The following is a 72089-nucleotide window of genomic DNA, read 5'->3' as shown; positions in this document are numbered from 1 at the left end:
AAGCTTGCGAGACTCTACGATGCTAAGGAGAAACCAGCCTATTGCGTATATGCACCTGCACTTAGTCTTTTTGGGGAAATACGTCAGTTTGCACTGGTAAATACAATTTAACTGACTCATTTTGAAAATATTTAAAAATTGGTTTTAAATGCACAAGGCACAAAACATTTTATAACTTGGGAATAATTAAACAGAGTTAAACTTGTAAAAGATTTACATGTTTGTTAACCGTTCAGTCGCCCGAGTCGTATCGGGTTTAAGGTTAAATGACACACCACATGGTATAAGTCCGCGGCGGGAAGCCAACGTTAATACCTTTAAAATTAATGGACATAATACCGGGTGTACGCCTACACCCGGGTGTCCAAGGTCCGTGGCCAAAAATGATGCCAAGGATATCCGGGACATGGTCATTAAGCTCCCAAAGGCATAAAAACAAACAACACCAAGTTTTTAAACGGGTCCCATTGATAATACCCAACTACTAATGAGATGGGGTCAATCGCCCGACCAAGCGGTATTTTATATACCGTACCCCCAAGCCCGTATAAGGGAAAATAAGTTAAAAGTATTTACCTGAGCAAGTATAACCACAATTTCAAAAATGCACGTGTCTTTTACTGGGCTCCTATTCTGGAACGAAGGTTATAATAACCTATTAGAATCCTAACGGGTCTTTTAACATAGCCTAAGCTTAGACGGTTAGTTTCGAAGAATAAATATAGTTTAATCGCGAGGAATGCGAAAACCGGGAAGGAATGTGATTTAGACCCTACAAGCTTGGATACTTGTATAATATGGGTAAACTAAACACATTCTGAATTTTTGAGACTTAGATGATATGGTTTGACCCGTTTCGGCTAACATGCGTGAACTAGTCACATAAGCCGATCCGAACGCGAAAGTGCGTAACGAGTAACCATATAAGTCATATGCAAGTTTTCCTGAGATTATATGCACCAAATATATTGTAATATCAGTAAGGTATGTCCAAATACGCCCCAAATGTTTTTAAACGCCATTTACGCCTCATAAGGGCATTTTGGTAATTTTTACATAGGCTAAAAGGGTAAAAACGGAAAATCTGAGTTTCCAACTTTAGTCTACTGTTATAATATATATTTTTATAAAATATATCAGTAGGTATTAGACCTTTTATATATAAACTCGTTCTGACATATACTATGTCGTAAAAAATGCCTAAAAAGGCGATTTGGAGCCATTTCCGGGTTTTAAAAGGAAAGCTGATATTTTATATTTCCAGAAGGCTCAAAATATCATATTTAATATAACAAATCAGTAGGAAAAGGTTTGGGGTCAAAAGGTTATGTAAAACTCATTTTATGACCGTAAAGGGTAAAACCGGCATAAGCCGAAATAAGCTTAGAACCTCTAGTTATGCTCAGCCTAAAAATGAATAAAAATCTTTAAAATTCCCAAAATATTATTATATAATAGTGGGTATAAAGTTTTGGTATAAAATTCGGGTTTAGATAGGTTATGCGTTAAATATGCTAATTACTTATTAAGAAAGCTTCTAATTACGCTAACGAGCATAACTCTTAATCTAGACCTCAAACTGATGTCAAATTTTGGGGACAACTTTATATTTCAGTAACTAAGGTGTCTACCCTTTTACATTTTCAAAAATTATAATTTTTGGACATTCGGGCATAATGGTCAACATATGGGCATTTAACGGAAACATGCATATGAACAAGATATCTAATGAACCACATTGTACAATCACAGGAGGATATACTAACATGATAATAGGTCCAAAAGAAGCTCTAAGGTATTTTTAATCTTGACTAAAACGGGTCAGAACTGAAAGTCAAAGCGAAAGTCAAACTATGCGACTTTCGGTTCCGAACCGGGTCTAAACAGAAAATTGTCGAGTTGAACATGTTGGAACATGTTCTTATACTTATTACCAAGTTATATTAATGTTCAAACAGGTTACATTCAACCTACATTGCTAATTATGCGTTTAATTTGAAATTTAGCATTCTGTTGACTTTTATAATTAGCTTTGACTCGACAATTAGCATGCTTAGAGTGGGAATCTGGAAACACCCTTTTAAGGGTTTGTTACCCACTTAATTACCTTCCTAAAGGTATCTCTAATTCGTGATTAGACAAAGCACATTATGCTTAATCACGAAGTCAAACCTTAATTACGACGGTTTGACTTTTACTTAATTAGCTAAGCTAGAAAGGATTAGAGATGGTTAAGGACACTTACAAGAGTCCTAAGATGGATTAGAGAGCCTAAGAAAATGTGTTGGTGACCAGAGGAGCTCCAGAAAGTCTTTAGCCAAATGTTCCAAATGAGCAAGTTTCAAAGAACACACTTGAACTCTTTATATAGTGAACTAGATGCCTTAGGATCTTGCCAAGCAACTCTAGGATAGTTACAAGATCATCCCAGATGTCCCTATGGGTCTATATACTGCCTAGAAAGCCCATAGAATCGAAATGTTACGTTTTAAAGTCGGTTAAATGCATTGGACAGGCAGCTGTCCAAAACTCACTGCCAGCGACGGTCTTACGGACCGTAAGCTTGAGGCCTTACGGTCCGTAAGGACCTCTTGCGGACCGTAAGCTACAGGGGTTACGGTCCGTAACCGACTTTACTGAAACATGGTTCAGGTGCCCACCTTACGGACCGTAAGCCTAAGGCTTTGCGGTCCGTAACCGATCCATGCGGAACATTCCCAGGTACCCTGCTTACGGACCGTAAGCCAAGGGCCTTGCGGTCCGTAAGCGATGGCCAGAAGACAAAAGTTTGCAAACTTTTAAGTCTTGACCATGCAACCACAAAACTCGAAACATGCATTTCTTTTCAGATGTGGGACCTTCAAGGCCAGCCATTGCATGTCCTACTTCTTCTTACATGTTCCTATTCATATCAACTCAATAAAGGACTTGTATTTTGACGGAGATTCAAAGAAATGAGTCTTGGAATTTTATAGAAATTGGCCAAGCTTATAACAATTCTTATTCATAAGAATTTTATTAAATTTAGGGGTAGTAACAACCTATAATTCCATGGCCCTTAATAAAGATAAAACTTTATTTATTCAAGAGCAACCGGTTATCGAATGAGATGATCATCAATTGATTTTAAGGATCTTGGGATTTATAAAATTTGGGTCGCTCAGAGGTGATTTAATAACGTGTCGCCCTTGGGTCGTTCAGAGGTATTTTAAATAACATGACGCCCCTTTTTATTAGAAATCCTACCACATATCTCTTTATTTAAATCCGGTTTCTCTGACACGTCTGTCACACATGACACGTGTCTTTATTCTAATGGACAGGAATTTTCGAGGTGTTACATCCTCACCCCTTAAAAGAAATCTCGACCTCGAGATTTACTGAAATAATTGAGGGTATTTCTCCTTCATCGTGGATTCTAACTCCCACGTATAATCAGGACCTCTGCGGCCCTCCCATTTAACCTTGACAATGGGTACGTGCTTCCTTCGAAGCTTCTTTACCTATCGGTCCTCAATCGACACAGGTTTTTCTATAAACTTCAAGCTTTCATCAATATGCACATCTGTATGCGGTATGACTAGCGATTCATTAGCCAGACATTTCTTCAAATTGCAGATGTGGAACACACTGTGAATACCACTAAGCACTTCGGGTAAGTTCAACTTATAAGCCACTGATCCTATACATTCGATGATCTCGAATGGTCCAATGTATCTTGGGCTTAACTTACCTTTCTTGCCAAATCTCATTACCCCTTTCCAAGGTGATACCTTGAGCAAAACCTTATCGCCAACCTCAAACTTGAGGGACTTTCGCTTACCATCGGCATAGCTTCTTTGCCTATCACGGGCAGCTTTTAGGTGCTCAGTAATTTGAGTAACTTTGTCAGTCGTCTCCAGGACTAATTCAGGTCCTGATACTTGAACGTCTCCTACCTCTGCCCAACAAATGGGTGTTCTGCACTTCCTACCATATAGTGCCTCAAAAGGCGTGGCCTTAATGCTGGTGTGGTAGCTATTATTGTATGAGAACTCGATCAGAGGCAGGTGTCTATCCCAACTTCCGCCTAAGTCAATCACGCATGCTCGAAGCATGTCCTCCAGGGTTTGAATAGTACGCTCACTTTGCCCATCCGTCTGAGGATGATAAGCTGTACTAAAATTTAGCTGCGTACCCAGTGACCTTTGGAAACTTTTCCAGAAGTGAGATGTATATCTGGTATCCCTATCAGAGATGATGGATACTGGTACGCCATGCAGGGCTACTATCTTATCCACGTACAGTTGGGCTAGCATGTCAGAACTAAAAGTTTCTCTAATGGGTAGGAAATGAGCTGACTTAGTCAGTCGATCAACTATCACCCAAATAGTGTCATTTCCTTTCGGCGTCTTAGGCAACTTGGTAATGAAATCCATTGTTACCATTTCCCATTTCCAGGTGGGAATCTCAGGCTGTTGCAGCAAACCTGACGGTTTCTGATGCTCAGCTTTAACTTGAGCGCACGTCAGACATTTAGCCACATGGGTGGCTATAGACTTTTTCAAGCCTGTCCACCAGTAATTTGTCTTTACATCCTGATACATCTTGTCCGCTCCAGGATGGACGGAATATTTGGAACTGTGGGCTTCCTTTAGGATGACGTCACGAAGACCTCCAAAAATAGGAACCCATATTCTTCCATTCAACCTCAGGATTCCGTCTTTGCCATAGGATAACTGTTCTTTAGTCACTCCTAGCTTCTCATTAGGGTAGTTAGCTTCTAGCACTGCTTCCTTCTGTGCAACTAACAACCTTTTATGCAGACTATTCCTGACCTCAATGCTTTTGGCATTGATTCTGATTGGCTTTATCCTTTCCTTCCTGCTTAGGGCATCTGCGACTACATTGGCCTTGCCGGGATGGTATCTTATTTCACAATCATAGTCATTTAGAGTTTCCATCCAACGTCGCTGCCTCATGTTTAATTCTTTCTGGTTGAACAGGTGCTGAAGGCTTTTGTGATCAGAATAGATCACACATTTAGTGCCATACAAATAGTGCCTCCACAATTTTAGTGCAAATACAACGGCACCCAATTCCAAATCATGAGTGGTGCAATTCTTCTCGTGCACTTTTAATTGTCGCGAAGCGTAGGCAATGACCTTGCCTTTCTGCATCAACACACAACCCATCCCGGTGTGTGATGCATCACAATAGACCACAAATTCATCAATTCCATCAGGTAACGTTAACACAGGAGCGTTACTTAATTTCTGCTTCAAAGTATCGAATGACTCTTGCTGCTTAGGTCCCCAATTGAACTTGCTATTCTTGCGAGTCAGCAAAGTTAGGGGTGCTGCAATTCTTGAGAAATTTTCGATGAATCTCCTGTAGTATCCAGCTAAACCTAGGAAACTGCGGATTTCCGTAGGCGTCTTTGGCTCCTGCCAATTCATGACAGCTTCAACTTTAGCGGGATCCACTTGAATACCACGCTCACTGACCACATGTCCAAGAAATTGGACTTCTCTCAACCAAAACTCACATTTGGAAAACTTTGCATATAGCCTTTCTTGATGAAGCAGCTTCAGAATACTGCGGAGGTGTTTCTCGTGATCAGTTTTACTCTTGGAATAAATGAGAATGTCATCGATGAAGACGATAACAAATTTATCCAAATAAGGCTTGCAAACGCGATTCATGAGATCCATGAATGCGGCAGGTGCGTTTGTGAGTCCGAACGGCATTACTAGGAACTCGTAGTGGCCATAACGAGTCCTAAATGCAGTCTTGTGCACGTCTTCTTCCTTAACCTTCAACTGATGATATCCCGATCTCAGGTCGATCTTGGAGAAGTAGCTTGCCCCTTGAAGTTGATCGAATAGATCGTCGATCCTGGGTAGAGGATACCTAGTCTTAATGGTAACTTTGTTGAGTTCTCGGTAATCGATACATAGACGCATCGAACCATCTTTCTTCTTGACGAATAAAATCGGTGCTCCCCAAGGAGACGAACTAGGTCTAATGAAACCTTTGGCTAGCAAATCATCTAGCTGCGTTCTCAATTCCTTCATCTCCGTTGGTGCTAGCCTATAAGGCGCTCTAGCAATAGGTGTAGCTCCAGGAACGATATCAATTTTGAATTCCACTTGCCTGTCTGGTGGCAAACCAGGCAGTTCTTCTGGAAAGACTTAGGGTATTCGGATATAACGGGGATATCTTCAATCTTGGGCTTTTGCTCATCAATGGTTACTTGTGCCATATAGACGACATAACCATTCTTCAAACATTGGGACGCCTTGAGCATAGACATCTGCTTAGGCAATCCATGACGCGTATCTCCTTGAATGGTGAGAGATTCACCAGATGGAGTCTTGATTATTACTTGCCTTCTACTGCATACAATCTGGGCTTGGTTATGCGATAACCAATCCATGCCCAATACTACATCGAAACCGGCTAATTTGAAGGGTAGCAGGGATAGAGGAAAAGAGTGGTTCCTAATGGATATGGCACATCCATCTAACACAGTCGAGACTGTTTCTAAGGTACCATCTGCTAACTCTACCTCATACTTAGCACTAAGGGTTTTAACAGGCAATCCTAACAACTCACAGAATTTACTATCCACAAAAGACTTATCTGCGCCAGAATCAAATAATACTCTTGCGAAAACGTCATTAATGAGAAACGTACCAGTTATGACGTTATCGTTCTGGATGGCTTCTTGAACATTCATTTGAAAGACCCTGGCATTGGTCTTCTTTCCTTCTTCTGCCTTCTTGGCATTCTTCGGGCAGTTAGTCTTGATGTGCCCCTTCTCATTGCAACTGAAACAAGTTGCATCCTTTAACTTCTTGCATTCAAGAGTCCGGTGTTCAAAAGACTTGCATATCCCACACATCTTAGACTGGGATTTCTGTTCAAACCTGCACCTTCCAAAGTGGTGCTTTTGACATGTCTTGCACTTGGGCTTATCGCCCGACCGATGCTCGTCCCTCCTGGTCTCAGAGCCCTTCTTACCGTCATGGTTTCCCCTATGTTTCTTGCTCGATCTACGTGAATTATCATCTTCACGTTTCCTCTTGTCAGACTCTACATTTCTCAAAGCTCTCTGTCTCGCTGCATCCTGAGTGAGAGACAGAGACAAGTCGGTGACAGATCGGAATGTAACAGGTCGCGAGGCCTTCACACTGGCCTTGATCTCTAGGGCCAAACCCCCAATAAAACGCGCGATCCTTTTTGGTTCAGGAGTTACCAGATAAGGAACCAATCTGGATAGGGTGTTGAAACTGGTGAGGTATGCTTGGCAATCAAGGTTCTTCATAACCAAGGATAGGAAATCGGATTCAATACGCTCAACCTCATGCTGAGGGCAGTAGTTTTCCTTGATAAGAGCAACAAACTGCTCCCAAGACATACTGTACAGGGTAGCTTTTCCAGAAGCCTGGATCAATGCTCCCCACCAGGCTAGCGCCTCACCTTTGAAAGACTGGGATGCAAACTTAACCATATCCCTCTCAGCACATCCACTGATGTCTACCACTGTCTCAATCTCATCAAGCCATGTCATACAGTCAACTGCCCCTTTTTCCCCTGTAAACTCTCGAGGTTTACATGACACAAAATACTTATACGTGCAACCCTTAGCACGTGGGGCTTCATCAACCACAAGCTTCTTGGGGTGAACACTGTTTTCATTTGAGGAATGACGATTCTCATCTTTCTTAGGTTTGGGAGGAGTAGGTGGCGGCTTGTTGCGAATCTCAGAATGATTCTTTGGTTTCGCATGTGGTGCAGACAGATTTCTACTGTGGGTTTCACTGTACTCACTGTACTGTCGCGCTAAGGCTTTCTCAACTGCTTCATTCACAATTGCTTTTAATTCGGCACTGGTCACTAAGAACTTTGCATCATCACGGTTCTCAACCGGATGGCTATTGGCTTCCTCTGATCTGGTCATGTAGCTTCAACGCTACATATAATTAATAGACAAGATTTTCACTTAAAGGCTCTTTATAGTATTTTATGTTTTATTAACCAAGGTTTTAAATTGCCATTTTAGGTTAATTTATTAAAACATTAGGATGTTGTTATAATCCTATAATACTTTATTATTAGCACATAAGGCCTAGTCACAAAGACAGTTAAGATATTTAATAACCAAGATTTTACAGTATCTAGGTGTTTTAGGTCGAATCATAGTTCGCTACCATTAATTAACAGGGAGTCATGAGCTACCACTGTCCTTAGTCACGGAGGACATTTAATTATTGCCCACAGGCACTTCACTTTCAAAGAAGTGGTTAAATAATTTTAAGGGAATTTAAAATTAACCCAAATATACATGGCCTGTGTGACTTTACTGATTCACAGTTTGCCAAGCGCATTAACATACTAGATGTTAATAATTGGAATCTATTATGTGGGTTATACCATCTTGGCCAGGTTTGAATAACACAAAGGCTAGGTTTTACCTCTAAGATTCTTTTAGTAATTAACGCAGAATAGTCCTAAATTGAGATGTTAATTATGGATCTTAACTTAATTATGGAACTACCATCTTGGCCTTGTTTTATAAAGCTAGGTCTTGGTTCACTTTAGATTTTACCAATTAATTATAATGGCAGATCCTTTTTAAATATTTCATTTATTTTCATAATTTATGCATGCAATAAAATGAAAAACTTAATTAAAACATCTCACCAATTGTTTTAAAACAGTACAACAATTGCCCAAACGGGACTTCTACTAAAAATAAATAAAAATGCCCACGCAGGGGCGGGAAACAAGAACAAACCCACGCAGGGGTTAACTAACCAAACTTGCTCACGCAGGAGCGGAATACAAACCATATGCTCACGCAGGAGCTGAATACTGGAATAACAAGTCCACGCAGGGACTGAATGACAACATAAATAAAATAATCAGGGTTTTCAATGACCCCTCCTCTTCGACTTCCCCTTAAGCAAGTCTGACAGCCCTTTGAAGAAACCTTGCCGCTCTCTGCGGTCTTCACGAACTTCTTGTTCAACTTGGTTTAACCTCTCAAGGACTTCCTGCTGAATCTGTGGCTGTGGCGGCTGATACACTGGTGGAGGAGGTGGCTGATGCTGGTACCCATAAGTCGGGTAACCAGCAGTCCATGGCCCTCCATATGGTCCTTCAGGATGAAGGGCATTGTAGTCCCGAGCTACTTGGTACGGATCTACCTCCGCATAACCGTAGTTGTAGTTGTAGTGGGTGTGCGCCGACTGCTCAAATGGGTTGTATGCTGCTGACCCAGCATACGCAGGAATCGGGTTATCGAAACCCAAGGGTGGTACCACAGGTACTGAGTTGACATCTGGTATAGGGCTTGACGGACCACCATTATATGGGTCTTCTTCCTCCTGAAGTGGCGGATAATGGCTGCCACTTGATGGCTGGGGAGTACTAATCCAAACTCCACCTCGCACGGACATCCGTGCGTTTGACCTTCTTCGCCTCGGTGGCTCCGGAGGCGGCTGCTGCTCTACTGGTGGTGGTGGCGGCGGCGTGACTGCCACAAATTGATGACCCACCGAAGGATCCTGTTGCTGCTCGTGATGCGAGTGCTCAGACGGGGTGAAATACCAATCATACTGATTGAATTTCTCCATAAAACTGTCCGGTCCGCGGTATGGCGATCCATGGAATGATGACCCATCTGAGATCTCAATGGGATGATTCGGCGTTCCTGATGCAGGCTCCACGGGGTCAGTATCCTCATCCATGTCGTTTTCCCCTGAAAAGTGGTCTTCCGGTCCAAGTGGGTTAAAACCCACGGGTTCTGGCAGAAGGTTAGCCGGGTTAAATCGGCTTTGGAAAACGGGTGTTGGGTCGCCAAAAGAATGATGAGAGTTGGATCTCTGTAAAGGTATGAAAGCTGGCGGCTGGTTGTTGGGCTCGTTTTCTGAATGGGGCCTAAATGAGTGTTGGTACGAAGGAGAGGAGCTAAGGGATACTGATCGCCTTCCAGGTTCAATATAGAGCCTCCATGGCTCTTGCGGGCTGGTGCTCATGGTGATGGAAGGAGTACGTCGATGCGACGGCCCGGCCTCGTGATCATGACCTGACTCGGGTCCTTTGCCTCTACCGCGAAGGAATCTGGGTGGCATGACGACCTGCATACGATAATCAGACAACAACAACAATATAATAAAAGACTAAAAAATAAAACAATTCAGAGTTTGTCCTATGTTCAATGTCTAGACTTGGAACTCGAAGAATGTGCAATTTGTGCACTGAGATTAAACACAAAAGGCTAGTGTTTAATTCACTCAGTGTTGGCTCTGATACCAACCTGTCACACCCCTAATTTCCACGTGTCACCGGTGGGCCCGGTGGGGGATTACGTGACGTAGTTGATATCATCATATGTCAAACAACACAAGTTATAATGCACAGCGGAAGCAAATGAAAATTAGATTTATTTCAACTATTAATTGTAATATCAAGTATCACAACCAGTCAAAATAGATCCACAGGCGGATCGAAAATAAAAAGAAGGAAATTATTCAACAGATATATGCATCCCAAAAGCTTGCGAGACTCTACGATGCTAAGGAGAAACCAGCCTATTGCGTATAGCACCTGCACTTAGTCTTTTTGGGGAAAATACGTCAGTTTGCACTGGTAAATACAATTTAACTGACTCATTTTGAAAATATTTAAAAATTGGTTTTAAATGCACAAGGCACAAAACATTTTATAACTTGGGAATAATTAAACAGAGTTAAACTTGTAAAAGATTTACATGTTTGTTAACCGTTCAGTCGCCCGAGTCGTATCGGGTTTAAGGTTAAATGACACACCACATGGTATAAGTCCGCGGCGGGAAGCCAACGTTAATACCTTAAAAATAATGGACATAATACCGGGTGTACGCCTACACCCGGGTGTCAAGGTCGTGGCCAAAAATGATGCCAAGGATATCCGGGACATGGTCATTAAGCTCCCAAAGGCATAAAAACAAACAACACCAAGTTTTTAAACGGGTCCCATTGATAATACCCAACTACTAATGAGATGGGGTCAATCGCCCGACCAAGCGGTATTTTATATACCGTACCCCCAAGCCCGTATAAGGGAAAATAAGTTAAAAGTATTTACCTGAGCAAGTATAACCACAATTTCAAAAATGCACGTGTCTTTTACTGGGCTCCTATTCTGGAACGAAGGTTATAATAACCTATTAGAATCCTAACGGGTCTTTTAACATAGCCTAAGCTTAGACCGGTTAGTTTCGAAGAATAAATATAGTTTAATCGCGAGGAATGCGAAAACCGGGAAGGAATGTGATTTAGACCCTACAAGCTTGGATACTTGTATAATATGGGTAAACTAAACACATTCTGAATTTTGAGACTTAGATGATATGGTTTGACCCGTTTCGGCTAACATGCGTGAACTAGTCACATAAGCCGATCCGAACGCGAAAGTGCGTAACGAGTAACCATATAAGTCATATGCAAGTTTTCCTGAGATTATATGCACCAAATATATTGTAATATCAGTAAGGTATGTCCAAATACGCCCCAAATGTTTTTAAACGCCATTTACGCCTCATAAGGGCATTTTGGTAATTTTTACATAGGCTAAAAGGGTAAAAACGGAAAATCTGAGTTTCCAACTTTAGTCTACTGTTATAATATATATTTTTATAAAATATATCAGTAGGTATTAGACCTTTTATATATAAACTCGTTCTGACATATACTATGTCGTAAAAATGCCTAAAAAGGCGATTTGGAGCCATTTCCGGGTTTTAAAAGGAAAGCTGATATTTTTATATTTCCAGAAGGCTCAAAATATCATATTTAATATAACAAATCAGTAGGAAAAGGTTTGGGGTCAAAAGGTTATGTAAAACTCATTTTATGACCGTAAAGGGTAAAACCGGCATAAGCCGAAATAAGCTTAGAACCTCTAGTTATGCTCAGCCTAAAAATGAATAAAAATCTTTAAAATTCCCAAAATATTATTATATAATAGTGGGTATAAAGTTTTGGTATAAAATTCGGGTTTAGATAGGTTATGCGTTAAATATGCTAATTACTTATTAAGAAAGCTTCTAATTACGCTAACGAGCATAACTCTTAATCTAGACCTCAAACTGATGTCAAATTTTGGGGACAACTTTATATTTCAGTAACTAAGCTGTCTACCCTTTTACATTTTCAAAAATTATAATTTTTGGACATTCGGGCATAATGGTCAACATATGGGCATTTAACGGAAACATACATATGAACAAGATATCTAATGAACCACATTGTACAATCACAGGAGGATATACTAACATGATAATAGGTCCAAAAGAAGCTCTAAGGTATTTTTAATCTTGACTAAAACGGGTCAGAACTGAAAGTCAAAGCGAAAGTCAAACTATGCGACTTTCGGTTCCGAACCGGGTCTAAACAGAAAATTGTCGAGTTGAACATGTTGGAACATGTTCTTATACTTATTACCAAGTTATATTAATGTTCAAACAGGTTACATTTAACCTACATTGCTAATTATGCGTTAATTTGAAATTTAGCATTCTGTTGACTTTTTATAATTAGCTTTGACTCGACAATTAGCATGCTTAGAGTGGGAATCTGGAAACACCCTTTTAAGGGTTTGTTACCCACTTAATTACCTTCCTAAAGGTATCTCTAATTCGTGATTAGACAAAGCACATTATGCTTAATCACGAAGTCAAACCTTAATTACGACGGTTTGACTTTTACTTAATTAGCTAAGCTAGAAAGGATTAGAGATGGTTAAGGACACTTACAAGAGTCCTAAGATGGATTAGAGAGCCTAAGAAAATGTGTTGGTGACCAGAGGAGCTCCAGAAAGTCTTTAGCCAAATGTTCCAAATGAGCAAGTTTCAAAGAACACACTTGAACTCTTTATATAGTGAACTAGATGCCTTAGGATCTTGCCAAGCAACTCTAGGATAGTTACAAGATCATCCCAGATGTCCCTATGGGTCTATATACTGCCTAGAAAGCCCATAGAATCGAAATGTTACGTTTTAAGTCGGTTAAATGCATTGGACAGGCAGCTGTCCATAACTCACTGCCAGCGACGGTCTTACGGACCGTAAGCTTGAGGCCTTACGGTCCGTAAGGACCTCTTGCGGACCGTAAGCTACAGGGGTTACGGTTCGTAACCGACTTTACTGAAACATGGTTCAGGTGCCCACCTTACGGACCGTAAGCCTAAGGCTTTGCGGTCCGTAACCGATCCATGCGGAACATTCCCAGGTACCCTGCTTCCGGACCGTAAGCCAAGGGCCTTGCGGTCCGTAAGCGATGGCCAGAAGACAAAAGTTTGCAAACTTTTAAGTCTTGACCATGCAACCACAAAACTCGAAACATGCATTTCTTTTCAGATGTGGGACCTTCAAGGCCAGCCATTGCATGTCCTACTTCTTCTTACATGTTCCTATTCATATCAACTCAATAAAGGACTTGTATTTTGACGGAGATTCAAAGAAATGAGTCTTGGAATTTTATAGAAATTGGCCAAGCTTATAACAATTCTTATTCATAAGAATTTTATTAAATTTAGGGGTAGTAACAACCTATAATTCCATGGCCCTTAATAAAGATAAAACTTTATTTATTCAAGAGCAACCGGTTATCGAATGAGATGATCATCAATTGATTTTAAGGATCTTGGGATTTATAAAATTTGGGTCGCTCAGAGGTGATTTAATAACGTGTCGCCCTTGGGTCGTTCAGAGGTATTTTAAATAACATGACGCCCCTTTTTATTAGAAATCCTACCACATATCTCTTTATTTAAATCCGGTTTCTCTGACACGTCTGTCACACATGACACGTGTCTTTATTCTAATGGACAGGAATTTTCGAGGTGTTACAAATTATCTCCATGTTTATGGTTTCATTTGGTAAAACTTTATTTAATTGTTAGTTAACAATTATTAGTTTTAGTCGTTTATTCCTTGAACATGTACAATGTCCCTTTTTATAAACGTTTATTCACATTCATTGATGTGATCATTACTTTTCTCAATAGGATTTATATTGAGAATATTTACTTGGATGATCACTCTTGTCCAAGTTTCTATATAAACAAGTCTTGTTATTCATTTGTTATTCATCATTGTGAATAACACATTTCCTATTAAATTTCTCTTGGAAATCAGGTTTTCCAAGTTCTATCATATGTGTATGCAACCGTTATTACTTACGTGTTTGTTGCATATAACGACTCGTACGATTAAATTTAAAAGTGTGCACCTGGTAATGCTTGCCCTAACGGGCTTCTCTTGTCATTAGTCTTGTTCGCGACCGTTACGCGATTTTGGTCCTTGATGAGTATGCTCTTCCTATCATACCTCGGACCGTACCATCATCATATCCACAATTCGTTTGACTCTCGTCGTCTTCAAATGCGAGTGTCCTTCAATTAAAACATTCACAAAGTTAGTAACGTCAACTTCAATAATCGCCCGTATTATAATACAAGGCTTTTTCTACTATACGCGTCAACGCGCGTATTTTCGTCAACTATATCAATCATTTTAATTGGGGTAACATGTATCACACGATAGCCTTATGTGTTGTTTACAACACTTTAGCATGCTAAACTATTAACATACTTGTACTTACCGGATTTGCGATCAAGCTTCGAACCGAACACTTTATTCTTCTAACCTTGAGCTCTGATTACCAACTTGTAACACCCTAGTTATTATTTAACATTTTTTCGTATAATTTAAACTCATAATCTTGTAATTACAATCACAATTATAATGAAAATACGGGCTTGTTAAAAACTTTTATAATTTAAGCGATATACATAATGTGATTTAATTCGCCGTTTAGAATAACGACACAACAACGTTGCGGAAGCTTTATCAAAAATGTGTTCGGTTCCTCATTGAGTTTGATGCTTGATCTTCATCCGGGCTCTCAGCATACACCTGTGTTCAAAACCAACTCAACAGTTAGTTTTGATACTTTAAATAACGGTACCAATCAAGATAAATGATAATGGAAAGAAATTCCAAGGATAATCTCTTGATCCAAAACATTGCATTTCAAGTTTGCCTCCACCGTAACTTACGGTGGCACCGTAAGTTACGGTGGTCTCTGTTTAAGACTTTCCCCACCGTAACTCAGGGGGAGACTGCCGTAAAGAGTTCAACTCCACCGTAACTTACGGTGACACCGTAAGTTACGGTGGTCCCTGTATTCAGCCTTTTCCATTTGTCGCTTAATGACACGAAAACTTCCGTATCTTTCTAATCGTTAGTCTGTTTGACCTACCGTTTCTTCCTACGTGATCGTAATTTGATCCTCCATCATATGGAGTTAAAATCCGACATTCGGCTTAGCAAAACTTAAGACTTTTAAGTCTTCAGCTTATTACCCTTTTTACCAAATATTGACCCGTTCATGATTTTATCACACCAACTTGCTTATTTGATCTTTAAAATCATGAGGTTCATTATATCAATATCTCCTATCATATTGCTCTCAAACCACGGGTTTCTTATATAATAAAATCCCGTTTACACTTAATTGCTTATTTTGACCCATTAAGAGTATCTAAGCACTTTTAGGCTCACAATTGCTTTTATTCTATTCTAGCATTGTAACCTATATTTCTTATATAGTATTCTTCCATCACAACTAATTGTGTGTTGGATTTAAAGTAGATATCTATGTGTTCCGAATTATACCCCTTGGAATATCATTTTACGGCAAAGACTCATAAGGAGTCTTTCGACCCAAGAATTTCATTTTCACTACTCATACTCGTTCTAAGCTTTTGTTTAATCATAAGACTCGTTTCCAAACAACCTCTAAGGGTTGTTTGTTCAATTTAGCCTACAAGGGCGTTTTGGTCGATTTTGGTCCTTCTTTTACAATGAAGGACTCTCACCAAATATTCGACCAAAATATCATTTTTAACTACAACATAAATATGCGTACCTGGCTCGGATCAACGAATAGACCCGATTTATGCCTCGCTTTTATTATCACACCATCAATGATGACGCAACTATCCGATTTGCTAATTAGTCCTGTTAACATAAGACTTGACGACCACATTAATCGATATTGTCAAATGGTGTTATCACCACCATTCGACCCGTTTGGACTATATGCCCACATTGTCTATTTAAATCAAAAACACCGTTTTTGATTTCCAATTTGTACATCATCCCATCCCGGGTTTTATAACCATACCCTTTTTCTTTTACACTCTTTTCTTGCAGTTTCAACCCATTTCGTCTTACGCCATGGGTATCCTTTTTAACCATGATTTACATAAGTCAACACTTGACAATTTTCCAAATTTCCAATATTATTGTTTTCACGTTCATAAGTATCGAAATAACAAGCATTCTACATAAGTGTGTAAATTACACTTACCTTGCATCCGAGCTACGCTTTTCTTCTATGCTTGACTCGTTTGACCCGCTTTCACTCCAAGCTTCACCTAGCTTGTTTAAGCGCCAACTATTGTTCATCATTTACAAGGTGGTTAGATTAGTCATTAACAATCACGACTATACCACTTTACTTATTTTCTTAGCCGAAACCACTTATTCGACTTCATCACTAGTTAGTTTGACTTTCTAAAGTCAACTACATTTAATCATATAATATGCACGATTAAGGCAAATCAACATTATGATTAGAACCCGTTTTATCCCATGTCTCATGTAATTAGTCAAGCTTGTCAATTACGCGTTTCACTTGAATTTCAACACTTTACTTCTCATTTAGGCATTTTAACAAACACCTAATGGGCATCATTCTACACTTTTGCTAACTAGTCCGTAATTAGTCATTTTTAGCAAGATTAACATCAAATTTCAACCCTCTATATCTAGTGTTCATGGACTACATCAAGAGCTTATATCATAACAATCAATATTCATCAAATTAACACTCCGATCCGAGTGTTCATCATAACATACAAAAACCCATTTAGCACATAATAGGGTAATTATCAAATCCCTAGTTTTGACAACAATTCATCAAATTTTCTACTAGGGTTTGTTTCTAAACCAAGATATAATCATAATAACACTCATAGAATCAATATTCATTCCAGAATTTCGATTATGATTATTCATCATAATCTCAAAGTATCACCAAATCATAATTTTTAACATACCTTGTAATCCCCATGACTAGGTGATCACGAATTTGTGTTCATGCAATGATTTGGCTCTTGATTTGGGCCTCAATTTGAGAGATTCTTGAGGGATTAGGGTTTTGAGCAAGAGAGCCCTTCTTGGCTCTGGTTGAAGTCGCAGACACACACACACGTATGTGTGTGTTTTGTTTATTAATTTGTTTAATTGAAACTTTAATTCAATTGTCCATGTCTAGTCCCTTCACTTTACACAGGTTATTTAAAGGGTAGCTTAACCACATTAGTTCTATTTTGTCAAGACATTAACTAACTAGGTTAATACTCCTAGTTACTTGGTGGGTTCCGGGAACTAAAAACCCGTTTTATTTTAAGTCCCGTTGACTCGGGTTCTTATAAACTCAATTCCTTAATTCTTTGATTCGCTTGTATTTAAATTATTAGGATTTCTTATTAAATCCAAATATTTACCGGGTTATCTTTACTGCTAACGGTACTTTACCCGTCTTTTGGTATTAACGGAGTATGATTACCAAACCCGTTTTCAGGGTGTTACACCAATTTAGAAGAAGGGATCTTTGTCCGTAAGGCAAATTATGAAAATCCTCTTACCCCAGAGAAAAGAAATTCAATACTTAGAAAGGGTCAAGAGAAAAAGAAAACCCAAGCCAAGAAAGTGAGGTTTAATCCAGAAGTCCAGGAATTAGGCAATAGCCCACCTTGGGAAGACAATTTAGATGAAAAGTGGGCAAATCTTTATATGCTAGCTACCGTAGCAGAAAATGCAAACCTATAAATTATCAATAAGCCTGGTCGAGTAGAAAAATTACTAGCCAGTAAAAATAAATAAATCCGAGTGTGTTTTCTTTCCTGTTATCCTTTGTACAAAGTAGTGTGCAATAAAACTTCAATGTTTATTTGTTAAACTTTGTTCCAAAGTTTTAACTTAGCATTTTTGTGCATTTTGCATATATGCTACACAGTATGAGTGAGCTATCTGAAGCATTCCAGAATCTCAACCTCTACCCAGTACCAATTGAAGTCTCCCACGACTTTACTGGATATGTTGCTGACATAGAGGAACCTCTGGAATTCCAAGCTCCACCGCTGGAAAAAGCAAAACCTAAAAAGAGAAGAAGATATGTAGGATGGAGAAAGTGCGCAGAAGAAAGCCAGCCACTAGGAAACTTCCTAAAATAGAAAACCCTGTGAGCAAAGGAAAAGAAATAGAGACCGGAGAGAGTTCCAAACCTGTAGAGAAAGAAATAAGGGAAGATATTAAGCAAAAAGGAATAGAGATCGGAGAGAGCTCTAAACAACCCGAGGAGATCACATTTCAAGACGAAATAGACCGTCTACTGTCAAATTGTGATGTCATAGAACCTGTCAACAATAATCTCTACTCTTACCCTGCCACAACCCAATTCCCAATAAACTTAGAACCAGCTATCCCAGAACCACTAATCCACACACGACCTTTAGGCCAAATGGAAGAATGGTGGACAAATGACTGGTAATTCCAAAATATGATTAACAGTCCTTATTCCTTCCTTCCGCAGTTTGATCCAGAGCCTATCCCCAATCCGCCAATGAGCTATGAAAACTTAGCCGAACTTCGACAGTTTGGTGAAGAACTGATAGGTACGGGGAATAGGATCCGGGAAATGGGAGAACAAATCTCCTGGAAGTACGACGAGAGGGAGCGTCGCTACTGAAACTGCCAGTGGACCAAAAAGATAGAGGGTTGGAAAGTGTGTCTGTATAATAGTAGTAAAATCTAAATCTGTAAAATGGGAAATAAAACATTGTAAGATAAACAGAGTGTATGGAAGCATATATAATCTATAAAACAAAATGGAAGTCGAGGCAATCGACAATTTTGGTTGTAGATGTGTGTTGTAAGATTTTATGCATTTTATGTGATTATTTGTTATCAACAATTAGATACTAATAATTCATACTAATTAGCAGATGGAAAACGCTAATAATGAACCAGTTAATGAAGTAAATCAATCTGAGCAAAATCAGGAAAATCAGTATATGACTAGGCAAGATATTGAGAACATTGTTGCTCAAGGGATAGCCAATGCTATTCCAGAAATTATGGCTGCTGCTCAAAAACCTGCCGAACCCCAACAATTAATCCCTAGTAAACGTACTTCGGAAGATAACGGCAGTAACAGCATAAATGGAGGCGGCAATCATGATGATCGGGAACCACGACAAGCCCCACTCCCTAAGAAAATGAAAGCTGCAACGCCTGGTTGCACTTACAAAGAATTTAGTGCCTGTAAACCAGCAGAATTTGCAGGTAATGAAGGGGCAACTGCAACACTGCGTTGGTTAGAGAAAACCGAAGCAGTAATTGCAATAAGTAAATGTGCTGAAGAAGATCAAGTGATGTATGCGTCAAATCTGTTCAAAGAAGGGGCACTAGAATGGTGGAACACAGTGCTACAAGCAAAAGGAAGAAGGGTGGCATATGCGATGAATTGGGAAGAATTTAAGAGCCTTGTAGAAAGAAAATTCTGTCCTGAATACGAGAAGGAACAAATGGCCAACAAGTTTCTGAGTCATCGTATGATAGGCGTAGATTTTCGGGGATATACTTCGACATTCTTCGAATATGCGAGAGTGGTACCTACCCTGGCTTCGCCAGAATCGGTACTTATTTCCCGTTATATTTGGGGATTAATCGGAGAAACCCGTAACATCGTTAAAGCTGCGAGACCACGCACTATTGACGATGCTATGGAATTAGCAAATACCCTAACAGATGAACTGGTACGCACAAGAGAAGAAGATCGAAAGAAGGAATTAGCTCAGAAAATTACCCAAGGATTTCGTACGGGTAATAATAACCGTTTTAAAAGAAGAGGAACAGGGCAATCTTCAAACCCGCCATTCTGCAGAAATTGCAAAAGAAAACATTTCGGAAAATGCAATGCTACCTGCAATTTTTGCAAATCTGTGGGACATAGTGAAGAAAATTGCAAAAAGAAAACCATAGTCTGCTATAACTGTGGAGAAACAGGACATTACAAAACGGAATGTCCTAAATTGGTTAAAACCGCAGGCAAACCAGCTGAAGGAACAACCAAGAAGAACGCCCGAGCATTTCAATTGACTACTCAAGAAGCCGAACTGATTCCTGACGTCATAGCCGGTACGTTTTTAGTTCACAACGTTTATGCAAAAGTATTATTTGACGCTGGTGCAAACCAAAGTTTTATTAATACTTCTTTCTGCCAAGCTCTTAACTTACCCTTAACTACCCTTAGGCAGATCTTTACAGTCGAAACGGCAGATGGAAATTCTGTTAATATAGATAAGGTACTGCAAGAAGGAAAGATAGAACTTCTAGGTCATAAGTTTTCTGCAAACCTGTTACCTATGAAGTTAGCCGGATTCGATGTAGTGTTAGGAATGGATTGGTTGATAGCCAACCATGCTCGAATCCTTTATGATAAGAATTCCGTAGAAATCCGTACCCCCACAGGAGAAGTAATTTTAATTATAGGAGATAGACCTCGAAAGCCACTGAAATTCATTTCAGTAATGAAGTTGGCTAGTTATTCAAGAAAACAAGAAATGGTGTATATGATTTCGGTAATCATTAACACTAAAGGTAAGGAACTCCAGGACATCCCTATAGTTTCAGAATACCCAGACGTCTTTCCAGAAGAATTACCTGGGTTACCACCTGATAGAGAAGTAGAGTTTAGAATTCATCTAATTCCGGGTACTACACCGATAGCCAAGGCACCATATCGATTAGCACCCACCGAAATGCTAGAATTGAAAAAGCAATTAGACGAATTACTAAGCAAAGGATTTATACAACCTAGTTCATCCCCGTGGGGAGCACCAGTGTTGTTTGTGAAAAAGAAAGACGGATCTATGAGAATGTGTATCGATTATAGGGAACTAAATAAGGTTACAATTAAGAATCGGTACCCATTACCTAGGATTGATGATCTTTTCGATCAATTGCAAGGCACTAGATATTTTTCTAAGATAGACTTGCGCTCCGGATATCATCAATTAAAGGTACAAGAAGAAGACATACCTAAAACTGCTTTTAGAACTAGGTATGGACATTATGAGTTTACAGTTATGCCCTTTGGACTAACAAATGCCCCAGCAGCATTTATGGACATGATGAATAGAATCTGTAAACCATATTTGGATAAATTTGTAATCGTTTTCATCGACGATATACTTATTTATTCCAAAAGTCAGGAAGAACATTGTAAGCACCTGCATGCACTCTTAACTTTGTTAAGAAAGGAAAAGCTTTATGCCAAATTCTCAAAGTGTGAATTCTGGCTGCAGGAAGTGCAATTCCTAGGTCACATGGTGAATCACGAAGGAATTCACGTAGATCCTTCTAAAATAGAAGCAATCACCAAATGGAAGGTCCCGCAAACAGCTATGGAAATAAGAAGTTTTCTGGGCTTAGCCGGATATTACAGACGATTCATTAAGGATTTCTCTAAGATAGCTGTACCGTTGACTAAGCTAACCTGTAAAGCCGTTAAGCTTGAATGGGGACATAGACAAGAAGAAGCTTTTAAAATTTTAAAGCACAGATTGACAAATGCTCCAATTTTAGCTTTACCCGAAGGAACAGAAGATTTTGAAGTATATTGTGATGCTTCAAAATTAGGATTTGGATGTGTATTGATGCAACGCAAGAAGGTAATTGCGTATGCCTCTAGGCAGTTGAAGAAGCACGAGGAAAATTACACGACGCACGACTTAGAATTAGGAGCTATAATCTTTGCCCTTAAGATTTGGAGACATTATCTGTATGGAAGTAAGTTTACTGTTTATACAGATCATAAAAGTTTAAGGTATATATTTGGGCAAAAAGAGTTAAATATGAGACAACGAATATGGATGGAAATCCTAAGCGATTACGACTGTGATATTCAATATCACGAAGGAAAGGCAAACGTAGTCGCAGATGCCTTAAGTCGTAAATACCACGAAAAGCAAAGGCGAATTCGTGCTCTTAGATTAAATCTACAATTAGATTTAATGAAACAATTGCAGAACGTTCAGGAAACGGCAATCAAGGATGATTCTGAAGGAATGAAAGGTTACCTAAAGGAATTAGAGCAAGGAAAGGATGGAATTTGGAAATTCCACAAGAAACGAATTTGGGTACCTAAGGAGGGAGAATTAAGAAATAAAATTTTAGAAGAAGCTCATAAATCTAGGTATACTGTACATCCAGGAAACAATAAGATGTATCAAGATTTAAGGAATAATTTCTGGTGGATAGGAATGAAAAAAGATATAGCTGAATACGTATCTAAGTGTCTTACTTATTCACAAGTTAAGGCTGAACACCAGAAACCTTCAGGATTACTACAACAGTTAGAAATGTCTGTATGGAAATGGGACTCATAACAATGGATTTTGTTACTAAGTTACCCAAGACCAGAAAAGGTAATGATGCAATTTGGGTAATTGTGGATCGATTAACCAAATCAGCTCATTTTCTACCAATGAAGGAAACCTTTAGCATGGAAAGGCTAGCCAAGTTGTACGTAGATGAAGTAATATCTCTACATGGAGTCCCACTCTCCATTGTATCAGATAGAGATAGTCGTTTTACTTCCCATTTCTGGACTAGTTTCCAGGAAGCAATGGGAACCCGACTAAATTTAAGTACGGCATATCATCCTCAAACAGACGGACAAAGTGAAAGGACAATACAAACCCTGGAAGACATGCTCCGAGCATGTGTAATTGATTTTGGTGGTAATTGGGATAACCACTTACCCTTAATTGAATTCTCCTATAATAATAGTTACCATTCAAGCATCAAAGTTGCTCCATTCGAAGCACTGTATGGATGCAAGTGCAGAACTCCAGTTTGTTGGGCAGAAATAGGAGAAAGCCAGTTATCAGGTCCAGAAATTGTACAAGAAACCACAGACAAGATAACTCAAATCAAGGAAAGACTGAAGACGGCTCGAGATCGCCAGAAAAGCTATGCAGACAATCGCCGCAAGCCACTAGAGTTTCAGGTAGGAGACAAAGTACTTTTGAAAGTCTCTCCTTGGAAAGGAGTAGTACAATTCGGTAAGAAAGGAAAACTAAGTCCAAGATACATATGACCATTTTCAGTAATGCAACGAATCGGACCAGTTGCTTATCGCTTACAACTACCAGAAGAACTAGCTGGAGTACATGATGTATTTCATGTATCCAATCTCAAGAAATGTTTATCAGACGAATCGCTGGTAGTACCTCTTCAAGATGTGGAGGTCAATAAAAAACTGAAATTCATAGAGAAACCACTGCAAATAGAAGACAAGAAAGTCAAATTTCTCAAACACAAACGACTAGTGCTAGTCAAAGTCAAATGGGATTCAAAGAGAGGACCAGAATATACTTGGGAACTGGAATCAGAAATGAAGCGGAAATATCCTCATTTATTCCAATAAATCTCGAGGACGAGATTTTTCTTAAGGTGAGGAGGATGTAACAACTCTCACCAAAAGTAATACTTAGTAGATTAATTATCTATTAAGAAAACCCTAATTGAGAAACCCAAGTAATTCCGCATAAACCCTAAAATTTTCATAACAATCGGAATCAGGATCAGGGCCCCTAAAACTCAAGGGGGGTAAACCCTAGCTGATAATTATCTTAAAATTCTTGCTGGAAAAGTAAAATTCGTTTTGTTTGTCAACTCATCTAGGCTATCTGGGACACGAAACAACCTAGGCTAGTAAGTAGACCCGTCGCGCCACGCGACGGGTACACATGTCTCTTTCGCGTGGCGCGAAGGAGTACATTTTCCAGCTATAAATAGGGGGCAGTGGCACTTGAATTTTGCTGGTAGTTCGACGGAAAAACTCATAATATTCACTGAGTTATAGTTCAACTACTATACAACACACACAAATCACGAAGTGCTGCCGCAATCAGGGTAATAACTCGATCGCTATTACGATTCAACGTCCGATCGATTGAAACTATCCAACGATTGTTTAAGTGCTGCTCAAATTGAGTTTATACTTTGTTATTCATCGTGATTTCGACTTGAATGTTTGAGTGCTGTTCGAACTCGGACTATACTCTGTCATTCGTTGTGAATCTACTGAATTATTAAGTATTGCACTTTGTTAATCGTTGTGAGGGTTTAATCTCGTGAATTGACGTAACTGCTGAATTAGTTACTAACCCCGTTTGTGTGTGCATTGTTATTTAAATTAGGTTAGAAGGCTAATCAGTAAAGCTTATACTCTGCTCGTTAAATCTGCAATGTGAGTCATTCTCTTTTTATCAACTGTTTTACAAAACTCCAAGTTATTTTCAAAGTTATAATTACAGGGATTAAGTCTTTGTAATCACCAAGTTACAGCCGGTATGTGGGGTTTTGTATACATTACTTGATAATCTTCACCATTGGGGCAGCCATTGGGTGATATGACCATAATCACAGACACCACTAGACAGGTGGGCCAGTGGGTCGAGTGGTAAAGTACCGTGGGTAGTTGGTTTGATATCAGAAACATTGTAATCGCTCTTAATACTGTGAATTATAACAAATGTGTCGTTTTAGTAAAATGAATGATTCACTTAGTATTTCCCCGCTGACAAAACCTTTTTCAAACATGTTTCAGGTGATCTGTTGTGAGCAAAGAAAAGTGCCGTGAAGCACTACCAGCTTAGAAAAGTGGCTCAATGTAAATAAATAATGAAACATGTTTGAGAAATAAAGATTTCCCTGTGAAATCAGCTTAATGTAAATTATGGGATTATATCCCTAAATTATGTAATCGGGCAGATTGAAATATTAAAAAGATCCTGTTTTAAAAAGACTTCCACTGTCGCTTAAATTAAAATACCACAGGATTCCTGTCCCGCGGCTCCTGAAACGGGTCAAACCGGGTCAAGGGTCGTGACACGGGACGGGTGTAATATGATGAAAACATGGTAGATACGCTGTTTGTACTTCTTATATATAAGTGTTTTCATCGCATTACATACCGTGGCGTTATTTAGTACACTTGGGTTAATGGTTTTGGAACTAAAATATATTTTAATATATTACTTATTCCACTTTCTTAAAACCGAAGTATATTTTTATATATACTATAAATCTTTTTATCAAAATATTGTTTTTCAAACAATATATTTTATACAAACTCATTTTAGTTAATTATTTAATCACCTATGTATTATTATTTTGTATCATCTGATTTCTTATAAATTTTGGTATGATTTATAAAAGAAAACCTTTTTCAAGGATCATGACTACTTTTATTAAAACCTTTTCTTTAAACTTATAAGTCATGAATCCTACATCAATAAAACCTATGTATCTCACAGGCATTTTTATGCTGACGTACCTATTTTTACACATGTTTCAGGTACTGCTCTGTGATGATTGATGATATATGCTACACTTAGGATGGACTCGTGCCTTAGCGACTTTAAACTTGAAAGATAATAGTTGTACTTATTTGATTGTATTTAAACAATGAGTTCATTTATTCAATAAAACAAAATTATTTATTCCATGGTTGTGAAACAATGGTTCTGTTACAACACTCCCCGACGTTTCCGTCACGTTTTGTTGTTTTACGTGGTCGGGGTGTGACAGTTGGAGTTTAGATGTGAAGGCCCTCAACGAGGGTTCAAGTCTTTGTGTCTATTTGCAAAAAAAAGGTGTTAAATATGCAACAAATGATTTTGCATGCGTTCTTTCTGGTCTAACAAGCTCCATCGACAACTGCTGAAAATAGTAATCTGCTCATGAAACTTAGGGTTTTTAGCTTACAATGCTCTGCAAGTTGCAGGTATGTTTACTATATTTATAACACAGGTTGATTTATTATTATTGTTTATCAGCATTTTGTTTTGATATTTGTAGTTATATATATGTGTGTGTTAGTTGTAGTAAATAGTTAGAATCTGTTTGCTTTATTATTGTTCATCAACCTTTTGTTTCAAAATCTGCAGTGATTTATATGTTTGTTTAGAATCGCATGTTGTTGCAATTGTAGAAAATAATTAGAATTTGTTTGCTCAGCTGCTCACCAGCCTTTTGTTTCGAAATCTGTAATGATTTATATGTTTGTTCGGAATCGAATGCTGTTGCAGTTGTAGGAAATAATTAGAATATGTTTGAGCTTTATGTTTCGAAATCTGTAGGTATATAGTCTACATCTATGATCTATACTATATTATAAATGTAATGAGGAGAAAATGGTACTTTAACACAATTTTAAAAGTTTGAGTAATTACAACTTTTAGTATATGGTACAATCCTTTATTTCTTTAAAACATATTGTTAACTTTTTAACCAACTTCTCTCATGACTTTTAAACGGCCAACGACCATAACCTTTTCATATGTTAATATTGTTAAATAAAACACATCATAAAAAAGAACATTTAATTATTTTTAGTTTGACCATGATATTGCTATATGTGTGTGTGTTCTGAAGCATATACTGTTGCAATTGTGATAAATAAGTAGAATCTATACATGATTTTAGAGAATTTTTCACATGAATGGCTTAGCTTAGTGTGATCATGGTTGGCTATTTGAAAGTGTTAATGTTGAACACTGAACTTCTCAGATTTACATTTAGATTAGATTTAGATTTAGATTGATATTTTTCTTATTGTTTGGTTGAGTTAGAATTACCTGAGTGAATACTATTGTTGAAATTTCTGACATGAATATGTGGGCAGGTTTTAAAATTCTTCCCAAATCTAATAACTGTCACTACAGTTCAGTTTGGTGTTAGGAGTGTGATTGTATTCTTAATGTGGACATTGAATATTTACAAACGACCTTAAATTAGTGGGGCACAAGTACTTCCATGTTATGAAGCAATGAATTTCTTATATACACACATATATATATGCACATATATACACACATCCATACTGTTATATACTAATTCATTGCTAACTTGAAACTTCTAGCAATCCTGCCATTGGATATAATACACACCTTAGGAAATCTATTCACAAAAATGAGCCTAGGAAAAGTTCATGTCTCATTTACTCACACAAGTAAAGCCATGGAACCGTTTTCCTCGGTTATACTGTCTGTTGTGTTTGTGCTCCTAAGAGAGGTATTTTTTAATCTTTTATTATATGCACTAGGGATGAGCATATGGTACTTGGTACCGGTACCGAATATCCTGTACTGATTTTTCGGTACCCACTTTTTGGCGTTTTTGGTTCGATGCCGGTATTTTACCGAATTTTAGCTTCTAATAACATTTTCGGTTTCGGTACCGATACCAATATTTGGCGAATTTCGGTACCAGTATTTTCGGTATCGGTACCGAGCTCAACCCTAATATGCACCGTATTTTGAAATTTTATACATACATTATGCCTCTTTTGGCAATGAATGCTTAAAATCTTACTCACATATGCCTACACCATGGGTGGTTACTTCCCTTTTACCTGGAGTGGCACTTGCATCGATGTCGGAGGCCTCATTCAATTGGTATAGACCGAAAAAATATATATTTTTCGTCCTATTTTGGAATCATGTCGTTCTCATGAATATTTGCATAAGGGAGAACCATCATTTAGATCTTTTTTATTGAGATTTGTTTTTTGTTGGTTATCGCTATGATCTAATCATTGCATTTGGTGAACAAGGTGGGGTTAAGAGCACGATGGCATCAAATGTGTCAAACCAATCACGTAATGTTCTCATCAAAAATTTTTGTGTATGCACTCAAAATTACATGGTATATTTAGCAAACCCTTTTTTGTCTCCTTTTTTGTTTTTTTTACTGTGAAATTAAGCTTATTATGTTTATGCACTCAAAATTTCATAGAAGAGGTAATTTGGCTGCTGAATAGTAACTTTATCTTTTCGTTTTATTTATATAAATAGTACATTGGTCGGTTGTGTTTATTTTATGAACTTGAGACTTTCATAATACTTTCATTCGAAGAATTTTGTTATGATCATCATCTTCCGTATAATTTTTTTTCAATACCTGTTTATACCAGAACCAGTGTGACACCTTTCCAAAATGGCCCTCTGAACCTGTTTTGCCATGCTTAGCTATAATAATTTAGATCTTCTCTCTTCCCTAGGAAAAGTGGGAATGCCAGATGTAATGGAAACAATAGTTCAGGCTACACTTAGTTTTGGCTGACACGGGACTGCAAGTCTTTATCATTATACGTCTCTTATAATACGATTATTAATACAACATATCATAAAATTCATTGCATTTAGCAGGTTGATGAGTACATGAGTCGTACTGGATATGCAACAGAGTTTTATTCAAAGGCGTCAATTATCAATACAAATGTAAATATTGGTTCATATCAACAATCATTTTAACTACTTTTAACGACATGAGAGCTTCGAGAGAGATTCTGGTGCAATCAATGGGTCATGCTCCTCATTTGTTCAAAAATGGAGAACACTTAGGTATGGTTTTTTTGCTGCTCAACATATATATAAGTTGGAAAATTATATAAAATTTGATACATGGTTGGTTCTAATTTGATACCAATTTTAACTACATTTGTTGTTGAATGTCTCTGTTCGGGTTAGCCTACTCTCATTTGCAGCACCGCCTTTGCCCTCATTTTGCGAAAGCATTGCCTTTAACACAATTTCTTCCATGGAGACACAACTTCTGGTAACCTTCTTTCCCTCTGCCCGACTTCGTGAACTATAAGGTATGGTCCCTGTCATTTTCTATTTCACTTATGATTGTTCTTTATTTAGGCCATTTGGGGTTTTTTTATCAACCAGATGTTAAGAAACTACTTTAGGCCTTTTTGGGGTTTTTTATTTAGGGATTTTAGCGGTGGAATCATAGTTGGTTTTGTACATTATACTTTCTCTCTCTCTCTCTCTATATATATATATATATATATATATATATAGGGTGGGAGTTGGCTACAAAGTCCATTTTTCCTACAAAGTGTACAAAGTCATAAAACACCACAATTTCAATTATAAAACACACTCAAAACCCACGAATAACAAAGTGGAGATTACTAAAACACCATATTTGTGGGTTTTATGTTGTGTTTTGGATGATAAGGCTTTGATTATCGAATGAGTAACATTAGTGTGTTTTATATTGATTATCATGTTGTGTTTTATATTCATAGTTCTACGATGGTGTGTTTGAAGATTTTATGGACTGATAGGGTTTGGATATTGTGTTTTAGTGATCTTCACTTTGTTATTCGTGGGTTTTGAGTGTGTTTTATGGCTGAAATTGTGGTGTTTTATGACTTTGTACACTTTGTAGGAAAAATAGACTTTGTAGCCGAACCCCACCCTATATATATATATATATATATATATATATATATATATATAGTGGAGAGTTCAAATGAGAAGAAATTTTTTGTAAGAATAAAAAAGAAGAAGTTTCAACCAATAAAAATGCTTCATTTTACTTCATTTAATATTTGAATTTAATTTTAATATAAGGGTATATTTGTAAACTTACATAGATCATTAATTTGTAGTCTTTTTTCTAATAGCTAATTACATTAAATTTGTAACTTATTTTTCAAAATATATATTTGTTCAAAAAAAAAAAATAGAGTGTAGGAAAAAGTACTAGGCGTGTAGGATAAATTACGAGTTGCGTAGGATAAATTTAAATATGTGTAGGATAAATTTCGATATGTGTAGGATAAATTTCGAAATGTGTAGAATAAATTTTGATGTGTCTAGGCAAATTTTTTTTTATTGTGGAGAATGATAGTATTTATGACTAATTAATTAGTCAAAGATAATAATAAATAAGATGGAAAAAAGTATTTGATGTTTTACAATTTTACCCTTTGTTCTTTTTCTTCTTAATTAATTTTTCTTCTCAAATGAACCCCCTATATATATATATATATATATATATATATATATATATATATATATATATATTGGTTAATGTGGAATATAACATACATGAGAAAACTGTGTTGGAGTTCCGACAGGCTTTGGTTGTGCATCACAGGTACAAAAACAAGAATAGAACACCATACTAACAACAATTACGATTCCCAGAATGTCTTGCCAACTAAATGGGTCGTGTAGTAAAACATAGACGAATGCAAAAACTAAGGACTCATTTAAGTTAACTCATGGTTACACATCAATGACATTACAATTTCAAAATTTCACATTGTGTATCCTATTTTAATATCCACATTACTATTTTGTTTTATTTTGATTGGTCATGAATGTAAAAAAAATAATATATATATATTATGTAGATTTAATGAATACTCTTTTTGTTGTTTCTGTTTTTAATTTAAATTTTATATTTATTTTTAGATCTATTGAATTTTTGTTTTGTTTTGCAGGTTCGAGCAACTTCAACAATATAATTTGTCTATTTTTTTAATTTGTAAACTCATATAGTTACTTATTTTTGTATTTTTATTTTATGTATACATTGGATATTTGTTGTTAAGTTTTTATATTTAAATTTTAAATAATATATTTTCTTTCTTTTTAATTTCATTCTTGATCACACATTATACCACATAAACAGGGTTTGGAATGCATTATTCTTGATCCATATTAGACCACATTAACTATATTAGACATCACAATGATAATTGTTGCCAAAATTTATCACATTTCAAAGTATTGCGCTTTGTTAAATAACATCATTTATCAAGATTTTTATACTATGTTGCCTTTCATTCGTAGAATTTCGTTATGATCATGTATAATATTGCTCTGAAGATATGGATTAAACCCCGTTCGTTGGACTGAATAACAAATGAACTGCTAGATTTGTCTTCTTGAGACCCCACATTCCGGATCAATGCTATTAGCAGCGACCTAAATCAACAGCTTTATATTGCAAAGCTTCGTCTTTGAGGTTTAAATGTAATAAGTTGTTTTTCTTTCCGAATTGTGTTCTTAGTGTTCAACTTCAGATTTCCATAAGTCCATGCGTACAGTATGTTTATGTTTATGATCAGTTTAAACGTAATTTTTTTTTTCAAAAAATAAAAAACATATCATTTCCCAACACCGCAAAATTCGCGGGTATTATCACTAGTTTTTACATGATAGTATTAAAAAAAGATGCATAACTAGAAGTATATGCATCCACTCATTCAATTATTTCATCCAAATTTTCGTGTGTAATTTTTTTTTTTTTATAAACACGTGATTTGCTATTCTTTATTTTAAATATTTGAAAAGCTATATAGAAAATTCTAAAAAGAAAATCATAAAATATTATGCAACCACGCAAAAGTTTTTTTAAAACATTCTTCTTTATCTTATTGTAATCTTTCCTTAACAATGTGGTTTTACCAGTTTTGGTAATGGTGAAATTAAATTGTTTAATATCTATTATGCTGCATACAATCAAACGTAGAACCCATGTTATTATAGTCTAGTGGTGCTTTAGGGTGAGATAAGGCTTAGAAACCACTAGGTTTTGGGTTCGATTCTTACAAATTTATTAGGTTTCCTACTGAATTGGTGTATAGGCATTATTGCCTAATTGAGGTGGATATGATCGGTTGATTCCGCTAAATGCTAATGGCATGGTGATACTCCAGTGATCCGTCAGCGATCCAAATTTGACGTTAAAAAGAAAAGAATCAAACGTAGAAAACTTCCAAGTGAATGGTGGTGATTAATGGTGGATGGCAATCGTAAGGTGGATGCGAGTGAGAGAGAGCGGGATTTTACTAATATACAAGAGGACGAAGTATGAAAGATACGCTTGTCACCCTCACATTTTTTCACGCATTTTTGTAACTTGACTTGTTCGAAGATAGATTAAATTAACAAATTTCAACTACTTGGTCAATTTGGGATGAAAGAGGGAGAGTAGCTTTCCTATAGTTGGCACATGAATGGTTCATTTGTGTCTTCTAATAGGACAATATCCCGTGGCCAAAGATATTTGGGTGTTTGGATTTATCATACATTATTTGATGAGTAAATTACAAGTTTTGTCCTTTATGTTTGTATAAGATTACAGACGGGGTCATTTGTCTTTAAAGAATGAGAAAGAGGGTTTTTAGAGAGAGAGATGGCGCTAATATATAATTTTTTTTTCTTTTAAGATATATATCTTTTTAAATAATAGAGTAAAAAGACAATTATACCCTCATGTACCTTACACATGAACTGATTTTTAAAATTTAACTAGGTTAGGGCAAAAAGACGTAATGTGCAAGATTTTGTAACATAAAGTATAAAACTCATTAATTTTAAAGGTAAAAAACACAACCTGCAATTTGATACAAATATAAAAAGACAAAACTTGTCATTTACTCTTATTTGATTATGACCAATTGTACCTACCTTGTCGACAACAAAGTAACAATGCCACAAGTCACACCTTATGTTGGGAATATGACATTAAAGTACGTTTTGTTGAAAGAATTCAAAAACCAAGTCAAATGAAGGAGAGTAATATGTTGAGATACGTTGGTTCCATTTTGTTTAAAAAATAATCTTTATCCTTTCGTGGTGTTTTTAACATTTGATGATATGATCTGATTAGTAATAAAATATTTAGATGATCTCTTAATAAAAAATCTTATGAATTAAATTCGATGTGTTATACAAAAAATATATATGTTTTTAATGTCCGTATAAGAAGATCCATTTATGTTAGAACAAGCTAAAAGAAAATGTGTGTGATACGATCGATTTGAAACGTGGGGCACACATATTAGTGAAAGAGTCATGTTTGATGACTTGACTGATTATATTATTAATTTATATTTATAGTTATTTGTAAATGGCTAAGGTTATGTGTACTCGGTTAACGTCATCGTGTTAACGCCGTCCTGTCTCGACAATGAGGGGCGCGTTGGCTCCTTTACCATCGTGTTTACGAGCGCTAAAGAGAAATAAGTGGGCCCATGACAGTCTCAACCAATTTTCCTTTTCTAAAACTTTTTTTATTTAATTTAACTTTTATTCCATTACATTATAGTTATTGGTTGATTTAGTTGTTGCCTACTGCTTACATGGTAGTGACGTGGTAACACTTTTTGAGATGTTTAGTTATGTTCCTTTAACCCTTATCTATTAGTGACTTATTTTACTAGATTTATTATGCAAGAAAAAATTCTTTTGGAATATGTATATGATAATATTATTTATAACTTGTCTGGTATAACTTGTCTGGTGTGAAGTATATAAATAAAATTATATAAAAATTATAATAATATGCATGTACTGTATATTTAAATTTATAATAGTTCAAATATAAACTATACAATAATTATAATAGTAAAAAAGAAATGTATTTGGAAATCCCAATCAGTATCTTTTAACAAATTAACGGGCATACGCGATACCCTACATGTATGCCTGATATCCGACAGGTATGGAACACAATTTTACAACGGGGTATGAGTATGAGATTATCAATACACGACCCTACCCGACCCGAACCCTACCTATTGCCATCCCTAATGTTAAGTTGCTTTGGAAAACTGCACAGGAACAAACCATCCCTAGTAAGTTAAGATTGATCAGCAATAATTTGGTCACCAGTGGTAACTTGCGTCCATTAAAACTTGGTTGTTAAGTAACTAGGATTGGTAGTTACTTGACCCATTAGAAAAACACAGCTTGATAGATCAACGGTAACACACGAAGTTGCTACTGATGTAACTGAATAACACACGATCGTTAGTAATAAGTTATCACTCATGAGTAGTAAGTAGGATTGGTAGTTACTTGGCCCATTAGTAGCAACTTGAGAGATCAACAATAACACACGGAATTCCTACTGGTGTAACTGAATAACTGCCGACACTTATAACCGTCAACTGACACACTCTTTCATAAATACTTGTGTTGTTTCAACCTAAACGTCATGATGGTTCCCTACATATAATGGGGAAGTCTTTGGTCGGTTTAAACACATGAATATGAACTTTATGCTTCACACAAAATACATTCTCATTCTTATAGAACTTATTGTCTTATCCGATTAAGGTTTCGTACCATTAAACATTATAATGTGATAGTATGATTATACACGTCTTAGAAATTAATCTCGTCTATTAAGAAATGCGAAACTTAACATGAAAGTAAGTAAATATTTTATTTTAAATATTGTATGAGAGGGAGAGAGTATAGTAAATATTTATAGAGATAGGTAATTGGGTCGAATTAAAGTTATTAACCTTTTTTACCAACAAACTCAATAGCCCTTTAATCATACACTTAAATCTACACATGTTCACCATGCTTAAACCCTCAACCTCAGGGGGGGGGGGGGGGGGGGGGGGGACTTCTTCTATTCACACTGACACCGCCAAGCTACAACCCTTTGGTCGTGGAATTAAATGTCCTTCCAGATCAGAGAGAAGGGTAGTTTTTGTCATTGTCATGTTCACTTGTTTTATTGATGGTTTGTTGTTAGTTGGCTAATTATATTGTAGTTAGTTTGCATGTTTTTTTTTTTTGAACATTAAAGCTTTCATACCACCAAAGGAAGGGAAAAAACCACACAGCAAGAAGCTGTGCAGCTCCCAAAACCAAACAAACAGAACAAACAGAGGAAAACAAAAATAATACATCAGACAAGGGGAAATTCAACCGGTTAATCCAAGCCTCTCTGGGCACTTTCACACGGTTAGTGATGAAGAAATTTATCTTGAATTAGGAGATAAAAATAAAAAAGAGTTATAAATAATTCTTGGTGAATTATTTTAGGGATAACTGTTAGTTTAAATTAGATAGGTTTATCTAGTTGGTTAGTTTATTTAATTAAATAGAGTTCGAGTCGGGTAAGGACTAGAATGAGTATTTGTGTATTGGTGTGCTCTCATTAATAATAATAAAAGAGTTAAACAATTCGTTCAAGTATCGTGTTTGTGTATTCGATCAAGGGCCTGATTTCCAACAAGTGACCCAAAGAAACGCTTCATCTTTAATACCCTCCACTACCATTAAAAATCGATGTCATTCTGCCATTGAACGTTTTATCATTACGCTGCAACCAGGTCTTCCAACACGCATCATATATAATCGTCAACAACAACTTTCTAATATTCTTCACTAGGCTCCAATGCTGCACTTCCCGAATTAACCCGTTTAGGTCCCCTTCTAAGTTCTATTTAAGTTTTTATTGTAAGAGTAACGTAACTAGATACTTTTATTTTAATGCCTCCCCTTCTTTGGCAATTTTGTCCCAGTGACTTTCGTTCTTTATTGACCAAGAATGAAGCAACCTTCTTTCTTAAAATTGACCATTCCTTCCACCTTGGATCCTCTAGACTCGAGAGATTTGAGATCCTCAGTTCCTCACTCGCATTTGTCCTTTTTTATCTTCATATTATACAAGTAAAACAACAATAATTATAAATAAATAAATAAATAAATAAAAGCTTGCTAAACACAATCTCACTTTAAAACTTTCGAGATGCCACTCAAGTATCAAAGATATAAAAATCGCAATATGTTAGATAATCAATCTCATACATGGTTGTTAAACCATGTACTATACCTGGTCTCATACTCGTCGGAGTACAAACTACTTGTTATCCATTAATTGGGTTCTCAACTCTCAAGTACCCGATATACTCATTTATAGTCTTACATGGTAAAAAGATCCTCGTATACTCAGTCTCACCTTGAAAGCCAACTTTAAATATGAAAAATACTCAACTATGCTTCTAAGAATTTTCTAATTTTACTAAGTAAAAGTTTTTAGCAATTCAACGGATTTTCAGAATCGGACATTTATCACCTAATACAACACTTGTCTTAAACATTTTAACTGAATCCCATACCAGTCATATACCCAAATACGCGTTCAAAATATTTTGAGCTCCCTATTAGTTTTTATTTTCTCATCCGTATAATATAACATAAGCATATACTAATTGAACTAACCAATGGCCCTCAATTTTTTATATGTTATGCGGTTACTGATTGGTATTTGTTACGCGGTTTCTTCAAAGATGACATGGTACAAACCAACTTTGGTTTTAGCAGTTCCGATGTTGTCTTTGCCATCTCCAATAGCTTTAGCACCTCTTTTTATGGTTTAAATATTAATTTCATTGTTTATCGTTAAAGTACAAGCATAAGGACACATTTTTTTTCAAATTTGAACAGGATACATAAATTATCAGAGACGTCACTTCACTTTTTCTATCACTTAACATCGTCATTGTGAAAATGAAACTGAAATTGCAAACATGTTTTTTAATGCTTTTAAATTATTATTATTATTTTTTTAACCAAATTGTTATCTTCTTACTTTTCGGACAAAAAGAGATCGGTCAAGTATGTTAATATTCTTTTGAGAAAAATGCCCGGATAGTCCCTGTGGTTTCGCCTTTTTTCACCTATAGTCCCTAACTTTCTAAAACTACTTGAATAGTCCCCAAGTTTTCAATTTTTGTTCCCGGATAGTCCCTGGGTCTAACTTCAGTTACTTTTTTCTGTTAAAATGATGTGAAATGACAAAAATACCCTTCATTAAAAAAATAAAACATTAAAAGAACATTTATGAATATAAGTGGGCCTCACACTTACTGAACCATATATAAAAAATAAAATATAAAAAAATATACACACTCTTTCTTCTATCTCTCACTAAAAACCACTACCACCGTCACCTTGACTGCCGCCATCACCATTCCCCACCACCGCCATCCCCTTCCACCACCACACCTCCGCCTCCTAAACCCATACCCGCCTCCACCATCAACCACCCATCCCCAAATTCAAACCATAATCTCTAAATCCCCAAAATCTTCTTCCTGAAACTTCAATTCTTTAACATCAATGGCTTCCATAATAACAAAGCTCCGATTCATAACCAAACAAAACCCTCAAAAAATTCACACATTACACCCACTTCACCCTCGTCATTTCTCATCAATTTTAAACCCTGATTCCGCCGCCGCCATCATCACCACCCCCGCCACAACCACCATCGTTTCGATCTATTGATGTTGTTTTCATCAGTGATGATGATGGACAGAAGGAACTCGAGTCGCGGTTATCCTTAGCCCTTCAGTCATATTAAAGAGTGAGAGAAGAAGGTGGGTTAAAGATGTTACCGGAGTGATTGTGACTGCCGGAGTTTTGAAGCACTACTACCGTCGCCGTCCCGAGCCTCTCTTAGACCGCCGCTGCCGCCGCCATTGAGGGGGAAGGTCAGCCCTCCTCTGTCCGCAACTCTCTCTCTCTCAGTAATATTGTTGCAGGTTTTGAAAATGGAAAAGTGTGAACGACACTTGGCCTACTCCTAGATTGATTCGATTGATGTTCCTGCTTTTGACATAAAAAAGGCTAAGGATAATTTTCTTTAATCTATTTTCTTCGTTTTCCATCTGTGTTTCTCATATCCATTTGAGGTGTAAACTTGAAATGAATTGAAGGTTAAATCAACTGATTGTGAACAATACTAGCTTTGTTATCTTACGGTTCAAATAGAGAGAGAGATATGGGTGGGTTGGGTTGAAGGTGGTGGTGGTGGTGGTGGTGGTGGTGGTGGTGGTGGTGGTGGTGGTGGTGGTGGGTGGAGGTTGAAGATGAAGTGTGGTGGTGGGGTTTTATAAATAAAAATAAAGAAGATGCCCGGATAGTCCCTATGGTTTGGCCTTTTAAGGAAAGGGTATTTTTGTCATTTCACATCATTTTAACAGAGAAAAGTAACTGAAGTTAGACCCAGGGACTATCCGGGAACAAAAATTGAAAACTTGGGGACTATTCAAGTAGTTTTAGAAAGTTAGGGACTATAGGTGAAAAAAGGCGAAACCACAGGGACTATCCGGGCATTTTTCTCTATTCTTTTTTATGTTTATTATGTCAACGTTACTCTTTAGTCTTTAAAAGCATTTTTTAACCGAATTTCGTATTAAATTGAAATAGATCTGTATAGGATTTACACACTAATTTCCCATGTGTGTAAGTGTAAATTTGGCAGTCATGCCGAAACACCCCTACAAGTTCCATAACGATGGTTGACATTGCTAAAAGGTAAAAATAATGCAACTTGCTTATGAGAATTTATTTTAAAAATAATAAAAATAATGCAACTTGCTTATGAGAATTTATTTTAAAAATAAACGTGTGGTTATTAAATAACGCACAGTAATATAAATATGTCATCCATACATTATCGAAATAATATATCGATACCATGATAATTAATTTACTGTAAAGAATCTCAACACGTGGTAGTTATATGAGATGATAATGAATTGATTTCCTTCTAGACAATGCATTTTTTTTTTTTGCTCCGTAACGCGTTTTAATATAGATTTTTTTTTTTTTTTTTTTTTTGAGAAAATGGCGGGCTGGAATCTCAGGCATAACATGGAAAATGGAGTGGCTTCAATTTTTCGGTTGTTTCTTCGTAGCGTTTTAATGATTCAGTGCACATTATGTTTTTCAATCAAATATTTATGATGTCTAAAATAAAATCTTATTCCTCAACCAACTTTGGCGACGTGATATGAGAGCTGTATACTTAAGTTGTATTAAATATCTTTATTTACATACCAACATTTAGATTTTGTAATTTCAACTCACGTTTATACAAAAGTAAAATTCAAATTGTAATTTAACGATGACATGTAAAATAAAAAGTAACAAAATAGTGCCTACTAATGCTACTATATATCTTTTTTAGTATTCTATCATAAAAAGCTATCAACATTATTTGTTGTTGTACTTTTTATTTGAAAAGATAACCCCTGATTGGGCCGACCCAACATGTTTGGGCCAACTCATATGGATCCACAAGGGCTTTAACGTACACTCTTGCGTATACAGTACCCATTAGTAATTTGCCTTTCAAAAAAAGAAACTAAAGGATCTTTTTCCATTTGTGATTTCATTCATTAAGAAACCTGCTCTATTTTTATACGTTTCGATTAATATGAATATTGTCTATACTGACTTGAGCGTCGGAGGATGGTTCGGAGACTTCGGTCTCAAACACCTTTTAGTTGTCCATGTTATTTTGCTGCCATTCGGAGTGGATCAGGGAAGACAAAATATTATCAATCCATCCTTTAACTTGTGATGATCCAAGTTCCCCTAGCGGTAGACTTTTGTAGCTTCATTAATTATTATTTATTTTCTATAGAAACTTAATGTAACAATCATACATAATTTTTTTAAATGATGAGCTTTTAATTCATATAAAAATCATCATTTGTCCCTTTTAATGATAAATTTGTTGTTTTTTGAACGACAAAGAATCTCACATGTAAACCCACTCTGTTCAGGGCTATGTCCAAGGTCGAGTCCTCGACTGTCATGAGACCGTGCCTCCCTGATGCGCGGGAACCGGATAGAATCCGTAAACCCTCACCCCTGTCAGGTTCGAACCTGGGATTAAAGCCTCGATTTGTCCCTTCACCGGGAACCTGATGGAATCCGTAAACCCTCACCCCCGTCAGGTTCGAACTTGGGATTAAAGTCCCGATTCGTCCCTTCACCCAGATGTCCCTCGAAAATGGCCCAAATGAAAATCGAACTTACGTCTCCACTAGGGAGGGCAAGCCCATTGACCGCTAAACCAACATCTGAGGAGTGATAAATTTGTTTTTTTGTTAATTGTTTGGATGTTCGGCCAGTTGAGATACTATTACAACTAGGGGTATTCGAGCGTTCGCGCGTTGCGCAACATTCAGTGATGTTTTCACTTGGTTACGACAGCGAGATTTGGTATGTCGATAACTGAAAATGCTGCTGTTAACAAACGCAACCATGAAAAAAAAATGTATGTTCAGGCATACATATTGGTGCAATTAACATTCAATCATTAATTACATGTTTTACAAGGCTGATGTGTTACGCTGCTTGTATATGCAGCGTGTAGTTAGCAGGCAGTCAGCATCATCTTGTTATTGGTGGACAAAAGGACCAACTTCTGTTAACTGGGTCTTAGTTCGTGAGGCTGCGATTGCCAGGCCTTTTCGACGGTGGATCTGAGTCTGCAGGCGAAAGCACGTTTGATGTGAGTATTTGTGTTGTGTGCATGTGTAAATGTTTGATTGACTTGGCTTACCGTGGAATTCCAATTGACACTTCGCTCTAGTTGCAATGCTTCCTTTTTGAGCTTGAGTTGAAGATCTGTTTCAATGAAACCTACTTTTTTAGTTAAACCACTAAATAACAAATGAACATCTATAAAACCTTGTAACTGAATGCTTTTGATCTCCATATGGTTAAAGAATAAAAACTGCATTAAAAACACACATTTGGCATTTCAAAGGTCATAATCCTACAAATTAAAGATCTAAGAACATAACAAATGAATTTAAAGTGAAAGAAGCTTAGTGACCATTCTTTATAAATAAAGCGAAAGAAAAAAGAGATTCACTTGGACAACAGTGACATCCGTCAACATGAAACATATGCACAAACACCCCTTTAAAAAGATCCATTATAAAAAAGATTTAGACTTATTGTGATTCACAAAATGAAAACTTCAGACCATACCCTACTAAAGATAATCTTGTGCGTATTAGTAGCTTGCGCAATGGCGGGGTCGGGTTGTTCGGGTTTTTGGCTGAGAAAAAGTGATCCGATAACCGACCCGTATAAAGTTCGGATTGGTCGGGTTCGGCTTATTCAGGTTCAGGGTTCAGTTCTGGTTGTTTGGGTTCGAGTTAGTTCGGGTCGGGTTGTTTGCTTTTCGTGTTTAAATGTAAAATGAAAAAAAAATGTTTATTTTTTATAAAATATCATCAAAATTCATATTGCTACTAATTTTTTTTTTCAAAATACAAGCACGACAATGTGATATGATAATATCCAAAAGTCTGAAAACTAAAATGTTCAGAAGACCCCAAACCAAAACACATCTATAAAAAAAGCAAAAAAATGTTCAGTTTTTTTTTTCTGGTTTCGGATTGTTCAGGGTTTTGGCTGTGAAAAGTTACCCGATAACCGACCCATATAAGGTTTGAGTTGGTCGGGCTTGGGTCGGTCAGAATAATTACCGTGTTCAAAACTCAATAACATTTATATTCAATTATTTGCAAAACATGAACAATAAGAGTACATACACCTGAGCTACCTTCTCTCTAAAGCATGGAAAAAATAAATATATTACATATAGCATCCTACTAATAGGAAAAAGCCAAATAAAGTGTTCTGTTTATACAACATCCTAAAATGTGTATATATAGTTTTCAGCTAAAGCGCTCTTTAATCCACCTTCTCTCTAACGCAATTGATGAACATGCGTTAATACTAATTGTCCCAAGCCGGGCTAAAAAGATAATCAATAACATGCGTGAATAGTGCCGCCACAATCTTTAGTTTTTAACGTTTTCGTTAACGACCTAGAACACAAACGGCGTCTCAGTTGAGTGGCTGTGGTGTCTAGACGTTAACTGGTAGGCGTGGGGTTCGGCCGACTGTTCTCCTGTTTTTTTTTGTGTTTTTAGCTTTCTGTTTCACCCTTCACCTTCCAGATGCGTCACATTAACGCACTCGATTCACCCTGAACCCTATATTGATCTGTCATTGAAACCTTTAGCTGAAATTGGCTATAATCCATCCTTCATCAACCCTCTCATGCCTCATACCAAACCGTTCCCTATTGAAATCGCCTAATGCCTAAATCAATCCTTCAACAAACGAATGCCAAGACGACCCCTCATGCTCTCATCCCTCATACCAAATCGTTTCCTATCGAAATCCCCTAACGCCTAAATCAATCTTTCAGAACTGAAAACCGAATGCCAAATCGACCCCTCGTGCTCTCATCCCTCATACCAAATCGTTTCCTATTGAAAACGCCTGACGCCTAAATCAGTCCTTCAGAACTGAAAACCGAATGCCAAATCGACCCCTCGTGCATTCATCCCTCGACACGCAGCTGAGCAATATAAAACCTATGGTTGAAATCGCTTATGTGATTTTTCATTGTTATACTTACTTTTAATAAAATGAAACGACCGAGTAAACAATAAAGACACGGGTGTAAATTTTGTAATTAAATACGAAAGGTGCGGTTAAATGAACTTCATGTATCACCATTAGAACTTTACCTTCTTGACTTTTCAAGCTACCATGTTGAGTAATTTCACCTTTTCAATGGAGGCACTGTTGTTAAAGGCCTAATGAGTGAATATAGTTAATCCATTGAATATCTGTTAGTAATCCTAATCAATACCCACATTCAACTTTGGATTTATGCAAATGGACTTATATTCAATTTATCATATGTGCCTTAAAACCACATATAAGTTAGGGTTTAGCGTCCATACAGAACAACAAAATCATACAAAGAAGGCAATAAATACAGAAGTTCCAGAGGGTTTGACAAATCAATACAAAAAATCAGCATAACACACAACGCAGCAGAAAGTACCAAATAAAGGGGCAGATTGTGTAGATGTAAACAGGTAACAAAATGAAGTAGAAAACAGCAAAATCAAACAAAGAAGACATGGCATTCACAACATCAAACCTTCTCAACATACCAGTAACAGCCATATCCATGTGCAGAATTACATAAATTAAAAGAAAGAAAGAAATGTACCTGTAAGAGATGAACATACACTAAAATCCTCGAACAACACCTGTTACACATCAAGACCGGCACAATCAACAACAATCCCCCCCAAAACACCCAAATCCCAAAGAACAACATCAGATCAAAAACAACCACCCAATTGCAACAAACGCAGGGAAAAAATTGACGAACCTGAGAAGGATCTGAAGAAGATCTCATGTAATCCAACACTGATGTAGCTAAATCAAAGAAGTATACACGCAATTAGACAGGTGGCCTCAAATAAAATCTTCAAGAGACATGTGTGAAGCACTACAAGTAGAACTAAAAAAATAGGGCAAGGAAGGGTCGAACCTGCATAAAAGTTGGATTAAAGCTGACACAAAACCAGTTGAGCACACACTAATTTTGTGTTAAAGGTGTAAAACAATCGTATATATATATACACACCGCAAAAAAAAAAAAAGGGCAAAAGAGGGGAAAAGAAACCAATGACGAGCTGACACGGGGTAATAGTTACTGTTTACAAGCTTCTTTTATTAATACATACTAGTTGATTTTCTGCCCCGCGTTGCGGCGGGGACCCAATGACTATAAAAGGCGTGTCAACAACGGCAAGCAGATACCGAATATCAAAACATAAATAAAAATGACGTGGTAAGGATAGTCACCCCGTCTTAAAAAACGATTTTAAATAACCTAATATATAATAATAGGACCCACGCGTTGGAAATTCGGTTGTTTTCAGTTCAGTTATTACGGTGCTAACACGTTAAAATATGGATGAGCTCGGTACCGGTAACGCCACCGAAAGTACCGATCCGAAAAATCATCAAAATTAGGTACCAACAACGAAAATGCTCGTTAAAATACGGTATGGTATTTGAAGGTAAAAATCAATAAATACATGTATGGTGCTAGACCGGTGTCGAACCGAAAGTAACGATTCTGAAACGCTAAAAGGTGGGTACCAAATTGGTACCGAAAATGATTTGGTATAGTAAATTTGGTACCGATACGATACCGGTTTGATTATAGGATTTGATACGATGTGCTAAAAAATATTCTAAATATCCAAGTTAATTTTGTATGCTACAATTCATTCATTACAGAAAAAGAAAAAAAAAAGAAAGCAAAATAAGTTGTTTGTATATAAAACTTCATTTAAATGAAATAGAGTTTACTTACTGTGTGTATGAAAAATAATCTAAATGGTGCAATTACTTGCATTGCTGCGTTGCTACAGGATTTGATGAGCTCGGTACCAACCGGTACCAAAAATACCGTAACCAAAATCCCCAAAAGTGGGTACCGGTACCGAATACACCTGATACCGTACGGTTCGGTACCGGTTGGTATTGGTACGACACCGGTATTTGAGGGTAAAAACCGGTGAATACCAGTGCCGAACCGGTACTGAAAGTACACCGGTTTGATAAAACCGGTACTGGTACGAGTACATCAAACCGGTAGTGGTACGAGTACCCAATACCTTTTGTTCCATTTCTAATTTTAATATATATATGTTACTGTTCATTGCGTTTGAAATTAAATGTATAGGTAAATACATAGTATAATATAATTAGTAAATTATAATATAAACTTTTAAAAATGAAAAATTGGTCTTTACTTTTCACCTGACTACTAACTTTTTGATTATTCTAGAATGGCCCAAAATGAAGTCCATAAAGCCCACCAGATGATTTCAATTATTCATATATTTTCTCCACCATTCTCGAATCATCGTGTCCAGTCTCCTTAGTCACTCGTTGATTCTCCAAATCTGCTCCTACGTGAACATCTTATCGTTCTCCATACACTCGTAACGTAAGACTTCTTCTTCTCATATATTCTCAACTTCATTAATACTGCTTATTGATCTTACAGACTTGTAGTTGAAATTGTGATCTCTGATATGAATTTGAGATAATCAATTCAATATACTGATCGTTGAAATTGTAAATTGCTCACTTAAGTTGTTTATTCACCTTTCAATGTTGAAATTGTTCTTCATTTTGAATTATTTAGATCTTAACTGCAAACTGTAAATGATATGGACTTCTTATGAATTCAAACTGTAGTTTTTTAAACAATTAGTTAGTGGCGTTGTTTGATGCCCGTTTGCCTTCTATTTCGGTGTAATTTCCCTTTGGAAGTACAGTAATCACTTTACATACTATATAAATTACATTATTTCTATACTTGCAGTTTAATTACATAAATGAGATCATGCATGATAGATCTTCTTTCCTTGGTAGGATGGTAGAGGAACCCGCGTTTAGGCCAAGAGAGAAGCTGATCGAGAAGCAAAAAATGTTTCAAAGCATCCATAAACCCACGTATCTGAAAGGTCCGATGGACAAGGTTACTTCGATTGCTATTCCTATTGCATTGGCAGGATCTTCCATATACCTCATTGTGAGTCCACTCTATGTCTTATATTAGATTGCAACTTCAACACATTTACATCTAAAGCGGTTTGTAAATCATTCGTATACTTTTTCAGGGGCGCGGTATCTATAACATGTCCCATGGGATCGGAAAGAAAGAATAAGCGTATGATGAAGAGGCTACCTGCGTGTATGATCTCCATCTCCTTGTGTTGCATCCATCTTATCAAGTTTCTAGTTTTGTGAAAGCTTTACTTGTGTGTTACGCTACTACTAATGTATCATAGATCGTACTTACTATGTAATAAGTGAAGGTTTATAAGTGAAAGTTTGATTCTAAAGGAAATCAGGCTAATGCAGGCAATCAACGATTTCATTATTTTTGTGTGATAATGGGATCATACAACATAAATCTATATATACATCAACTAGTTATGACAGCTCATGTCAGCTGTCATAACTAACTGCAATACATAATAGAGTCGAAAATAGGTATTTGCTAGAGGCATTCAAGCGCTTATCAAAGCACAAGGATTATCAAATGAAAATTGCAATAACTTTAACGTTTTCATAATTGAATATCCGTAGATTATCATATTTAAAAAAGTTGATATTATTTAATATGGAAGTGACACCTCCTCTATGGTTGGCCCAAAATCATATTATTAGAGTATGTTGTATTGTATGCTTTAGTATTTAAAAGTTAAAACCATAGAGGTGTCGCTGTCTAGGAATATGTTGTATGCTTTAGTATAATCTCCAATAAATGTTCTATGGATGCTAATACGATAACTAATTATAGAATGTTTATTTTTATGTTAAATGGGCTGCCATGTGCTTTTCATAATTTAGAAGGCCTATGTTCCAAAAATATAATAATTATTCAGCCCCGTTAGATAACATCACGATTCATTTCAGGAGTTTTTTTTTTTTAATAGTGTTGGTGGAAAAAGTATTTACCATTTTGGTGTTCCTTTAAAACTATTTACCAAAATGGTGTTTTCATGTATTTTGTAATTGCTTTTCTTTTAACCAACATAATAAACTTATTAATTTTCTATTCAATCAATCCAATGTCCGTATTTTTATTTTGTAATTATATCTTTTATTTTCAAACAACCAAATATGTTTTTTTTTTCAATCAACCTATTAATGTTTTATTTAGTTTGTGTTTACCTTTTCTTTTAATCAACATAAAAAATTTATTAATTTTTTTTACTAAATCAATATTATAACCATATTCCATCTCGTTATAAATTTTTCATCAACTAACCCATGTAAAAGACAAACAAATAAGATCATATATCGTAAGTTTAAACAATGAAATAAGAAACATACAAAAACACTAATCAAACAATAACCGCAGTGAAACTCATATTAACATTCTTAGGTTGATATCAAGAAAAATCAATTCTAAAAACGAAATGGTTGATTCTAAAAAATGAAGTGAAAGTTATACTACAAATTGTATTACTTTTAGGAAGTTAAGAAAACCGTGAAGTGAAACTAATGTTTTGAACTTTCGAACAATGAATTTATTCTTTAATATTAACTTAGTGATATGATAAAAAAAAATGATTACTTGATGGCTTTACTGTAATGAGATTTAATAGTTTTACCACATCTTTTCATTGTTTTCTTGACTTACTAATGTAATTATAATATTATTTATATTAACTGGATGAGGAATATACTCGGAAAGCAAAGAATTATTGTTTTGTAGATGTTCAAGTTTTTAAAAGGTTATATTAATATGTAAATAAACTGACTTGACAAAGAAAAAGAAAGAAATAATTTTATTCATGTAAATAAATAGAGTTGACAAAGAAAAGAAAAAAACAATGTTATTCTTTTGCATATTGATTGAATAGAAAAAAAAAAAAAAAACTATTAAGTTTTTTTTTATGTTGATTAAAAGAAAAGGCAAAGACAATATGAATAAAAGCACCATTTTGGTAAATAGTTTTAAAGGAACACCAAAATGGTAAATACTTTTTCCACCAACACTAGTTTGAGAAAAAAACTTCATTTCAAAGAAATCTACTGAAATATAGGGAGTGCTTATTTTCAACCCCTCTCTCTCTCTCTCTCTCTCTCTCTCTCTCTCTCTCTCTCTCTCTCTCGATCGATCGATCGATCTCGATCGAATGGCAAATGTTACCTCTACTTTACTTTACGCTAACAATCCTAAAATACTCTCTCTTGTCAATGTTTGAACCTAAGACATCGCCTCTAAGAAGCATATGCCTCTATCAAATATGTTAGCCCCACAATTGCTCAACTTCTCTTTTAACAATTGTATCCAACTTCGGTTGGAAATATCAGACAAGGCCGGTGATTTCAAAGTATTTTCATAAAGTTGAGGCGTTTTTCATATTGTGATCTAAAAACTTGCTATTAACTAGAGGTACACAAGGAAAACCAGTTTCAGAACCAAAACCAATAAAAACCTGGAACCGGTATTGCTAGGAACCGGTACCATTCCCTATGATTTGAAACTGGTTCCAACCCGTTTATACCCATCCCGAACAGGTCAAACCTCGGAAAAGAAGGGGAATAGAAACTGAACCGATTACTTCCGCCTCCAACAACCAGTTTCATACCAGAACTGTTTCACCAATACCTGATCATCGACTCGTTGATTGGAACCCGATTAAAAAAAAAACAAACAAAAAAAAAACAAACAAACAAAAAAAACACGCTCGGTTTTGTGCACCTCTACTAACTACAAGTCCCACTTACACAGATAGCAAGCCTTACCCTTTGGACAACCTGGCCTATACCTGTTTGTGGGGCCCAAAACAATAGATTCTACTTATAGATTGTTTCTACTTTCTATGCAAAACAAACAAACAAAACAAACAGGATTAAAACCTAAGCCGTTAATAGATGCAAAACAAAAAAACAAAACAATCAGGAGATCAAAACCTAAGCCGTTAATAGTACATAACTACAATATATATATATGGCTGCCCAACTTCTTGTATTACGTCCATCATGACATCATGTACACTATACATCTAATGTACTATATTTATTCATGTGTTACAACATTACTCAAATTCCACCTGTAAAAAAAAACATTTCCCCCCTTTGCTAAAACAAGTCAAACACCAAATTCTCACTTCGACCTGCACTCCGCACATCACATGGTTTAGGCATCTCAGGCGGTACTGCACACCGTATCAAAGCCCAATTCAACCCCTCGAAGAACGCGTGCTGTTTAATCTCTGCAGCCCCTTTCGACGAACCCAACCTACTTTCCGGCTGTTTTTGTAACAAACTTTTAATTAAATCTCTTGCATGAAAACTAACAATCGGACAGTTTGGAAACTCGAGACCTTGAGATACCACATTTGCTAACGTATCATCGTCCCCCATACCTTTAAAGGGCGTCCTACCGTATAAAAGCTCGTATAATAATATCCCAAACGTCCACCAGTCCACCGAACTCCCATGTCCGTCACCTTTTATAATCTCGGGAGCTAAGTACTCGTGGGTCCCAACAAACGAGTTGGATCGGGCCCCACTGGGCTCCACTACCAGCTGTGGCAGAGGGCTGGCACGAACAACGACATCCGATTTCACCTTTGGTTTGAGCAACTTTGGAGTGAAACACGGGACTTGCCATGACGGCTGGAGACAAAACGGGTCAATGCAGCTTGACCCTGTGTCTTTAGGCCGGTCAACGGATGGTGACAGTGGTTTGACCAGCATTGGGTTTGGATCACATCTAAGTGACAAATCAAAGTCCGTTAACATTATATGACCGTCTTCTCGTACCAATATGTTTTCTGGTTTCAAGTCACGATATACGACACCAAGCATATGCAAGTATTCTAAAGCAAGAAGGATTTCAGCAACATAAAACCTACATTCAGAACCCAAAACGAAAATTATCATATAACGAAACAATCGAAAGTCCAAACAAAGAAAACCTTAAGTTGTTACCTGGCTGCTTGTTCAGAGAAACATTTGTTCGGCTGTTTTTGTCGGAGCACGTGTAAATCGCCACCGGGACAATACTCAATAACCAAACACGAGTATTTATCTGTCGTAAAATGCGAAAATAAAGTAGGAAGAAACGGGTGATCAAGCAATTGCAAAATCTCTCTTTCGGTTTGAGCCCGTGTAGCTTTTTTCTTGAGGCCCAATAACTCATTATCCAGAACTTTCAAAGCAAAAAAGCAATTCGAGTCGATAAGTTCAGCAAGATAAACGGTTCCGATATCTCCACCGCCGATTTTCTTGATTAACTTAAAGTTTCTTATATTTAGGCTTCCGTATTGCTTCTTAGCCTTATTAACAGCTTCCCATCTCAAATCTTTCGACATGTGGGGCCTACTAACACTACTTACGTTGCTGTCGCAACTAAAACTTGTACTACTACTGCATTCACCAACGCTGCTCTTCGAACTCTGTGAGATCTCGCCTTTTTCTCGTGTTTTTAATTTTCCGTCGGGTTTATTATCAGGTTTCTTTTTAACTTCAACCAACTCAGGTTTAATTTCATCAACCGCAGGGAGTTTTCTTCTAATGCGAGTGGATAAAGAAGAAAGTTTCAGCTTTAAGTTTCTGCTCTGCACCGATTCCGTCGCTGAAGTTGTCGATGATCTTTCCGGAACAACGGATACTTCCACCGTATTATGATAATTTACTTTATCATTAACCTCAACTCCTGCAGCTATCTGTGACCGTTTGACCGGTCCACCTTGAAAACCTTTTGATAACCTCTTCATGGCTGCCATTTCTGATGCTTGAGAGATGGTTAATCCTCTTAACGCCTGCTTTAAATTAACAGGCTCCGAAATTCCGATCTGTGGTGACTGATACGGGCTAACTCTCATGGGCCGCTTCATGGATTTCTTTTGTTTGTCTTTAAGAGCTTGTGGTAAACCCATCGTCTTGGCTGATATCCTAACCGACTCAAAAAGACTATTAATGTCATCCTCCACGTAGAATCTTTTTTGAGATTTATTCGATTGAAAATCCGAACTTTCTTCTAGTTCAACGATTTCACCAGTGTTATAAAAAGCCCCCATGTTGATATCCGTGTTTTAATAGGCCTTTTGAGTGAACGTTATTAACATTTATCGGTATCAGATATATCATTGGTCATCCTTGTGCCACTGAAATTTGAAAGTTATATGCATTCTGTCAAAATATTCAGAACTCATAAGAAAAAGTGAAAAACAATGTAATTTTTTACAAATGTTGCTTCTATTATTGCAAGATACAACCCTAAAGAATAATACTATAATTGTATATCAAATATCATAAACCTCCAAAATCTGCAGTCATATCGAATGGGTCAATTGGCCGTATACATTAAAAAAACGTGTTCTTAAGAAAACATATGAAAAACAATGGACCATCAAACACATTTCAGGCACCGACATTCAACAACGTTGTGTTGTATACTAAAACCCGTCTCAAGAAACACTAAGGTTTATTAATTTTGATTAATTTATTATCGTCATTTCATTCGATCTACTTACATGGTGTCGGAAAATTAAAACATGTGGGCCCTGTTTACTTAATACTAGAACAGATGAAAATTAGGACCATGAACAGGATGAACATGAACTCATAACTAACAAGTGGTTGAGTTTTAAATTCATTTAATATCACTTAAGGCTAGAATTCCACATATAAGGCTACTCGGTGTGGAGGAGGGTAGTCCTCAAAGGATTCTCCGCCACGTTGGCGTTAAACGCGGGTGTGAGGATGGGCCTATAGGGGATGGACCTAGGGTGTGAAGGATGGGCCTAAATATATATATATATATATATATATATATATATATATATATATATATATATATATATATATATGTATATATATATATATATGTATGTATATGTGTGTGTGTGGGAGGGGGGGGGGCGTCGAGACCGGCTGCAGGAGGCCGTTGAAGACGGTGACGGGCCTGAGGGGGTGGGGAGGTGGTGCGGCGCCGGAGGACGACGGGAAGGGGACGACTCCCATACCGTCTAGCCTAACAAACCAAATTCCAGCACATAACTCCAGATGACTTCATAAATCAACTTAAACTCTAATTAAAGTACCAAATCTGAAAAGAAAAAAATCAGAAAATATTGTATAAATATCAGCAGCACCTATAACTAACATAATAAATTATAATAATCACAAATCAGATACATAATATCCTAACAGATCAATAAAACAACAAAATTAAACTCGTACTTACAGTTACAGGTTCATGTTCATCTACCGTGTAACCTAAAAAAATTAACAAATCAGCAAACGAAATTACATAACTCTGTGAGTAAATTACATATATGCATATGAAATTATGGATGAAACGGTGATGAAGTGTGAAGAAATGGAGGAAAAAAGGGAGATGAATTACCTGAAACAGTGAATTGGGGGGAGAAGAAAAAAAAAAGCTAGGGTTTATGAGGGAGGGAGAGAGAGAGGGGTACGTGTAACAGTAGAAATGAGAATTAAATGGAGAAAACGGATGAAAAAATCACGAGAAGTATCACTGTTGGTTTGCTCCTGCCAAATTGGCGGATGACATAAATGGGTTTACTGAATTTTTTGTGTTTTGCTTTTGCTTTCTTTGGTGACGGATAACGAGGGTTTCTTTTTTTGTTTTTTATTGTCAAGATTAATAAAATCAACACCATATATATATTGTATTAACATAACTACATATAGTACATAGGTACATAACACATTAGTCGTTAGGTTCTTTAATAAATAGGTTGTTTCCTTAAAAGAGTTGGTTAAAGGAATTGTACAAGAGTTTATCTATTTGACTTGGTTAATCAAGTGGATTGGGTTTTGAGTTAATATGTTTAACGTTTTTAATTATATGAGATGTGTATGTTTGAGTTGTTTAACCGATTTAACGAAACATATCAACTTGTCAACTCATTAAATCAAATAGGTGAGCTCGTTAATCTGTCTTACGATTTGATCAATTAATTTATTACAATTTTCCAACTTGTTTAGCAGAGTTGACTCATCTAACATTTTAAGTAGTTTAGATGTAAGTATGTGTAGGTTATGGTTATTATTAGAGATGAGCAAATAGTACCGAGTATTGGTATTGAATTTCCCGAACCGAAATATATTCGATACCGACTTTTAGCATTTTCGGTATCGGTGTTTACCGCTTTTTTTCCTTCAAATACCGGTACTGAATCGTACCATGTATTTTCAATACTGATACCCCTTTTTGTTACCGGTTGGTACCGAGCTCATATCTAGTTATTGCGTTTGAGACGAATAATTATAAGTCCTGTTTAGATATACACTGAAATTTTTTTAAAGTGGTGTGTCCGCCCACCCAGACCTCTCTACCTAAATTCGCTCCTGACTAAATTCTGACTTAAAATTCCATAAAAACCTTGGAATTCAGAAAATAATGGCATACTTGGCAGATTTAGGTGTTTCTAATTACTATCGTTGACATTGTTTTAATGGAACCACCTAAACATAGATATTCAAGTACTTGGTTATTTGTACCTAAGACTGATTTCATTATAAAAGAATTACATATTATTCAAGTACTTTAAGTTATTTGCACTTAAGAATGATTTCATTATATAAAGAATTCCATATAAATATATTTTATATCTCTTTAATTGGAGGGTCTTTAAATTCCCTAACAATAAAACCTAACTCCCAGTCAATAATAGTTTTGAGGAAAAATAATAATTGTATGGCATTTGAATTAATTTTTGGTCAATATGGGTGTACCCAAATTTAAAGTTAGTTGAACACTTGAACCATTCCTATTTAAAGATACCAAGGCAGGGCTGACAATGAACGTGGTTCGTAACAGTAAGGGCTTAAGAGTTTCTTATTAATATTTTGTAACGTATTAGACCATGAATTATGTTGTGATAATTATTGTTGATTATTTAAGTGGCGTGTTTTAAAGGCTTAAGTGATGCTTATTAATGTTTTATAACATGCTAGAGTATGAATTTTATTGTGATAACTGTTGTTGATTCTTTAAGTGGCGTGAGTGTAAAGTGATACTTATTAATGTTTTATAGCGTATTAGAACACAAATTTTGTTGTATAACTGTTGTTGATTCTTTAAGTAACATGTTTTAAGGGCTTAAGTGTTACTTATTAATGTTTTATAACGTATTAGAACATGAATTATGTTGTGATAATTGTTGTTGATTCTCTAAGGGGACTGGGGCGGTTGCCTTTTGTCCGTGATAGAGCCATTTCCACGAGTGATAGTTTTCAACAACCCACCGCCACCATAGTTTTCAACGAGTGACGGAGATGTGTCCGTGATCATTTTCACGCGTGATGGACTATGAGTGATAAATAGATGTGAGGGGGTGTGAGGGTTTATTGTTGGGTGTTGTGAGTGATGACCAATGCCACTAAAAAAGGTTGTGAGTGATGGAAAAATGGTTGATCACATGGCGGAACTTGATTAGATGTTGTGAGTGATGAGTGATGACCACCCCCACCCCCTAAGGCCGTGGGGTATGGTGGGGCGGGGGGTTGGGGCTTGGATTGGGCATTTGGTGACACGTGTCCGCGGAGCCAGCCCACTGCCGGGTTACGTGTCCGCGGGGTATGGCGGGGCTTGGGTTGGGTGAACCACGTGGCATAAATGGTTTTTAAAAAAAATACAAAAAATTTATAAAAAATCACACAACATTTATAAAAAAAACCTACAACTTCATTAAAATTTTAAAAATTACATAATCCTAAAAATTACATAATTTCTAAAAATTACAAAATAAAAAAACCTAGAGCGTTAAAAAAATTTCAAAAAGGTCGATCTTGTCGAACGCCTTGTTTTCCTTGCCTCGAAACTCTATGTTCGCCACCGCCACCCGGTCCTCGTGGCTTAACTCGCCACCGGGAACCGCATCGTAGTAAGCCTTGAAACGCTCGAGCTTGGGCCGTAGCTCGCGCCATTTATGTTGGCACGCGTTGAGGTTGTGGCGGTCGTTACCGACGTTTTGTCGGTAGGCCGCAAAAGCTTCCGCCCAATATTTTGTTTGGCCCGGTGGCCGCCCCTTCATAGCGTCGACGACGCTAGTTACGAGTGCCATTTCTTCTTGACGGGTCCAGGATGCCATTTCTTTTTGGGTTCGTGGGATGGGGGGGACCAGCGGGGTAGCGGGTTCAAGACAGCGGTGTAGCCGATGGGGTGTTTGGTTCGTGGGATGGGGGACCGGTGGGGTTGGGGTTGTAATATATAGGGCCTTTGGGTGACCCGGGTGGCGGTTATAGAAGATGGGGGGATGGGGGACCAATTTGAATTTTAAATTTCAAAAATTTAAACACCCGCCTGACGTGGCGGGGTGAGCAAATGATAGTCCGCCAGCTAGCTTGGCCAAACCGCCCCATGCCCGGCTTGAAAGCCAAGCCCCAAGGGGCCCCGCCACAACCCAAGCCCACCCGGGGTGGTGACTTGGGCGTTTTACCCCAACCCACGCCAAAAGTCCCGCCCCATACCCCACGGCCTAAGTGGCGGGTTTTAAGGGGTTAAGTTTTTTTTTTTTTTTTTGAATGACTAATGTTACTCTCCCTAACTTTTATATTTACAAATAACTCACCCTTGCTTGGGATTGAACCCAAGACCTCCCACTAAGAGACAAGAGTCTCTACCAAGTGAACTAGCCCCACTTGGCTTTAAGGGGTTAAGTGTTAGTTATTAATCTCTTATAACGTATTAAAACATGAATTTATTTCTAATAATGGCTGTTGATTATTAAAGTGCTGTGTTTTTAGCCGGGTAACATATATTTGTTTAAATCATATGAAGATGTGTTGGTTTGGTTATGGATTGACATAATAAAATGCGCTACATGCAATCATTTTCCACGTAAAAACGAGTATGTTTGTTTGAAGGCGCACACTCATATGATGGACTAAGGGTGTAATGAAAAATATCAAAAATATGTTCATGTTTTTAAGCTTTAAAATATGTAATTTGTACTATGTAAATAACTAAATGAGTAAACTGCGATTTTGGTCCCTGTGGTTTGGCCAGTTTTGCCACTTTAGTCCAAATCTCAAACTTATTACATCTGGGTCCCTGTGGTTTGCATTTTATTGCCATTTTAGTCCAAATCTCAAAATCTCTGATTTTTGACTGTTTTAATATCTTTTTTTTTGTCTTTATCTGAAAGGGCATTTTGGTCATTTAATTTTTATTTAACATTTTCTTAATTTAACATTTTCATTTAACTAACTCTCTCTCTTCTCCTCTATAAACAACAGTAGGTCCAACCCAGCCACCACAGCCCCACCACCACCTGATGCAAGTAAGTTCCTCATCACCACCGTCTCCAGGTGCAACCTTCAGCCCCACTTACCACTGCCCCCATCTTCCACCCCACCCACCACTATTAACACCATCACACCCTCCACCACTGTCTTCCACAACGAATCTAACCTAAGTATTTTAGGAAACACAAACCCTAAGACACTTCACTCTTTCAGCCGACACCACAAGGTTCCCTCCCATTCCCCTTTCTTCTCTAATCTTATCTTTATTTTATGATCATATACACACCCCCAATTGTCTGCAACACAAATCATCTAACAAAAATACAAAATCTCCAACTCCAATCTCACACTCAACTGTACATTAACCCCATAATCCACCCTCCACTCTCTCGATTTCTACCTGCAGCGGAGAGGAGCCGGTGGTGCACAGTAACCCCATCATCTTCATCTTCATACACACAAATAAAACCCATAACATCTTCATACACACAAATAAAACCCATAACACTCCTCCCACACCCCCACCCGTGTCTTAGATCGACTAAAGAGAGAAAGAATTCGAAGGGGAGAGGAGCCGGTGGTGCACAGTGACGGCGAGAGAGGGCGCCGCCGCTCACGGCGGCGTTAGTGATGGAATTTTGTGGTTTTCACCTCTGATTTAGGGCAAGATGGTTCTGGTGGAGGTCCGAACAACAACAGCGATGGTGGGTTGGACGATGATGATTGATGATTTAGCCCCGCCGCTCATTGGAGTTTCGAGTCGAAACAGCAGAAACCCTAGGATTTTTTTGGGTTTTTTTGGGTTTTTTTGTGGATGATTGATATTTGTTTTGTTTTTTGAAATGGATATAGAAGGAGGAGAGGCTAGGTGGTGGTTGATCTGATGTGTGTTGATCTCAAATGGAGAGAAAGTGGTAGTGGTTGATCTGATGTATGTGTGTGTGTGTATATATATATATATATATATATATATATATTAATTTTTGAATTAAGAAAATGTTAAATGAAAAGAAAAATGACCAAAATGCCCCTGCACTAAAGGACAAAAAAGGGACATTAAAACAGTCAAAAATCAGAGATTTTGAGATTTGGACTAAAATGGCAACAAAATGCAAACCACAGGGACCCAGATGTAATAAGTTTGAGATTTGGACTAAAGTGGCAAAACTGGCCAAACCATAGGGACCAAAATGGCAGTTTTGGTAATCCTTATTCAAATACCAACAATTGTAAGTTATTAAATTTCTATGAAGATTAGGTTTTATTGCAACTCATATTTTCTTCATGCTTTATGTTTTCAACTCACTTGTAGCATGTTGCTATCAAAATTCGTGTGGTATCACGAGGAGTCTTGATAACATTGTTGAAATCTGGATACTAGACTGATTAGGTTCACTGAGTATAGGCAGACCTACATAGGTAATAATCGTTAGCCTCATCACAATGAGAAATCGGCGGTTCTCTTTGTGATCGGATTCCGCCACGAAGATAAGTATTTATGTGAGTAATTTTGGAGATGGAGAGTAGTTGAGTGAATTAACGTATAGTATAGCATCCTCTCGAAGTCTCGATAAACGAGTATATCATGGGTTACTTGTTGTTGACTATTATAAATGCCTTGTACATTTATCACCCCATGTCTTGGCTAAGGGTCAAAATCATCATTCTTCGTCCGTAGGTTTGCTACTTTACACGAGTAATGTGTTTTCCATAGGTTCATTTAGTATGACTGACTTGCCAGATATTTTTACTATTGAGATATTCTATACTTTTCTTAGAAAAATATTTCAATTACAAAATTAGACTCAACTACCGTTTGGCTTTTGGATTAACGTGTCTTCCAACTTTTTCTTGCACAGAGCCCATGCTTATGCCATCTGATCTTATTAGTGATTAATCTTTTTCCTAATCATACCATTTGTCGCCCCATGATCTGCCCGACTCTATTTGGTTTTGGTTGGGTTGCTCAACGCTTGGGTGATACGGCTGTCTAATTCTAGTGTGACTCAGTTTTGTATGGCAAGGGTGCACAAAGGGAGCTCTTTATATTGATTGTTTTTAATGTGGCACTTTTCTTGACTTAGTCATCTAATGACGCATGACAATTGTACATGCCAAAAATTTGGCGTTACTTTACCTTTGTTGTATGTTATTCGGTATTGTTCGGTCTTGTATTATACCTATATTATGCTTTATACTTGTTTGATCATCTAAGAGGGGATATCATACCAAAGTTCCTTAAGTTTAGTTTTTTACCTTATATTTCGACGGGGAAATGGATTTTATCACCCTCAACTAAACAAAATTGTCGTTGCTACTTTCAACTTTCACTTTGGCTCCCACCACCCCCAACTGGACACTTGGGTTGCTGTGTCACCCCGTCATTAACCAGACACTAACGAAGTTAGTTTTTTTGCTGACCTGGCCAATTTTTGCTGACATGGCATGGTTATGTGTAAAAAAAATAGCTTTAAAAATCAACAAAACAATATCACTTACACACACAATACACACATCTGTTCTAAACCCCTTTTCCCTTTCTCTCTCTAAGGCTACCACCAGTGGTTATGTCCACCGCCATACTATACTGCCCACCAGAAACCAAACATTCAAAGTACCAAATTAAACGACGCAATTGAAGGAAAAAAGCCATCTTTTCTGATTAACATGTAGAGATCAATACCTTCATTTGGGAAGTTTGCTTGAGCACAAACTGATAACATCAAGCTTGAAAAAAATGGGATTTTTTGGGGTAGGGAGTGTAGATATGGAGTGTGAGATTGGGACGGAGAGTGAGGCTTCTCTTTGCCATTGCTGTTCTTCACGGTGGTGTTCTTGTTGAAGTTTAGACTCAAACTTTATAAAAGGAGGCGACGACGGCTGGGTCCAAATCTCCGGTGAGATTGTGCTTCAATCTTGGCTAGTGACGGTAATATTCTCTCTCCCATCTCTCTCTAGGTTTCGTCAATCAGATCTGAAAGGAGGCGGCGACGGCTGGGTTTCAAGCTTGGTTTTAGGTTGTGTTTGTTGTTGATTTTGGGTTGTGTTTGTTGTTGATTTTGGGTATTGGTTGTTATTTTTATCGTTGCCAGTGAGATTTGTGTTTTCATCTATGTTGGCGGAGGTGATGGTGGTTGGTGGAGGTGATTGTGGGAGTGGTTGGTGGTGGTGACGGAGGTGGTTGTGGTGGTAGGAGGTAGGAGGTTGTGGTGGTCGCGACGACAGGAGGTCATGGTGGCGGCAAGTAAATAAAGATCCGCCGTTGTTATACCTCCTCCGGCGATCTCGGTGGATGTATGTATGTGTCTGTGTATAATAAGGGGAAATGGGTTATTTAATGTGTCTGTCCACGTAGGTTGTCCAACTCATCATCCCATGCCACGTAGGATTAAAAAACAAACTCAGTTAGAGCATCCACAATAATACATTTTTTGGTGTTGTTTTTACTCATTTTTCCACATCATCCATTTTTTCTTATTGTGGACCTTGTTTTTGTACCTCATTTTTTAGATATGTTTGTCTGCAAAAACGACTAAAAACAACAAAATGGTGGGACCCATGTACTTTTAATATATATATAATATAGAGAGAGAGAATAAGTGGTGTAAATGTGTGGTTAAAAATTAAAAAGGTGGTGATGATGTGGTAATGTTTTTATGTGTTTTTGTGTTTTCTTATTGGGTGGGTTTTTTATATTTTTGAAGGGTGAGTGTTTTTCTGATGTGTCAGCTCAGCTGATTGGACATGTTTTTAGGTGTTTTTAATGGGCCTTGTTGTGGATGCTCAACGAAGGGGTGACACTGACACCTAAATGTTAAGTAGAGGGTGGTGGGAGCCAAATTGAAAGTTGAGAGTGACATTGGCCAATTCTGCTTAATTTAAGGTGATATAATCCATTTCCCCTGTTTCGACTATAAACTAACCCCCCTTTAACACCATAACTCATTTCACCTTTTATTTTCTACATGTTCCATATTTGTTTTCCAACCCATCTTTACAAAGCACTCGCTTTTCATCAATCATGTTTACTCTTTTTTTAACGACCATAAGGGGGGTTGGGGGTGGTCATCACTCATCACTCACTCATCACTCACAACACCCAATCAAGTTCCACCATGTCATCAACCATTTTTTCATCACTCACAACCTTTTTTAGTGGCATTGGTTATCACTCACAACACCCACAATAAACCCTAACACCCCCTCACATGTTCCATCACTCAAACCTTAATCACGCGTTAAAATTATAACGGAATCTATCCATAACTCGTTAATGTTGCATGGTGGCGGTGGAATAATTGTGTTATCACGCGTTGAACTTTCACCCATTACGGAGCAAAAGTCACCGCCCCCACTCCCCTAATATACTAAAAATCATCGGACTCCTATATAGTAAGTAATTAATTCAACCAAGCAAAATACACTCTTTATGTAAATCCATAAAAATCCTAGTAGGGAAAATAGATTATATTTCTCTTTCACTTGAATTTTATAGAAAACTTTTAAAAAATCTACTAGATGTGCAAGTAAATGAAAGTTAGACAAAGATTAACACATGATGTATGCTAGTTCGGTAAATGCTAGCAACTTTACCTGATGCCCACTACTCGATCTTCAACTGATAATTTGTCTTTCTAGCGTCTCTATAATAGTAGGTAGATATCATCTTGTACATGCTATTTTCTAAATATCCGGCGTGGTTCCAACCGAAGAAATAAATAAGACATCGTAGAAACTTTGGCCTGCAAAGGCTACAAATTAACTTATCTTATTCAAGAGTTTGGGGTTGCGAAATCCACGTACAGAGTGAAGTTGTAAGAAAACTTGAACATGTAGCAACCAAGTCCATTTTGCGGATAACCAACAAATTTAATGGGTTATTATTTCTATAATCTCACCAAGAAGTAAGTGTGTATTGCTTCTAGAAGTTTTATCAAAAAGGAACAAGTGGAAGCAATGTAGAACTCAAATAAACTCGAGAGCCACCAGACACATCACCTAAAACCGGTGCTGATAATCAACACATGGTTGTTAAACATGCGAAAGCGGTTGTTGGGGACATTTTAAACGAAAAAGTGTTCACATAATTGATTGTGTTCGTCATGGACTTGTGGATGTGGATTTCTTACAAATTATGACAGCTTCATTGTTGAATCAAGGTGATCTTGTTGTCTACTAAGAGGTTGCTTTAACAAGTGGCATGGTCCGATGAACCCCGAGATACATTTAATGTACATATGATAATCTTGGGTGACACTTACTTGATTTGCCTCTCTAACCGTAAGAGTGTCCATGATACATATAAATGTACCCAAATTTTAAAGACTATGATGACACATTATCTTTCTCATGCTTAATTCGATCCGAATACTTATTTTTATAGTTGTATATATTGCGAACATGAGCGAGAATGTTTATATGGTAATACAAGAAAGACTTGTATCCAAATTATCCTAACAAAGTAGAAGTATGTAAGTTTAAGAGATCAAAGGTTCTGAAGAGAAAAAAAACAAAGGTTTAGCTTTGTAAAAAAAGTGTATTTAACTTTTCATTTTAATATATTTCTTTTTTAATTAATAAAAAGTGTACATAAAATTAAAGGTCTACACATATAATTAAGGTTGTCTATAGAATTGCCCAAAACACGGAGGGTCTTGTGGAAATTTGTCATAATACCAGGGGCACATTTATGGTCAACTATGATTTGAGAATTTAGTTGACTGACAATATTTTATTAGGTAACAAAACTACAAAAGTGCTTTACATATAAAAGAAAATTATATTAACTAGGTTTTTTCACAATCACCGCGTTGCGGCGAACTTATCTTATCTTTTATTTAATCTGTGTTTACATGTGTTTTGAAATCATTACGAGGGCGTTCGCACGAAACCGATGACAAGAATAAAAAGAAGATATAGAAAAAAAAACAATAAAAGATAACCGAAAGAAAATCAACCAAAAAAATTTTATGGTACTGATTTTGTTCGTATGAAACCCGTGGTCAGAGATAACCAAATGGTACTGGGTACCGGTACTGAATTTTGGGACACCCTCTAATTTCATGCTTGAAAGTTACAAAAACGACACATAATTTAATCACCAAAATTTAAAATTTGGGCATGACCCGTTCGCATTTTGAACAATCTCCCTGTTTATAATATATCAAAATACTCAAATAACGACGCCTTCAGAAAACAATAAGAAAGACCTTAACATTTAAACTACCGTTTCAAAACATCAAGTTTAAGTTACTTAAATATTCACAAACATCTAGTTAAAACTTAAAACTTCAACACTACTAACTTTAACAAAAGCCTTTAACTAATAAGGTTACTACAAAAGTTGCGGAAGCGCATCACGGGTGATCAAGGTGTGTTCGTATCCGAGCGACGCAATAACAATCATACGGGTGCTTTACCTACAATCATTCAACAAAATATATTAGTGTAGTACACATAACGTTTTCATCCTATCACAATACATATTCTCGGATTTACAAGATATCTTACCAATTGTTCTTATTTCATTCCAATTCATTCTAGTCAAATAAACACAACTATTTCTCATTCACTTCCAATAACCCGTTTAGTACGGATCAAGGAGAAAACTTCCATTAAATTCCTTCTCATCCGAACCCGAACCGACCCAATCACTATGGACCGATACGGATTCCTACTTTCACGTTCTCTTTTGAAATATCTACCTTAATTGAATATCAATTATCAAAAGAAACAATATCAATAAACTCACAACTAAACATGTAAGTAACGAACTTACCTCGATCTTGTGCCTTTGTTTGTGATCCGGAACTAGCTCCTTCTTCTTTCGATCCTACACGAATTCGTTCTTATTTAGATCATAGTCCTTACATTCATAACCATACTTTCAAGTATCAATGCTACTTATATAACAATTAACAATGCATTAACTTTCAACATACAAAACCATTCGCTCACGATTTATTCAAGGCTACTTAGATTATCATTGAGGCATTTCATCAAACACCTAATGTGCGTACAACTTCTCAAGCCTTATGTACACATAGTTTATGCATAAATCCCCTAGAACACATCATATTTCACATATTCAACCAATTTTAGCTCAAATATTCATTCTACACAATATCATCCACCAATATTCTATCTATCATACAATTACACTTGAAAATTTACTCAACTAATCAAATACTTACTAATCATCATACTATAACAAGTGGGTTTTTCCCAAAGTCTTTAGTAAATCATTTTCAAGTACAATACACCTTCTAAATGTTGATTCTAACTCACATGCAACTTAATTTCATACTGAATCACGAATTGGTGTAAACCCTAGTTCATCAACATACATGAAAATATGAGATTTCATCTTACCTTATGCTCAAAACACTGGGATTAGTGAGTATTTAGACACTAGCATTCGATTTGTAACATGAATCCTCCATAATCGTACTGATTTTGTTGTTAATTAATCAAGCTAGGGTTTTCCCCCTTTCTCCACTCCCTGGTCGCGACCCACTCACCCCAAGAAGTACTGGGTTGTTAATTTTACTAATTGATTTTTATAAAGTTTTACATTCTCTACCATCCATGTTGGTTTATTGTTCATTAATACCCCTTCACATTTTAATAAACTTTCTTTAGGTTATTTACAAAATAATCATAACTAATCATAAACTTTTAAATATTAAAGATCTAACCTTATAAATTATGGGATGTTACAAATTTCCCGAGCCGAAAGATCTTAAGTACAAATTCGGTACCGACTTTTGACGCCTACCGGCTTTTACCTTCATATACCAGTACCGTAACCGGTATTTTCGGTATCGATATCGGTTGGCACCGAGCTCATCCCTACCCCTGAAACTGAAAAAAAGAAATCATTAACAGTTGAGGAAAATCAACAAAAAAAGTTGCATGATACCGTTGTTGTTTGTACGATACCTATGATCAGAGATAAGCAAATGGTACCGGGTAGAAGTACCGAATTTCCCGAACTAAAAGATTTTCAAAATCATTTCGGTACTGACTTTTGGGGTTTTCTGTACAAGGTTGGTGCCGATTTTTACCTTCGTGTATATGTACCAGGCTGATGCCGGTTTTTACCTTCATGCATCGGTTACGAACCGGACCATACATGTATTTTCGATTCAAGTACCGATTGACACAAAGCTTATTCAACTTAAAAAGTAAGAAAATTATTATTATTATTATAATATCAAAATAATAAAAGTATTAAAAATCTATATATATAACTATAATATTAAAAACAAAACAAAGACAAAGTTACTGTTCAAAACATTGAAAATTTAATATAGAGTTAAATGCTTGGTTGGTCCCTGTGGTTTGTAAAAATTTCACTCTTGGTCCTAGTGGTTTACTAATTACATGCGTGGTCCCAAAACTTGTCAAAAATGAACTCGGTTGGTCCCCAGCCCTAACATCAGTTAAATTTCTCAGTTAATTATGTGTGAAATGACTATATTACCCTTAAACAATTAAAAGAAATAAAAAAATATATAAAGCCACCTCTGTCCCTCAAAAAACTCAAACACCACAACCTCCTCCACCATCACAACCTACCACAACCTGCAACTACTTCCACCACCACGAGCTTCCAACATATTTAACAGTGTCAAGTCAATTTAGAATCTCCTTCATCGCTTAAATTTCAGTTCAAACAGCCATACTAATTAGGTCAAAGCCTTATGAGCAAAATCTTAAGCAAACAATGAAATTAGGGCAGCAGAAACTCACATGAAAGAACTCGAGCTGGTCCTCGAGGTTCTCGAGAGCGGTGCAAATGGAATTCAAACTATTGGCCTCGTGAATAGCGGAGCCATCGTCCTGTTCGATGGGGAAGTCTTTGACGTAAACGAAGCCACCTTTGAGGTCAGCATCAGAGAGTTTCTTGTTGGGTCCGAATAGATCGGTGGAAGTGCGTAGGGACTTGACGGAATGGAGAAAGTGAGATCTGGAAATGGAGTGGATAGCATCGCTAAGATTGTCGTGTAAGTCCCAAATCTTCTCGAGAACGGCCTCCACCTCTTCCATCTCCATGTTCATCTCCCATTTCATGAGGAAAGAATTTAACAGAGCGAGAAGAAGAGGATTGCTTGCGCTAGGGTTCAGGTGTCTCTTTTTTTTTATGACAGCTCACAGATGATGGGTTCATGGCAAACAAAATTTTAGCCACAATCAAAGCCTCGACCCTGACCGAGGGGCTCACTAGCTCTACCAAAGGCAAGGTTTTAGACCATGGGGTGTGGGACAGAGGTTGAAGATGATGTTGATCAGTGAGCTTTATATATTTTTTATTTCTTTTAATTGTTCAAGGGTAATATAGTCATTACACATAATTAACTGAGAAATTTAACTGATGTTAGGGCTGGGGACCAACCGAGTTCATTTTTGACAAGTTTTGGGACCACGCGTGTAATTAGTAAACCACTAGGACCAAGAGTGATTTTTTTACAAACCATAGGGACCAACCAAGCATTTAACTCTTTAATATAAGGATAATGACTCATAATATTTTGATGGGTAAAAATATAATAGGAAGTTTATTTGGTTAGAAAAGTTAGAAATTAAACATAATCATCTATTTATTAATCGAATGCTAAGATTAAAAGAGTGAAATTAGAAAAAAAAAAAATGAGGCGTGTGGGTTTGTCTAGAGACATTCTAGTCAATCCAAGACAATAGTTTCTCTCTCCTCTAATTCCCCCCAATTTTTCAAACGTTAACAACTCTTTCATACGACATTATTTTTTTATAAAAACTGCACCAAAAAATGAGCGTTTTTTTATCTTTAAAATGAGTATACTATTGCTATATTATTGTTTTTTTTTTTCGAAAACCCAGTTGCGTAAAACACAATGAACAAAAACCATAAAAATGATTTTTTTTCTAAAACGTAATTGACAAAAAGCACAAAGAAATATCTTGTTTCTAAAACGCAATGGACAAAAAACACAAAAGATATGTGTTATTTCTAAAACGCAATGGCTAAAAAACACAAAAGAATGATTTTTTTTCTAAAACGCAGTGGACTAAAAACACAAAAGAAAGTGTTCTTTCTAAAACGTAATGGACTAAAAAACACATAAAAATGTGTTTTACCTAAAACGCAATGGACTAAAAGCACTTCAAAATGTGTTTTTTCTAAAACGTAATGGACCAAAAAACACATAAAAATGTGTTTTTCCTAAAACGCAATAGACAAAAAACAAAAAAGAAAGTGTTTTTTTCTAAAACGCAATGGAATAAAAACACATAAAAAATTGTTTTACCTAAAACGCAATGGACTAAAAACACTTCAAAATATGTTTTTCTAAAACGTATTGGACCAAAAAAACACATAAAATGTGTTTTCCTAAAACGCAATCGACAAAAACACAAAAGAAAGTGTTTTTTTTTCTAAAACGCAATGGACTAAAAAACACATAAAATGTGTTTTATCTAAAACACAATGGATTAAAAACACAATAAATTGTGTTATTTCTAAAACGCAATGTACTAAAAATATAAAAAAATTGTTTTTCATTCCTTTGTAAACGCAATGACTCAATTCAAAAACCTAGATCGTAAAAACGTAATTCAAAATTTTCTTACATTGATCGAAGCCGATTTCTTCAGATTTCTTCAACGATTGACGAAATTTGAATGTTAGAAACACTTATTAGCGATCGAATGGAACGAATCGAGTGATTCGCTTCAAAATCACGGGAAAAAAATTGAGATATTGTATGAAATTAAACTGGGTTTCTTCAAAAAAGTTGAAGAACACGTTGATTGGGTGTTTGAATCATTGATTGGTGACGAAAATCGCACTATAATGTAGTGATTATTGAGATAGAAAGTGAATAAAAGGTTGAAGATGATGGGTTTTAAAGTTACAGAGAAAGAAGAAGAGAGAATATTTGATAAAATTGACTAAACTACCATTCCACTTTATTTTCAAATTTTGCCACATGTCATAATCATATTTCTTCCTATCATTCTTAGGCAAAATAAACTTCCTATTTGATTATCTCTCTCAATATCTATAAAAAAAATTACATGGTCAACCATGAGTCCATGACTAGATAATTTTAATAACACGCCGTTTTTAATAGCCTTAAATCTTATTTCCTAAGGAGATGGGTGTGGCGTCGGCAAGTAGCTCGGGGAGCTGAGGTGGAGGCTTTCCCCGATCAGGAACACCGTCCCTTCCGACCGAAGATCGGGACCATCGGTGAATAACTCCCGTCCGTCCCAAGCACTTTTCTCCTGTATCTTTGATGTTGATTGGTTGGAAGGGAAGAGGCAGGGGGAAGGGGTACACCAGCTCCCTTGATCGGGAAAATGATGAGGTGGAGATAAGGTGTTGAGGTATCTTTGATGGTGATAGGTTGAAAGTGAAGGGGCAAAGGGAAGGGGTACACCACCTCCCTTGATGGAGAAAATGATGAGGTAGAGATAGGATGCAGGGGTGACGCCTATGACTGGCCATAAGGGAAGAGGAAACCACCGCATATTCTAATCAACACCTTCAAATTTGAATCGAAAAACAAAAGGTTGACATGAAGCTTGAAAATTCAGTTACTTTGCGAAAAAAGGAGAACACCAAAATTGCTTTATCGGGAAAAAGGTTAATTTATTATTGTTTATTAATATTTTATGATTACGATATATATTCACCTGCATTAAAAAGTACATGCTACTCTCATGAAACCATTTTGAGTGGTTGCCATATTTGTCTAATTCGTCGATTCTAAAAAGAATAGATTCTCTCTTCAAATCATTACTTGCTGTTCTCCATCAAACAGGACGGACCCAAGTAGAGGGTTGAATAGGCGGGCGTACCTTTTGAAAAGAAAATTGTAGGGTAAAATCTCAATCGAACCGCTTGAAAATTTGGTTAAATCCCTCGTTCGCACCCTCTAGAAAATAATTCATGAATTCGCCAATATCATCAAAATCACCTATATGACTTGATAGCCTAGTGGAAAACTAAAGTAAATGTATTAATGTACATAAATCAAGATGGAAAAAAAAATTGAAACCAACGTTAGGGAGGATTGAAGTCGAAAACACCAAGACTATGGTGATTAACTATTGAGGATTAATGTGAAGCCCCTCGACTTTAAAACTAGCATTCAAAATTCATATGTGTTTTATACGCGATCACTCATCACATGTGAGAAACAATACGCACTTGCATAAAAGAAAGGACACATGAATGTACGGGTCACATTTGTAACTAGAGAGAGTTTATAATGATGACGGTCAAATCTTCGCTAACTTAACAATCATTTGTTTGGGGGCTTGCCACTTCAAATGATCTCGGAAACAAGCGCCACTACTAAAACCATACCGTGTAAACTAATGTACAGTTTTAACTTCTTTGTGGTTACCACCTAAGTAGAAGGTTAGTTGAAGCTAGGTACAATATTACGTACTTCTTTGTTATCACATTAGTAGTAGACATACACATACGTCTCAACCTACTTTGGGAGCTCATACCAGATTTTATTTTGGTCCATTTTTAAATCAGTTTTGTTATAAGTAATCTACAAGTTTTCACTTCATATTGACGAATAAAATAACAAAAAATGTAAACCGACATTATTTAGAGAAGAAAATGGTGTAAAAGTTATCAATAAACATTCTTCTCCCTTCCACGTTGCTAAACGAATAAAGTGGCATCAAGAAAAATATGTGCTTTTAAGCAAACCGAAATATTACAATCAACCTTTTTTAAGCCTTTCAAAATTAAGGGACCTTTATAATTAGTGGGCCTAAAACTTGCTTTTAAAAAACCGATAGGGTTGCACTTGTGAATATAGCAAGTAGTGGTGCACAAAAAACCCGAACCCGGACCCGGATCAGGAAAAAAAACCCGGAATCGGGTATTATAAAACCCGGTTTTTTATACCCGAACCCAAACCCGACCCTACCCATAGGGTAGGGACCGGGTATTCATATCTGATCTAAAACCCGAACCCGGAACCGGGTTTTTTTATACCTGGTTTATACCCGGTTTTTCGTAGTACCCGGTTTTATAAATACCCGGAACCGGTTTTTATAAATACCCGGAACCGAGTTTTATAAATACCAGGTTATGGGTTTTGAATAAGCTTAACCATCCACTAAAACATATAAAGAATTATTGGGTTTCTAAGAATTATGTATGCATTTTGATGTAATCTTGTTTAAAAATGTCATTAAATTTGAATAAGCTAAACTATCCACTAAAACATATAAAGAAGCATTTAATACCCAATCGGGTTTTTTTAATACCCGGTGTGGGTTTTTTGCCAACCCGATGCATACCCGAACCCTACCCGATGCATACCCGAACCCGGAAATAGGGTATTATAATACTCGGGTTTTATAAAACCCGACCCGGACCCGGGTATATAGGGTATACATTTTTTTGTAGAAAACCCGGACCCGTACCCGACCCAGTTTTTTAAAAAACCCGATTTTGTAAAACCCGATCCAACCCGAACCCAGTTCCATATCCGGAACCGGTTTTTAAAAAAACCCGATTTGTGCACCACTAATAGCAAGTTTATTTAATCCAAGGATTCTTGATGAAAATGTTACCAAAATTCAACCTACTCAAATAAATCAATATTCATGGTGTTTGTTTGTTTGTTTTTATTCTTTAAAAATTTCAATTTCACTCGTTGTACTAAATATAAAATTTTTTGTTGTATTAAATGTTGAAACATGAGTTAAACCAACATTAGTACATTACAAGTTTTACTGAGGTTTTTTTACCGTGAGAATCTTTATCAAAACACTAATGCGACCTTCTCAATAGCTGTATTCAACAAAATCAGCTTAAACGTAACTTGTGCTGGATATGTGGCCTTCAAGAGGTTAAGAAATATTGATATCGGTTAAAACTAGATTCGAACTTATAATCTCTGATAAGAAAACTTGATCATTTCTTTATGCCTCAACCAAAGTTAGTTTTAATGGGTTTAAGGAAGGTACGCATCGTGTTTCATCGTCTTTTTACAATAGTAAATATCTATTTTAGTTAACAATTACAGACGGTATCTTTAAAATTTAATTCACACAGGTTATATGGTTAGAAAAGGTATCAATTTGGGTCAGCCCAAAAAAAATCGCAATTAACCAACAATAAAGTCCAGCATTAATTGGGCCATTGAAGATGACCAATAAATGGTAATGTTGACTGTTCAATGGTGGACGTGGACGTATCACGTGGCCGTTCCATTTCTATGGAATCTATTTGTTTAGAAAAAATGAAAAATAAAATGATATTTCTTTTTGTGATTCCACGGTAACAAACTATTTTCTTTTTACAGTAAATTAATAAGAAAAAAAAAAAAACAAATTATAATACAGTGACTGTTGTAATATAAGAAATCAAAAACAGTGGTGGACCCAAAAATTATTTACTGAGGGTGCGTATGAGGTGTTCAACCATATTTTCAAATGATGCGGTCGAGTTTTTACCTAAAATATACACCAAATTTTTTTTCAAGATGTGCGTCCGCCACTTATGACAAATAATAAAAGACGAAATGGTTGGTATTTAAAAAAGATACTTAACGTATATTGTACATTTTCTTTACGAGACATGTCTTTATTCAAGGGTATAATATGCGTCTATGCATTTACCCAATATAATTTCTTTAATTTTTTTAAATATGTATATATATGATTTATCAATTATTGGCATACTTGCATTTATATATATAGAGTGGGGATCCAACGGAAAGTGTGTTTTTCCTAAAAAGTGTAAAAAGTCATAAAACACAGTAATTTCAGGCATAAAACACACATAAAACTCACAAATAATAGAATGAATATTACTAAAACACCATATTCAAACTCTAATAGTCCATAAAAACTTCAAACACACCATCGTAGAACTATGAATATGAAACACACAATGCTAAACAACATAAAACACAATAATATTTGTCATTCCACAATCAGAGTCTTAACATCTAAAACACAACACAAAACCCACATACATGATGTTTTAGTAATCTTCATCATATTATTTGTGGGTTTTTGGTGTGTTTTATGGTTGACATTACGGTGTTTTATGACTTTTTACACTTTTTAGGAAATTTGGACTTTCTGGCCAACTCCTATCCTATATATATATATATATATATAGGGTATGGATCCTGTACATTAATCCAAAAATGTGAGAAGTGTATTATAACACCATATAAACACCGTATAACACTATGTAACACCATATAACACTATGTAACACTATATAACACTATACATCTATCATAGACATGCTATCAGACAAAATATAATGTTATATTTGTTATATAGTGTTACATAGTGTTATATGGTGTTACATAGTGTTATACGGTGTTTATATGGTGTTATATAGTGTTATAACACAATTCTCACACTTCTGAATTAATGTACAGGATTCTCTCTCTCTCTCTATATATATATATTATACATAATACATTTAGATACTTTATTTATATACATTACAGTTATTTGATATATTTTCATAGTGATAATGCGAAATATTTACCCGATATATATTCGACGGGTTTTGGTCAGGTATATCCGACAGTAATTATTTAAATTAAGAGGTTTACTCGAAATCCGCGGGCATACTCAATAGCCGACGAGTAAATACTTGATAGAAACTCGACAAACGTTGACACGAGTTTGAAATAAGCTTATCTGATCAGGTTTGCGGTTAGTATTACCTAAAACTGTCCCAAACCAGTACCATTGTCATCCCTAAAAGAACCATAACACACCTATTGATTTGTGAAGTAACCTCCATCTTAGCTAAAGAAGATGATGTTCATAAGCTTGAAAATGTCACTTGCTAAATAATCACTTACTAAAACTCGTGTGACTCTCAAATTATTGACTATATATACATAAAAGCTTTAATGGAAAATGATTGCTAGGAAGGACCCATTTGATGGAGGTAAAATAAATTGTGGGGGTCGTTTAATAGAAATAATTCAATGGCCACATTTCATAGTTAATTTTAGAAAGAATTACACGCGTTTAGTTGTGGTATGTCTATATCACATTCACAGTACTACTTAGTTTCTAATTTGAGAAATTACACTTTTATTAATATGGTTCACTCAAACGTAATATGTTAATGGACGTTAAAAGTTCTATTAGATATCTATAAAATGACAAACATACAGTTGGTATTGAAAACAAATTGATCGATTGATTTCTTTTATCTGTTTCAAACTGAAAACTGAATACGATTCGTGCTTCTAATAATATTAAAGAACCATGATGATTCATGTTTGTTATATTGTGAATTAATTCAATTGTTTGATGACTGGTGTAACGTCGATGTGCTATGATGGAACACTTGAAATGTATGACTACTATCGGAGGTTCTAATTATCGTCTGAAAATGGCGAGTAGCATAATATGCATATATTAATGTAAAATAAACTAAATACGTATGTGTACATATCATAATATTTTCGACACCTTTTTATGTTATAAATTAGGAGCCAGAGGATAAATTTGATATACATGAATCTAGAAAACTAGAAAATCAGTCTCTTTTAACTAATATCATTTTATAATACATATAACAAGTATTAAAGGATAATTCAATATGATGTTAAGAGTTTAAATTAAACATTTTTTACGTTTAAACCAACTTCATTTTAAATGGCTATAACTTTGTGGATGTTAATATTTTTTTTTTTTAAGTTACACTATAAATACGAAGATTTTATCATCTTTAACTGGAAAAAAAGGAAAAAGGGAGATTGATTGTGTTATTTTGAAGGAATATTAAAAGTTATGATGAGAAATTTAATATATTTGGGATACTTGAAAAAATA

General features: G+C 36.3%; 4 protein-coding genes and 3 long non-coding RNA genes across 13 annotated transcripts in view; 1 reads left to right on the top strand and 6 right to left on the bottom strand.

Annotated features, from left to right (window-relative positions):
* LOC118486574 (extensin-like) overlaps positions 1–7945 on the bottom strand; it is a 9572-nt gene extending 1627 nt beyond the window's left edge. The window contains exon 1 of the mRNA XM_035983117.1: positions 7673–7945. Coding sequence (XP_035839010.1) covers positions 7673–7945 — 273 coding nt within the window. The remainder of the gene's footprint in view (positions 1–7672) is intronic.
* A 6812-nt stretch (positions 7946–14757) lies between these two features.
* On the bottom strand, positions 14758–16861 carry LOC110906033. The gene is made up of 3 exons (XR_002573603.2): positions 16407–16861; positions 15963–16054; positions 14758–14947 (listed from the first exon to the last, which is right to left on the bottom strand). It is a non-coding gene; the product is annotated as an uncharacterized LOC110906033 (long non-coding RNA).
* Positions 16862–39816: 22955 nt separating this feature from the next.
* On the bottom strand, positions 39817–42964 carry LOC110904182. The gene is made up of 4 exons (XR_002572388.2): positions 42809–42964; positions 42644–42683; positions 40157–40221; positions 39817–40082 (listed from the first exon to the last, which is right to left on the bottom strand). It is a non-coding gene; the product is annotated as an uncharacterized LOC110904182 (long non-coding RNA).
* Positions 42965–44351: 1387 nt separating this feature from the next.
* On the top strand, positions 44352–45352 carry LOC110906034. Of its 2 annotated transcripts, none has more exons than XM_022151380.2 (3): positions 44352–44443; positions 44875–45034; positions 45123–45352. In XM_022151380.2, exons 2-3 carry the CDS (start codon positions 44876–44878, stop codon positions 45168–45170), a joined length of 207 nt encoding a protein of 68 aa, XP_022007072.1. In that variant the 5' UTR covers positions 44352–44443; position 44875; the 3' UTR covers positions 45171–45352. The 2 variants fall into 2 exon arrangements, with proteins under 2 accessions (XP_022007072.1, XP_022007071.1); XM_022151379.2 differs by having other exon boundaries at positions 44825–45034.
* A 2573-nt stretch (positions 45353–47925) lies between these two features.
* LOC110904183 (serine/threonine-protein kinase KIPK2) lies at positions 47926–51636 on the bottom strand. 6 transcript variants are annotated; one of them, XM_022150016.2, is made up of 5 exons: positions 51380–51595; positions 51218–51249; positions 50902–51079; positions 48958–50135; positions 47926–48877 (listed from the first exon to the last, which is right to left on the bottom strand). In XM_022150016.2, the coding sequence occupies exons 4-5, from the start codon at positions 50046–50048 to the stop codon at positions 48103–48105; spliced, it is 1866 nt and encodes a 621-aa protein (XP_022005708.1). In that variant the 5' UTR covers positions 50049–50135; positions 50902–51079; positions 51218–51249; positions 51380–51595; the 3' UTR covers positions 47926–48102. The 6 variants fall into 6 exon arrangements, with proteins under 6 accessions (XP_022005708.1, XP_022005705.1, XP_022005710.1 ...); XM_022150013.2 differs by lacking the exon at positions 50902–51079 and having other exon boundaries at positions 51380–51596; XM_022150018.2 differs by lacking the exon at positions 50902–51079 and having other exon boundaries at positions 51214–51249.
* Positions 51637–61444: 9808 nt separating this feature from the next.
* On the bottom strand, positions 61445–62763 carry LOC110906036. The gene is made up of 3 exons (XR_002573604.2): positions 62623–62763; positions 62030–62083; positions 61445–61670 (listed from the first exon to the last, which is right to left on the bottom strand). It is a non-coding gene; the product is annotated as an uncharacterized LOC110906036 (long non-coding RNA).
* A 1191-nt stretch (positions 62764–63954) lies between these two features.
* LOC110907535 (plastid division protein PDV1-like) lies at positions 63955–64308 on the bottom strand. The gene has a single exon (XM_022152502.1). The coding sequence runs from the start codon at positions 64306–64308 to the stop codon at positions 63955–63957; it is 354 nt and encodes a 117-aa protein (XP_022008194.1).
* Between the last annotated feature and the right edge of the window lie 7781 nt (positions 64309–72089).

The sequence above is a fragment of the Helianthus annuus genome, chromosome 14 (assembly GCF_002127325.2).
Source record: "Helianthus annuus cultivar XRQ/B chromosome 14, HanXRQr2.0-SUNRISE, whole genome shotgun sequence".
NCBI lineage: Eukaryota > Viridiplantae > Streptophyta > Magnoliopsida > Asterales > Asteraceae > Helianthus > Helianthus annuus.
The sequence above is the reverse complement of the archived record's forward strand: the minus strand, read 5'-3'. Positions and strand labels throughout refer to the sequence as shown.

What these genes read in the sequence shown, in the direction of transcription:
- LOC110906034 (XM_022151379.2), top strand. Translation starts at nt 44,846, where the DNA reads ATGCATGATAGATCTTCTTTCCTTGGTAGGATGGTAGAGGAACCCGCG. An exon ending in GATCTTCCATATACCTCATT is followed by an intron (nt 45,035 to 45,122) that starts GTGAGTCCACTC and finishes ATACTTTTTCAG; the next exon opens with GGGCGCGGTATCTATAACAT.
- LOC110904183 (XM_022150015.2), bottom strand. Translation starts at nt 50,048, where the DNA reads ATGGGGGCTTTTTATAACACTGGTGAAATCGTTGAACTAGAAGAAAGT. An exon ending in TTCTCTGAACAAGCAGCCAG is followed by an intron (nt 48,878 to 48,957) that starts GTAACAACTTAA and finishes TTCTGAATGTAG; the next exon opens with GTTTTATGTTGCTGAAATCC.
- LOC110907535 (XM_022152502.1), bottom strand. Translation starts at nt 64,308, where the DNA reads ATGGAGATGGAAGAGGTGGAGGCCGTTCTCGAGAAGATTTGGGACTTA.